This window comes from Urtica dioica, chromosome 6 (genome assembly GCF_054948205.1).
Source record: "Urtica dioica subsp. dioica isolate 48M chromosome 6, U.dioica_male_clone48M_v1_H2, whole genome shotgun sequence".
Taxonomy (NCBI): domain Eukaryota; kingdom Viridiplantae; phylum Streptophyta; class Magnoliopsida; order Rosales; family Urticaceae; genus Urtica; species Urtica dioica.
Genome location: NC_142761.1, coordinates 34,931,888 through 35,003,976, shown reverse-complemented (window position 1 = coordinate 35,003,976; position 72,089 = coordinate 34,931,888). Strand labels below are relative to the sequence as shown.

General features: G+C 38.7%; 1 protein-coding gene and 1 long non-coding RNA gene across 2 annotated transcripts; one reads left to right on the top strand and one right to left on the bottom strand.

The window, feature by feature from the left end:
- Nucleotides 1-25,182: 25,182 nt before the first annotated feature.
- On the bottom strand, nt 25,183-26,691 carry LOC149393785 (uncharacterized). The gene is made up of 2 exons (XR_016299649.1): nt 26,409-26,691; nt 25,183-25,414 (listed from the first exon to the last, which is right to left on the bottom strand). It is a non-coding gene; the product is annotated as an uncharacterized LOC149393785 (long non-coding RNA).
- A 2,732-nt stretch (nt 26,692-29,423) lies between these two features.
- Nucleotides 29,424-30,184, top strand: LOC149393784 (uncharacterized). Its single transcript, XM_089618441.1, has one exon. It carries the CDS (start codon nt 29,478-29,480, stop codon nt 29,835-29,837), a length of 360 nt encoding a protein of 119 aa, XP_089474567.1. The 5' UTR covers nt 29,424-29,477; the 3' UTR covers nt 29,838-30,184.
- The last annotated feature ends 41,905 nt before the right edge of the window (nt 30,185-72,089 follow it).

The window sequence follows — 72,089 nt, the reverse complement described above, 5'->3', positions numbered from 1 at the left end:
ACCCTTGTTGATAATCCTAGGGATAGTGAAATGTTAGATTCACCCCTCCATGTTCAAGAGCCTACTCATGTTTATGCCATTGGTGGCATTCTGGGTTTAAGTGAAGAAGTCGCGAAAGATGTCCCAATAACATCTTCTCTGGGGTAAGAAAGGAAGACTGATCAAGTCCAGGACGATGGAGAGAATATTCTTGCTTCTCTGAAAGAGAAGGTTCAAAAGACGATGACGTCTGTATCGCCACTCTTCTGTCAGAGAAGAGAAAGTCTCTGGAAGAAAGCTCTCCTGCTGCTCCCATCCCTGCCAAGAAGAAGAAGAAAGAAAAGGTGGGCATGATAAACAAGCGAGTAAAGAAGTCGGCTCGGACTCCCTTGTCTCCTTTTACTGAGGACCATGAGGTTGAAGAAGAAGAACCAGTGATTTCTCTTGGTTTCGGAAACAAGAGATCTGTGGGAGGGCAAACGCTCCGAAAGAATGTCCCTGCTGCCCCATGGACAATGTCTCATTCCATAAAGAAGATGGTGTTCTCAAATGGAGGTATGTCTATCATCGAGCCATTTTTTCTGAAAAGGAATTGTCCGCTGAGGCGCTCAAGATTGATGCCGTCATGGAGCTCCTGCACGACGCTGAGAGCTCAGGACTGTCACTCACATTGGGGTTTTCTATCCGGCTCTAGTGAAGGAATTTATTGTCAATCTCTCCCCATCCTTCGATACTCCTGACGACGCAGAGTTCAAGAAGGTTTTCGTCAGAGGACATTGTTTTGAGATCTCTCCTGATGTTATCAACAAGTACCTTGGTCGGGGGAAGATCATCACTGCCGATAGGGTTCCTCCCCTGGACATCATTGCTCAAGAAATCACCGGTGACGAAACCAAGGTCTTGCCTTCCAAGGAGACTTTGCCTTTTGCCGAGCTCACTGCCAAATACTCTATCCTCTACCGCATCGGCATCGCCAATTGGGCTCCCTCCTCTCATGGGTCGAGTATCAAGGCTGATCTGGCTCGCCTAATCTACCAGATAGGTACCCGTTCCTCATTTGATTTTGGTGATTTTGTGTTTGATCACTTGGCAAAGCATGCCAAGTCTTTTACAGTGAAGCTTCCCATAGGTTTCCCCTCTCTTATCTCAGGGATCCTGCATGATCAAAATAAGAACATCTTGAGAAATTCAGATGTGGTGGGAAAACGACTGGTGCTCTCAACTTCAGTCCCAAATTGTTTGAAGGGAAACATGCTCAAGATCTTGTCAGACCTTCTGTCGAGACATCTGACATCTCAGGAAGAAAACTTTGTTTGGGGACAATGACAGAGGAAGTTCAGAGCACTGTGTTGAGAGAACTTCGTGAGGAGATTGAGACTCTTAAAAGGACCATCGAGAATCTCTCCAACAAGAAGTCTAAGTGCGAAGCTCTTGTCAAAGATCTCACTGCTCCTAGTTCAGCTACCTCTTCTCAGCCAGGCCAAGCCACTGTGTCTGATGTTTTCGATGCTGCTGAAAACTCTGAGGATGGTGATAAGTCTGAATATGGTGAAGAAGGCTTTGATAGTGATCGGGATGATGGTGACAACAGTGATTCGGCTCTCTCTCTCTCTCTCTCTCTCTCTCTCTCTCTTACTCAAGAACTGGTCTGTGTTATTCTACTTTATGTGACTTCTTTTGCATGTGCTATAGTTCTTTGTGTGTTTCAGACTGAGGTGTTCTCTGGTAGGTTTGTAATGATGTTTGTTCAAGTTCTCATCTTCTTTTCAGGATGTTTGTTCCTCCCTCTGTGTTGGTCGATCCTTGCCTTTGGTATTATTTTGAGGCAATCAGGGGGAGAGGCGTCATGAGGTCATTTATTTTGACTCTCTTCTTTGGTCATGACCCTTGTATGAGAACTGTTCCTGGAAGTGCTTGCCTAAAAAATAGCCAAAGGGGGAGATTGTTGTTACGTCATTTGTTGGCTTTATTTTTTAGTGCAAGTTGTGAAGAAAGATGTCGGTCGTTATGTTTCTACTTCTGGTGTGACATCTTTCTTCTTGTGTGCATACTCTCTTTCAGGCAAGTTTCCAGTTTTGACAGAATTACCTCGCTGCTATCTTCATTACAAGATATCTGCCTCGACACTGTCTTCAGTGCAAGATATCTCTCGATGCTATCTTCATTGCACGATATTTGCCTCGCTGGTGACTTTACTATGTGATATTCGCTTGAGGCTGGGTAAGGAAACCCGAGATACCTTCCAGGATTGTAAAGCTGCTATAAAAGACATGCGCTTCCCCTTAGCAGCCTCGACGCTTTTGATAAAACACTTAGAGCTCTTAGACGTGCAAGACCGGCGGACTGGGAGGCTGTGTGTTTTGTTGATAGCGGTGTATTCTCTCAAACACTATTCCACAAAGATTGAGTGTCTGTGAGAGTTGGGTTTTGTGTTCTCGTGATTGAAGGTTCACGAACAGCTGAAGACTAAAGGTCATCCGAGCCAGGAGGTTGCTCGAAGGGTGGAATTGAGACGGAGCTCAAATTCATGGGGAGTCCCTGTCTAGGTGATCACTGGTGGTAATAGTCTCTAGGTTTTATTGATTTGTTGATTGTAATCAGATATAAACCTTGTGTGTACTATTGACTACAAGACAGTGAAATCCTTTCCACTGGCAGCGTGCCCCCAGACGTAGGTGTATTTCACCGAACTGGGTAACCATATCGTGTGTAATTCTTTTACTGCACTGTTTGTTGTTTATCCATAATCTGTGTTCAAGCAAGTTGTCGGACACATTGTCAACACATTGTGTGTGACATCTTGTCTTTGCGACTAATTAGAATTTCAGACTTACTTATATAATAACACCCAACAAAAACTACAATCATGGTTCTACAACTACAATCAAGGTTCTATGGTCGATCACCAAACAAGGATTGTGCATTCTTTATAAATCAACACCATCTTCTACCTGACCAAAAGTACAAAACCAATAGCTAATACAACTAATAGCATCAATTTTATATGTTTCAGATCGGTTGACTCGTTTATTGCCCTGCGTTCGGTGTCGCGAAATTCTTCAGTGATCGATTTCGACATCGTTCTGTCAAACGCATTAATCCTCTTCAACAGTCTAGGTATTATCGCCTTAGATCTTGAGCACATTGGGGGGTCTAGCCACTCATGAAATCCACATCCTGGCATGTCATTGTTCTGGTAAAACTAGGATTTTTTTAACCGATTTTCTTAACTTCTTATTTGAAAAATTAGACGTACCTTAAACTTAGGGCATCCAAAAAATCTTCGACCCGGATTATCCATCGCCCATGACGTGAGTTCCACCCCACTAAGCCCGCAGCGACACTCCGGTGCTCGTCGCCGCACACTTGTCGACTCGCCGACATAGCTCACTTGTGTGTGCGATTTTCTTCGTGATATGTTACTAGATCTCATCTATCTTCTACTTGGCTATATTCGTCTTCAGCCCTTAACGAACAAAAGAAACTTCAAATCGCCTTCTTCGTCTTCAGCCCTAAACGAACAAAAGAAACTTCAAATCACCATCTTCGTTTTAACCATACCGTTTTCGATTTGGGGATTTTATACAAGAATTCTTTATACAACTAATATTTGATAACTGTGAAGGGGAGAACAATAATTACCCATTTCATGCCCAACACGTGAAATACACGTGATCCAATTCCAGCATTTTTGATGATCACATTAACAGAAGGACCAAAGTCAAAGTAATGACTCAGATAGAGGACTGATTTCGCCGTTTTTTTTGTTTGGGGTGAAAGTCGTTAAAAGCTACATAGTTGAGAGACTAAAAATGTCATTAATTCATATATATATATATATATATATATATATATCGTTGATGCTTTTTATTCTATAAGATGGTATAAATTTTTTTAATATTTCAAGGAAGAAGATTCTTAATGATTTAACTCACAAGATACCAAATTCATAGTGATATACTCTCTTCATATATATTATCCATAATTACAACCGAGAAATATATAGAAAGATATATATATATATATATATATATATATATATATATATATATATATATATATATATATGTAGATAGAAATAAACATTTATGTGCGTAATGAACTGTAATTTATCATGTAGATTTTACCAATATGCAATTACTAAACGTGTACTGTGAAAGTTCAACTATATCGGTTTGAACAACTAGTTGAACAAGTATTCTGTTATTGCAAGAATAATTAAGCAAGCAATCAAACAAGCAGATAAACAGAAAGTAATAAAGGACACACGGAATTGGTAACCATGTTCGGTGATAAAGTACCTACTAAGGAAAGCTAATATGTCCGGTGGTAAAAAATAATTTAGTATAATAATCAAAGGTACAAGGACTCAAGTTCGAAGACTCCATCACAAACAACCGTCTCCTCCGTTCTCTGATGAACAATAATATGGGCCCCCCCTCAGATATGAGATTTTCTCACTTCCACGCGACTCTTCCTCCCGAAGATCACACGATCATCTCTAGAAGATCTTCTCAGCGTATCAATGCAAATCACATACTCACTAACCTTTGTATGAATTGAGCACATCAGCAGCAAGAAATTTTGAAACAGTTGTCGATGTAGATCTCCAAGATAGAGAGACTGGTTTAAGAATAAGGTCAGCATGTATTAACCTAAAAGTGCCAATTGATCTAATGAAACCATCGGTGAGTTTTATTAGGGTCAATAACATGATTTCCACTAATTAAATTGACCAGGAACCCAAATCCAACCGTATTTCCATAAAAATGGGAACTAAAAATATTATATTTTTAGTTCTGTTTGCGCAAATTGTCACGTGACATGTACAACCCATGTTTTGAAGAAGTAGTTGCGCCATCGTGTTTAACAACCTAGAATAGACAATTTTTCCAAACTGAGACATGCCACAAAAGGAGACAACAATCTCCCTCTTAGCATTTTTGGCAAAATAACATAGATACCACACAGAGTGCTTTGAGCAACAATAAAGAAACTAAGCAGTTCAAGATTAAAAATACTACAACCCAACAGAATAAAACTGTTCAACCAAAATCACTTCCTTTTTTTCCCGACAAGGGTGTAAATAAGTGTAGGTTGAAAGCAACACAAAAACCAAATTACTGAATAAATAAACGAAGAATAGAATTACAAACTTCAGAGCGATCTTATTCTTCATGTTGGTCTTCTAGGTTTTCAATGTCTTAAACTGGGTATTTCAAGTCACGTTTGAGGGCCGAGAGGTGTATCCTTCTTGTTGACATCTTCTTGACCGCAGTGGCCATTAAGTTGATCTCTAACTCAATCTGATCCATAATATTTTCTTTCATGAAAAAATAAAAGGAAAAAGGATATACATGAGAAAATCCAGGAAATGGGTGGAACAACTTCTCACACAACAGAATCACTGTGCTCCCTCTGAATATCTGCCACATGCATGTACATGAAAAACTCGTGGTCAACGTTGAAGATAAGGATCATGCCTGCGAAGTTTTCCCTACTAGTCTTCAAATCACTATTATATGCAATGAACATCTCATTGATAAAATAGGGGAAACTAATGAGATGGTTTACTATGAGCGAGGAAGTGTGCACGGTAATCTGATCAAAGAGTTTCTTCCCGAGAAAAATAAGGTCCTTCGTTTCAAAAAGCATACAAGAACAGAGCTATAGACTTGCTCATATATCCTTGATGAAGTTTGAGGAACAAGTTCTTGAATGCTATCCCAACCGGCAGGAAATGCATTGTTGACAATTCAGTGAAGAGAATAGCTACATCAATTCATTATTTTCGAAGCCCTCCAGTCAAACAAACATCCATTTTAGGCACTCAGTTAATTATATCTTTAATGTATAGGTATCGAAGCAAGATACCAGAAATAGTGAGATAATCCATTTAAAGATTGACAAGGTTCTAAGAAAGGATAGGATCTCAGGAACAACAATGCTAGACATCCTAATGCTTGTTGATGAGTTGATGAAAGGTATCTTAGATACTGAGGGACCAATCAAAATGACGAAGTGAGATAGCAGTTAATAGAACAGTCCTATAACGACATCCTCGACATTAAAGAACAGAATGACTTCATATCATCAGATTCCTCTGGAATAACTTCCTGAACAACTGTTCCACAGTAGGTATTTGAGGTACACGTAGTGAACAATAACTTCTTTTAAAACATAGACTTCTTCATAAGGATGAAAATATGTGGCATTGTATGCATTTCCTCTTGAAGCATTATCATGTGAATTGCAGACCTCTGTACTACCAAGTTCCATTGCTTTGCAATCTGCTGGAACAAACACCATATATCATTCATGTGAACACTGATATCACTGGTTGATACATTTTTCTTCTTCTTAGCAAGACATGTTTGCTTAGAGAGGCAATCCCTACAACACGAGTGGTTTCTCTATCATTAATTTATGTATATTCATTATCTTCAGAGACTTTAGCGATCTCATCATCAGACTCCACAATAAAATAGGCTTTACTCTTAGCACATGTCTTCTTCTTAGAGGAACTAGGAAAAAATTCATATCTTCCACGGGAAAGCTAATTTAAGAATGTCAATAGTGTACCAGGGAAGAAGGAAATGAAGCACTCCAAGATCTTAAGAAACACCTTCATAATCCGCAGTAGGAGATTCACCATCCTGGTGATTCTTGAACACTCATCCTTCCTCAACAAACTCATCCTCCCGAGGTTTTTCGGATTCGCAGCTGTTGTTCGAACAACTTCCTCAATAACAGTAACCTAAGGATGAACACGAAATTCTTCAGCCTAGGGAGCGATGGAGGCTAGAGCGACATCATGCTCTGCAATCATGTTTTTGTCAACTAGGTTGGCCTCAGACTCTTCAATACCAACCACAATAAACTCCTCGATGAATTTTCTTCTTATGGTAAACCTTCGATCATTGATCATGTGCTTCATCAGGGTGAAGACTAGGCGCGTGATCCGCCCCCTGTGTTGCATCACCCTGATCTAAACGTGATCTAAACCTTCGACATTGTCTTTTGGACCCATTATAAGTTTAGAAGACTCAACATATGGATTGGCTAACCCAAATGACATAAGAAGAATATGATTTACCTCAGGCACAGAACCTCCAAAAAAATCTTCCAAAGACCTTCCCCTTTGTAGAGAACATCTTCTTATTAAGCTTGACAATGTTCAATTTCTCTCCACACTGTGACCTCTGTTGGGATCAACAATATACCAGGGCCCATATGGGGCCTATTTTGGTACATGCTTCGACCGAGCAACATCACCAATAGAGGGTTAAGCCGCAATGATTGGCTAAGACTCAGAAATAGTTGCATCATTAGGATCCTCATCTTCTTCAGCATGAGCAACATTCTCTTGAACTTTAGGACTTTCTTCCACAATAAGAAGTTGTCCAGCCATCTTCTTTGTCGGAGTATACTTCTTCTTCTTCTTCTTCTTCTTCTTCTTCTTCTTCTTCTTCTTCTTCTTCTTCTTCTTCTTCTTCTTCTTCTTCTTCTTCTTATTATTATTATTATTATTATTATTATTATTATTATACATCTTCAATGATGGTTCATGTGCTTCACCAAGGTTAGGGTTCTCAGAATGACCTTTCCCCTGAGTTGCATATGTCTGATCTGGAACTTCCTCATTGACGAAATGGACAATACAACTATCAACAAAATGGACATCAAGATTAGGGCTAATCTGGTTCACATTCGTAACAAGACCCTCATTGAAGAAAAGAGGAGTCGGAAGAGTCTCATCAATGATCTCTATGATAGCGCCGACATCGATAATACTCAGAGGAGTAACCTAAGCTTCTGAACGAAGTTGAGACTCGATCGGAGCAGGAGCAAGTGCAGAGGCAAGCTTTGATGAACGAGTCTCCTCATATATCTTTAATAATAAACATCGTTTCACTCCCTTTTAATTCCATGTCAACCACAAGAAAATAAATCTTGTAATAGCACCTGGTTGGAGGACATGAACTAAAAAAAATTAATTCTCAATAACACAGAGATCCAGGGAGGGCCCAAGTGCTTCAAATTGCACAATGCTGATAAGATTTATGAGAACATTGATAGTACACATGTTGTCGTAGTAAGAAGTTAAACCATCTTCTTGAACATCATACATTTGCTTCATCAAAATCATCTGTCCATGACTACTCCCAGAGACAGTATACTTTACTCCAACTGTGTATAAGAACAAAATCCAGGCTTCTTACGGAACCACGACACCATATTATTTTCTAAGACAAAACAACAAACACTACAAGGCTTGGACTAGTGACTCTTACGTACCAGATTCAATCTTCGACTGAGCAACTCATATACCTGATGATTCTCTTTACATGAACATACTTACAATGAGAGATGAAGATTTCATCGGCTTTTATCTCACCTACATTGCTCATAATGAGCTCACTCTCCCCATGTTTCATTATTTGTACCAAAATGTAGAGACTCGAAATCTTAAGATTAATTTTGTAAATTAAATTAATCAAAAGGGCGAGAAAATTATGTAAATTAATTTTCTAAAAATTATTTCCAGTATTTTTTTATTGGAATAATAAGTTTATCAAATCCACTTTAAATATATTAAGGTAATGAGAAATCTCGGAATAAATAAAGGATTTATCGAGTTCGTTTCGAATTATAATTTATTTTCCGAGGAAATGTTCCGAAAATTAATTTAAGAAAATAAATTCTCAAGGACGAGAATTATTTCCGTGAAACCTTGAATATATTTGAAATTAATCGAGAAAGAACGAGAATTTTCTCGGTTTTGAATCATTAAATTAAAAGTTCGATTGGTTATGGTTGAAGTCACAAAGTTTTGTGACAAGGACGTGATTGTAAGGTTAAATTAAACGCTCAAGACTTCTATACTTACTTAACATATACTTTTTAGTATAATATTATATTATATAATATAATATATTACATACTCATATATATATATATAATACGTACATATAATAAATTAACAAATTAATTAAGTATATATAATATATATACATAACTTAGTTATAATATATAACTTAAATACAATAAATGTCCATAATTTGAAATTTAAAGAGTATATTAAAAATCAAAAACACTCTAAAACAAACATAAAAAAAAAACTTCAAAAACTACCACATAAATAAATCATTCACTACTACTTTATTAAAAAAATATTAACGTCACTCGAACACCAAAATTTTAGCTTTTTAATAAAGGTTAAAATTTGGGATTTCACACTGTCATCATAACATATATGAACAATAATAAAGTCTAACCTCATGTGTTTCAAAACTAGAGTCTTTTTGTTTTCTCCCCCTCGAACATAACCATTGTCGTTTAGAAACACGGTAAGCTTCACATACTACATGCGAAGCACTAATTGAAGCTCACACAAATCCTTATGAAATTATCGTGCGGATTGAAAAGTAGGTTGGCTTGGAGAAGTATGTCTAGAATAATCATTGTTGAAGTCCTCGACAGATTCATCATCAAATGAGTTAGGAAATTTATCTTGAAGGTATTTATGAACAACACTCTTACAAGAACTAGGTTTGATTTGGAATGCTTCATTACACTTCAGTAGAGGAATGCCTCTAACAAAACCACCACAACAACTTTCTTCATGGTCTTCAGATTAAGGTGTCGTATTCTCTTGAGCCAGAGATTCATCGCATCAGACATGCGCATCAGAAATAATTTGAGTAGTGATAGGTTTATCCCCTGGACCTATAGATCTGATTTTTCCTGCTAAATTGAGACTATCAAAGACCTCATCTACAGATTCTTCAAATTCATGCATTATATCATCGGTTGACCGAGTCATTTTTGATGCATTAACTCTAATCTCACTTTTGATGCATTACTTGATATTTGACTTGAATTGGCATTCATCTTACGACACGTTTATCAAAGAATTGACAGGCTCCTTGATTGAACTTCACATGATAATCATTATCACACAGTTGGTTGATGCTCATCAGATTTTCATTCAACCCATCAACGAGAAGAACATTCTCAAGTTGTGGTAAGCCTTTCACCTAGAGTGTATCTTTTCCAATGACTCTGTCTTTTCACCATCACCAAACATAACAATATTTTTTTTGCATGATTTCAGGTTGGTGAGACAGCTCTTGTTACCTGTCATATGCCATGAGCACACACCTCGAAATACTAGCTTCCTTCCTGTATACTATTTGCAGAATTGTAAGCTACTTCTTTTGCTTGACTTTCCACTATTGTCTGACAAGTGCCAATTTCTTCACTTTCTTCACTCATAGATCAACCAGGTACTTGAAACAACAAGGCTTGATGTGACCAGCTTTATCACTGCTCCAGTCATCAGGAAGATATTCCAAAAACTTCTGGTTTGGACTAGAAACAACTTTTTCCTTTTCTTTCACATCTATATCAGCATTTAAAGCACGATAATAATTAGTCTCATCGACTTTTTTGTTGCTGTCAGAGTCATCATCGCTCCCACTGACTACATATCGGTTATCCAGGCCATTGTCATAAAATCTGCTTCTTCTCTTGAAGTTGTTGCCTTGTTTGTTGTGCACAGTGGTGTAGACTGCTGCTTCTTCATAAATTTACCAAAGTCCTTGACAGGATAAGCAATTGCTCTACATGTCATTATCATATTCAGATTTCGCAACATCTTTTTCTTTCAGACCTACACTTGTATTTCTCTTTTCTGCCTCCTTTTTCATCCAAGTGCCTCTCAAAAGTTTTGAGATTCATAAGCTCATCCAGCCTCATGTTCTTCACATCGTGAAATTCTTCTACAACAACCACCTTTATATTAAATTCTTCTGGAAGGCGCTCAACACTTTGCTTACAAGTTTTGCATCATCAATAGGTTCTTTCAAAGCAAAAGATTCATTAGAGATATCATAAATTCTAGCACTGAATTCACCAATGGTTTCATCTTCTTCCATAATGAGATTCTCAAACCTGGTTGTAAGCATTTAGAGATGTTGAGATCTGACCTTGTCTATACCCTCAAGAGTAACTTGCAGAATATCTCATGCTTCCTTGGCAATTTCGCATGTTAGAGATCAGCTTAAATATATTCTCATCAACTGCAGAAAATTTGGCGTTCAATTATAAAATAATGTTTGAATTGAGCTACCAAATGTGCATGAAATTCATTTCCCACTAATATCTCAATATCACCTTCTTGAGATACTCAAATTTAGAATAAATAATACAGCATGCCTATTGTTCGGCGTGATTTAACCTAAATTTTATTGACAGAGATCATCTCATTCATTTAAAATTCACTTCGCAAAAGCTATTTCACATTGTGGAATTTTTTCTTGTTCTTAGATGCTATCAACATGTACCTTGTAGAAATACGCAAAGCTATAAATTTTTCTTTGCTTGAACCCGTTATATGCCATATAATCATCAAAATTTTAGTATCACAGTCTTACAGATTACTTCAAACTGTAGATGATTTTCAAAAATGGCCAACATTTTCTTAATTCATAATGTCCAAGAATCATTCCGATTGTATCATTAGGATTATCTTCTCATGATTCACACTAAGATATATAGTTTTGACCTCCGTTTCTCATTGTCTAGGCTATGTTGATAAACTGTAGTAAGGTAAATTAGAATGGATGTGCTCTTCACCATCTAGGGCATCGTTGACATATAAGCCACTAATCATCTTATAAAAAAATTTCAAAACCCGACAATGTCTTCCTTTTATCTGAGTACCGATTTACAACAAATCGCATGTTGATTCTTAAGCTTGTCCATAAGTATCAACGCCTCATTCTTGTTATTTTTTGTCATTTATTCTTTCATTTGACGCTTTCATAAATCTTTATGAAATTTCCTTGGTTATGATCCTCCCAATTCATGTGCGAAAACTACGATAATGCAACTAAATTATAGTTACAATACCTCTTTGGAGCTTGAGTTTGCCTTCTACCCTAGTTTTGTCAATTAGTGTGAGTCTAGGATATTAAACAAACATTTATAACTGCCCTTTTCAATTTCTCCCGAGTGACCATATCACTAGTGTCCTCTTTATTGACTCTCTCGTGATTACATTTCTATAATAAATCTACTTTGATTTTGGAAATTTTTAGTGATGCCATCTCTATATATTTCCCTTTGTTATCCATTGACATGTAGTACATCTTCCTTATATAATAGTTGCAGCTTTTCATGCCCTCGAGATAACTAACGAACATAAAAAATATTTTCTCATGGATCAACTTTTCCTTTCTTTGGTGCATCTAATCCATATGACCAAATACCTTCAGGTAGAGACTCTTTCCACAATTTTTTAAGTGTTTAAAACTTGAACACCATCTAACTGTATCAAGATTCCAAATTATCCTCGAATCTTTTTCAGAAGATCAAGCTCAAAGAAGTTACATCATACCCTTTAAAGTAGTATTCAATCCTTCTTAACCAGTAGTTATTTTGTTTCAGGGTTTTTTCGTAGCAATGCATAATGAACCGGCTTAGCTCATCATTCAAATACTCATTTAATCACCCATTCAAAATTTGTTGATATCTCTTAGAGTTTGTACCTCTATCATCATATTTTATTGATTAACCTTCCAAACGCTTAATCTTTATGTTTCAAGATGTATACCTAAATGTTCCGATGGCAATTATCATAGGGTTGTTTTCCGGCAGTAAAAAATAGACCTCCCATCAAACGATTCAGACAATAGACAAACTTTAACCAGACATAAGGCCAATGACAATGGCCCGAGCAAGGTCGAAGACCATGGCCCTGGCGAACCCATAGTGTTCATGGCCTAAATGAGGTTAATAACCTTGGCCCCTCTACTGTGTCACGGGAGAGGCCAACATTCATTTTTCCTCGTCCATGGCCCAGGCGAGGAAATAGCCATGTCTTCATAATCATATCCCTAGAAAAGCCGGTAGTTAGCCCCTTGGTCATGGCCCAAGCAAAGCCAAAAAGCCATGGCCCCTGACTATGGCCTGATCATAGCCAACATGGCGGCCATAGCTTGAGCAAAGCCAACAAGGGACACGGCCCAGGCATTGCTTACGGCCATGGACCGAACAAGTCTAATGGGTATGGGCAAGACAAGACAAAGAACCATGGCCCCCCATGATTTGAAATTCTTTGAAGTTTAATACATTTGAGCTTGAATCACGCATGAGATGCACTTTCTTTATAGAATGTCTTGCACCTACAAAATTTCTTGAATACCACAAACAAGAATATCGTAGGATACGACAAGCTTGAATTCAGACTGTACCAAGACGTAGTGAAATCCGAACGTAGACAAGAACACTATTTGAAAAAACGTATTTGAGAGAGAACAACCAATAAAAACCACTAATTATTGAAAATAAAAATCTTTTAATGATTAGTTTTTTCTAACAATCCCCCACTTGTTCAAAAAGAAAAAATAGAATCCATAAGAAAACAAAAATTGTTAGTAAAGAAAAGTATCTTTTCATTTGCACTTATCCCATAGTAAAAGAAACACAAAATTCTATAAGAATTTTAAGTAGCTAGGCTTGAACCTATTATTCCTTGTGATAAAATCGGTGTTATTCTACACATCATTTAGGGTTCTTTGCCTACACCACTCGCTTAGCATTGTTAATGGCCATGTGCTTATCATGGGTCATGAATTTTTATGAGAGATACTCCAACTCTCAATTTGAGACGACATCACCATCTCAAAATTCACATATGTGAAGCTCCTACAGTATCTCTGTAACTTACATATACTTGTCCTCAAGAAAAAATTTCATTAAGAGTTAAGAAAACTCAACCTCTAATTGTAATAGCTAACATTATTGTATAATGTTGTAAATATCCAAATCAATGACTTGTTCTTACCCATTGAACCTAATGTTTATCATTTCCTAATGCTAGCTTCGGTTCCATCATCGTCATATCACCACTCAAGAAGTTTAAGACTCATGCCTCTAGAGGTCGATTTTACCAAATCTCTTGCGAGAGGTTTAGTAAAAAGATCCGCTATGTTATAGCTTGAACGCCCATATGTGAGTGAAATGATCCCATCCTTGATCAATTTCCTCACATAGTCATGTCTTAGACTAATGTGTCTAGATTTCCAATTAGACACTTCAGTTTATGCTCTTGCTAAAGTTGATTGGCTATCACAATGCATTGATGCAATTGATACATTGTCTTTAGACTATCGGACTTCAAGTAGAAGATCTCTCAACCACTCAGCCTCTTGACCTGCGGAAGCCCGAGCCACGGAGTCTAATTTCATGGTCAAATTAGTAATACATGTTTATTTATTATATTTTTGAGGAAATTGCACCTCCAGCAAGTGTAAACACCCATCATGTCATAGATTTTTTTTTATCTCTGACACTTGTTATCCAACTTGTGTAGGTATTGTTAGATAATTCTTCGAAATTGAAGACTTCGAGGCTTGAATCACGCATAAGAACGCTTTCCTTATAGTATTTCGAGTACCCCCAAAGTGTCTTAAGGTTTCTGTACAAGAATACCGCAGGATACGACAAGCCTAATTCGGACTGCACCAAGACAGAGTGAAAATCCGAAAATAAGCAAGAACTGTGTTTCTGGATAAGTGTTTCGGGAAAAGAGAAAGTTGGTTCGAAAACCTGCATAGATTACTGAATCCGAAGTCGGATTATATAATCAATCGTACCTGTTCGCGAAGAGGTTCGACGAACAGACGCACTGTTTCGGTCGAACTACGGTTGTAGTCTCAAACGACACGACCGTTGACCAAACGATAGTTCGTTTCGAAGCAACGTGACCGTTAGTTCGAACGGTAACAAAAATAACTACTAAATGAGGAGACGCGACCGTTGGCGAGAATCGTCGCGAGAAGCCCGCGGATCGTACCGTTTCGCCTGGAGGTCGAGCTCACCTAGGGTCGAGCTCACTTGGGGTCGAGCTCGTCCAGTCGAGCAGAAATGACTTCGTCCAGTCGACCTCGCCCAGTCGAGCTGAAATGACTTCCTCCAATCAAGATCGTCACTTTCTCATTTACATTAGTATTTTGTTCCATGTGGGACTCTTTCCCACACACAAACTCACTTTCTCAATCAACAACACAATATTTTGTCTTTTAGTGAACAAATTGAATTGAGCTAATTAAAACACTTATTTAATATTACTCAATTTCCAACAATCCCCCAGTTGTTCAGAAAAGTCAAAATAGAATCCAGAAAAGAAACAAAGAGTGTTAGTACAGATAAGTATCTTTCGATTTGAACTTATCCTTAGTATAAGTAACACAAGACTTTATCGGAAATTAGGTAGCTAGGCTTTGAATCTATTTTCCTTGTGATAAAATCGGTGTTACTCAACACACACCCTTTAGTGTTCTTGCCTATATCACACGCTTAGCACCGTTGATGGCCATGTGCTCATCCTGTCTCGTGAATTTTTCATGAGAGAAAACTCCAACTCTCACTTTGGGACGGCACCATCCCGAAATTCACATAGGTGAAATTCTTACAGTATCTCTGTTGCGTATAGATACTTGTCCTCAAGACTGAACTTCATTAAGAGTTAAGAAACTCAACCTCCCGATTGTAACGGTCAACATTATTATATAATGTTACGAATATCCAATTCAATGACTTGTTCGTACCCATTGAACCTATTGTTACTCATTTCCTAACCTTAGGTTGGGTTGCCATCATTGTCAGATCACTATTCAAGGAGTTTAAGACCCATACCTCTCGAGGTCGATTTCACCAAATCTCTTGCAAGAGGTTTACTGAACGGATCAGCAATATTAAGGCTTGATCTCACATATGTGAGCGAAATGATTCCATCTTTGATCAATTTCCTCACATAGTCATGTCTAAGACTAATATGTCTAGACTTTCCATTATACACTTCACTGTATGCTCTAGCTAAAGTTGATTGACTATCACAATGTATCGACACGGTTGATATATTGTCTTTAGCCAATGGAACTTCTAAAAGAAGATCCCTCAACCATTCAGCCTCTTGACCTGCGGAAGCAAGAGCCACGAACTCTGATTCCATGGTCGAATGAGTGATACAAGTTTGTTTCTTTGATTTCCAAGAAACTGCCCCACCGGCTAGTGTAAACACCCATCCCGTCGTAGATTTGTTATCTCCGACACTCGATATCCAACTTGCGTCAGTATATCCTTCTAGTACGGCATGAAACTGACCGTATTGAAGTCCAAGATTTTTGGTTTTAAAAAGAAATCCAAAAATTCTCCCAATGGCCTTCCAATGCTCGGCACTTGGATTGCTAGTAAATCTACTCATTTTACTAACAACGAATGCTATGTCTGGTCGAGTACATTGCATCAAGTACATAAGACAACCAACCGCACTAGCATATTCCAATTGAGCCACAGCCCTTCCATCATTCTTTTCAAGTTTTACACTTGGATCAAATGGGGTGTTCACTTCTTTGAAATTTAAATGTTTGAACTTATCAAGCACTTTTTCAACATAGTGTGATTGACTAAGTTCATAACCCCCACTGGTTCTACGAACCTTGATACCCAAAATAGTATCAACTTGTCCAAGATCTTTCATTTTGAAAGTGGAAGATAGAAACCTCTTCGTTTCTAATATTCCTTTCATCTCATTGCTAATGATCAACATATCATCAACATAGAGACATAGGAAGATCACAAGGTTACCACGCACCTTTGAGTACAAACACTTGTCACAAACATTAGGAACAAAACCATTCGAAAGTATGACTGATTCAAACTTTTGATGCCATTGTTTAGGTGCTTGTTTTAATCCATATAAGGATTTAACAAGTTTGCAAACCTTTTGTTCATTACCCGAAAGCACATAACCTTCCGGCTGCTCCATGTAAATCTCCTCATCGAGATCTCCATTTCAGAATGCCGTCTTGACATCCATTTGATGAACATTGAGGTTATACAAAGAAGCCAAGGCAAACAACACTCTAATTGTTGTTGTCCTCGCTACCGGTGCATATGTGTCAAAGTAATCAATTCCTTCCCGTTGTCGAAATCCTTTGGGTACTAATCTAGCCTTGTAAGTGTTAAGAGTACCATCACTATGGTACTTCTTTCGGAATACCCACTTACACCCAATAGGTCTCGACCCTTTGGGTAGATCGACAATCTCCCAACTGTGGTTTGACATAATAGAACCCATTTCATCTTGGATAGCATCCTTCCAAAAGGCAGAATCTCGAGAAGCCACAGCTTCATTATAAGTCTTAGGATCATCTTCAATAAGAAGAATAATATGAATTTTTCGTGCAAAACTCTCTCTATTTCCTTCTACTAGGTAAAAAGAAATGATGCGAGAATCTATTTCCTTAGACTTACGGACTCTTTTGCTTCTCCGAAGTTTGGGTTGTTCTACAACTACCCTAGAAGAACTTTCCTCTCGAGGCATCGAGCCTGCCTGGAGGTCGAGCTCGCCAGGGGTCGAGCTCACCTGGGGTCGAGCTCGCCTGGTGGTCGAACCTGCCTGGAGGTCGAGCTCGCCTGGGGTTTGAGCTCGCCTTGAGGTCGATCCTCCCTGGCGATCGAGCTCGCCTAGTCGAGATTCTTCATCAGTGGAATTTTGAGATTCTTTTCCTGTCGAGTTAAGATTCTCAAAGAATTCCACATCTCGGGATTCTACTATGACATTAGACTCTAAGTTTAGATGTCTATATGTCTTGCTATTCATAGCATAGCCAATAAAAACACTTCGCATCCCTCGAGGACCCAACTTGGTCCTTTTAGGATCCATGTTTTTGTAGTAGGCTAGACACCCCCACACTTTGAAATACCCAATATTAGGTTTTCGCCCTTTCCATACCTCGTACGGAGATACTTGGGTTTTCTTTAAAGGAATACAGTTTAAAATATGACATGCGGATAGTAAAGCTTCACCCCACAAACTAAAATGTAATTCAGAATGCGTTAACATGGCATTTATCATCTCTTGAAGTGTCCTATTTTTACGTTCGGCTAAACCGTTTTGTTGTGGTGTTCTAGGTGCGGAACATTCGTGAACAATACCATTTTCTTCACAAAATGCATTAAAATCACTAGGAAAATATTCACCGCCCCTATCACTTCTAAGGATTTTAATATTAACTCCTAATTGATTTTCTACTTCAGCCTTATACACCTTAAAAGCATTGAAAACATCATCTTTATGTTTCAATAAATAAACATATGTAAATCTAGAGCAATCATCAATAAAGATAATAAAATACCTATTTCCCCCACGAGTTAACATGCCATTAAATTCACATATATCAGAGTGTATAAGATCTAACAGCTTAGAATTTCTCTCTACACTATAAAACGGTTTCTTTATCATTTTAGATTTCACACATATTTCACATTTATCCAATTTATCGGATTTGCACGAATTTAAACCACATTTAATTAACCTTGTCATAGTGCTAAAACCGATATGTGCTAATCTACTATGCCATAAAGAAACGGAATCAAGCATATAAGCAGAAGGAGAAATTTCATTGATAACATTGTCAATAATACATAATTTGACAATCCCTACACTGGAATAGCCTTTGCCAACAAATACACCATTTCGGGTCAATATAAGCTTGCCCGATTCAAACACAGATTTAATCCCCGGTTTGACTAGGAGATCGCCACTAACCAGGTTCCTACATATATCCGGAACATGGAGAACATTGGTCAAAGTGACCGTCTTCCCGGAGGTGAAGTTGAGATCCACGTTCCCGATGCCGACAACTTGAGAGCGATGCTCGTTTCCCATCTGAACTACTTGTCCATCGTTGACTTCAGAATAGGTTTTGAAGGTAGCCCTATCATAGGCGACGTGAACGGTAGCACAAGTATCGTACCACCACCCTTGAACCTTGCCTTTGACCGCCATGAGTTCGCTCAACGTAGCGACTATGTTAGTATCGGTCATAGTGGTGTCGACCTCTTTCTCTTCTGTCTTGCGGTGTCGACAGTCTCGAGCATAGTGGCCGGGTTTGCCACACACATAGCAGCCCCCTTTGGACCCCTTGGATCCGGGCTTGTTACCGGACTTGGATTTGCCGGAATGCTTGAATTTCTTCGAGTCCTTTTCGGAACCCGAAAAACTTTCCTTGTCGTTCCACTTCCTTTTGCCTTTAGCGCTCACCGCATTGGCCTTGGAAGTACCGGCATCCGTCTTCTTCTCTCTCATCTTCGATTCCTCCTCGATTCGAAGATGTTTCTGGATTTGCTCCACGAATTGGGCAACTTCGCAATAATCGCACCAACTTGGAAAGACTCCAGAATATCTATCTTTACAGCCCTCAATTTGTTGACAATAACTTGCAATTCATGAACATGAGCAAGTATAGGCTTGTCATCAAACATCTTGAAATCAAACTCGAAACAGACGCCTCGGTAGCCATAGCACAAGATACTATAAGATTGTTAGATAATTCTTCCAAATTGAAGACTTCGAGGCTTGAATCACGCATAGGAACGCTTTCCTTATAGTATTTCGAGTACCCCCAAAGTATCTTAAGGTTTCTGTACAAGAATACCGCAGGATACGACAAGCCTAATTCGGACTGCACCAAGACAGAGTGAAAATCCAAAAATAAGCAAGAACTGTGTTTCTGGATAAGTGTTTCGTGAAAAGAGAAAGTTGGTTCGAAAACCTGCATAGATTACTGAATCCGAAGTCGGATTATATAATCAATCGTACCTGTTCGCGAAGAGGTTCGACGAACAGACGCACTGTTTCGGTCGAACTACGATTGTAGTCTCAAACAACACGACCATTGGCCAAACGATAGTTCGTTTTGAAGCGACGTGACCGTTAGTTCGAACGGTAACAAAAATAACTACTAAATGAGGAGACGCGACCGTTGGCGAGAATCGTCGCGAGAAGCCCGCGGATCGTACCGTTTCGCCTGGAGGTCGAGCTCACCTAGGTCAAGCTCACCTGGGGTCGAGCTCGTCCAGTCGAGCAGAAATGACTTCGTCACTTCGTCCAGTCGAGCAGAAATGACTTCGTCACTTCGTCCAGTCGACCTCGCCCAGTCGAGCTGAAATGACTTCGTCCAATCCAGATCGTCACTTTCTCATTTACATTAGTATTTTGTTCCATGTGGGACTCTTTCCCACACACAAACTCACTTTCTCAATCAACAACACAATATTTTGTCTTTTAGTGAACAAATTGAATTGAGCTAATTAAAACACTTATTTAATATTACTCAATTTCCAACAGGTATATCCTTCTAATACAACATGGAACTGTCCATATTGGAGGCCAAGAGTCTTAGTCTTTAAAAAAAATAAGAATTCTTCCTATAGCCTTTCAATGCTCGACCCTTGGATTTTTTGCAAATCTAATATCGTATTGCATTAATTACATACGACAACCAACAACACTATCGTATTTAAACTGAGCCACAGCCCTTCCATAATTCTTTTCAACTTTTACACTTGGATCAAAACGGGTGTTCACTTCCTTGAACTTTAAATATTTGAACTTGTCAAGCACTTTCTTAACATAGTGTGATTCGCTAAGTTCATAACCCCACTAGTTCTCCGTACCTTGGTATCCAAATTAGAATCAACTTGTCTAAGATATTTCATTTTGAAGGTGGAAGATAGAAACCTCTTCGTTTCGAATATTTCTTTTAACTTGTTGCTAATGATTAGTATATCATCATCATATAGACATAGGAAAATTACAGTGTTACCACGCCCTTTTGTGTACACACACTTATCATAAACGTTAGGGACAAATCCATTAAAAAGTATGACTGAGTCAAACTTTCGATGTCATTGTTTGGGTGCTTGTTTAAATCCATATAAGAATTTGACAAGCTTGCAAACTTTTTTTTTCATTGCCCGAAAGCTCCATGTATATTTCATCATCGAGATCTCAATTTAAGAATGCCGTTTTGACATCCATTTGATGAAAATTCAGGTTATGCAAAGAAGCCTTGGCCCACAACACTCTGATTGTTGTTCTCCTTGCTACTGGTGCATATGTGTCAAAATAATCAATTCATTTTTGTTGTCGAAAATGTTTGGCTACCAACCTAGCCATGTAGATTTTAAGAGTATCATCATTATGATACTTCTTTTGGAACACCCACTTACACCCAATAGTTCTCGACTCTTTGGGTAGATCAACAATCTCCCAAGTGTGGTTTGACATAATAAAATTCATTTAATCTTGGATAGCATCCTTCCAAAAGGCAGATTCGGGAGAAGCTACGACTTCCTTATAAGTCGTAGGATAGTCTTCAACGAGAAGAACTAAAGGAATCTTTCGAGAAAAACTATCTCTATTTCCCTCTACTAGGTAGAAGGAACTAAGTTGAGAATCTATTTAGTCGGGTTCTTGATCCTTAGTCTTACATACTCTCTTGCTTATCCAAAGTTCGGGTTGTTCTACAACAACCCCAGCAGAACTCTCTTGTCGAGGTTCTTCACTAGTGAAATTTTGAGATTTCTTGTCTTTCGATAGAAGGTTCTCAAATAATTCCACATCTCGGGATTCTCTTATGAAATTAGGCTCTAAATTGATGTCTATATGCCTTGGTATTGATAGCATAGCCAACAAAAGCACTTCGTATCCCTCGAGGACCCAACTTGTTTCTTTTAGGATCCATATTTTTGTAGTAAGCTAGGCACCCCCACACTTTTAAATACGCAATATCCGGATTTTTTCATTTTCATACATCGTATGGAGATATATACTTGGGTTTTCTTTAAAGGAATCAGGTTTAAAATATGACATGCAGAAAGTAAAGCTTCCCTCGACACTCTAATCCAGAATGGATTAACATAGCATTTATCATCTCTTGAAGTTTCCTATTTTTACGTTCGGCTAAACCATTTTGTTGTGGTGCACTAGAAAAAATAAAGGCATCCGGTGCGACGTACATGTGGTGCAGAACATTCATGAACAATACAATTTTCTTCGCAAACCGCATTAAAATAACTAAGAAAATATTATCCACCCCTATCACTTCTAATGACTTTAATATTAATTCCTAATTGATTTTCTACTTCTGCCTTATACACTTTAAAAGTATTAAAAGCCTTGTCTTTATGTTTCAACCAATAAACTCAAGTAAATCTAGAACAATAATCAATAAAGATAATAAAGTACCTATTTCCCCCATAGGTTAGCATGCCATTAAATTCACATATGTCCAAGTGTATAACATCTAGCAAGTTTCTCTCTACACTATAATAAAGTTTTTTTTATAACCATTTTAGATTTCACACCAATTTCACATTTATTGAAGTTATCAAATTTGGATGAAATTAAATCACATTTAATTAATCTTTTCATATGGCTAATTCCAATATGTGGAAATAAAATCAAGCATATAAGTAGAAGGGAAATTTCATTAATGACATTGTCAGTGATAGAAAGTTTGACCATTCCTTCATTAGAATAGCTCTTGCCAACAAATATACCGTTACGGGTCGAAATAAGATTGCGATTGATACACAGACTTGATCCTTGGTTTTCTTTAGAGATCATCACTAATATGATTCCTACTCATTTTCGGGACATGTAGTACATTGGTCAAAGTGACCTTCTTTCGGTAGGTGAAGTTGAGATCCACGTTTCTGATGTCGATGACCTTAGAGCGATGCTCATTTCTCATCTTAACTTCATGTCCACTGTTGACTTCATAATAGGTATTGAAGGCAGCTCTACCATCGGTAACGTGGATGGTAGCACAAGTTTCTTACAACCACCCTTGAACCTTACCCTCGACCGCCATGAGTTCGCTCACCGTAGCGACTATATCTCAATCGACGATAGTAGCGTAAACTTTTCTTTTCACCTGTTTTGTGGTGTCCACAATCTCAAGCATAATGATGGGGTTTGCAACACACGTAACATCCCCTTTAGCCCCCTTGGACGCAGACTTGTTGGAACCAGAAGAGCTTCCTTTATCATCCCACTTTCTTTTGCCTTTCGCGCTTACTGCGTTGGCCTTGGAAGTTGCGTCATTGGTCATTTTCTCTCTCATCCCCGATTCCTTCGTGCTTCAAAGATGTTTATGGATTTTCTCCAAAGAGAAGTCCTCGGTGTTGTGAAAAAGTTTCTTCCGATAACGCCTTTCCATGAAGTAGGCAACTTTGCAATAATTGCGTCCACTTGAAAAGTCTACGAAACATCTATCTTCACGACCCTTAATTTGCTGACAATAACTTGCAATTCATGCACTTGAGCAAGAATAGGTTTAGCATCAAATATTTTGAAATAAAAATAACTTGAGATTAGGAACTTTTGGTACCCTTCCTCCGCTTTGAACTTGTACTCGAGCATCTTTCATATCTCCTTCGCAGATGGATTGTCGGTGTAGAGACCATAAAGACACAACATCTCGTCCTCTTGACTCTTCTTCCGGTCCGCATTGAGTTCTAAAAAATCTTTGTCCGTCGGCTTCGGGATAGGCTCCAACGTCGGGTCCAACATATAGAAGATCTTCATGGCACTGAGGAAGAACCACATCTTTCCTTGCTAGCGGGGGAAGATAGCTCCGTCAAATCGGTCCAACTTGATGAAGTCCTGATTCATTACTTTAAGGCTTGAAACAGACGAATTAGTCGCCATCGCATAAATAACTATATGATTGTTGGGCAATTCTTTGAAGTTGAAGACGCCAGGGCTTAAATCACGCATGAGCTACGCTTTGCTTATAGTATATATTACACCTCAAAAATATCTTGAACGCCTCAAACAAGAATAGCACAAGATACGACAAGTTTTAATTCGGGTTACACCAAGACGCAGTGATATCCGAACGTAGGCAAGAACAATTTATGGATTTAGAGAGAGAGAGAGAGAGAGAGAGAGAGAGAGAGAGAGAGTGATGAATTCCAAAAACCTAGCGTAGTTTATTTAGGACTTCGTCCCTGTTCGTGCATGGTAACAACAAACAGTCGTACTTGTATGTTTGAACGATAGTTATAGTTGCAATTGACACGACCGTGGGCCAAATGTCTGTTCGTTTTCAATTGAAAAAACTGTTTGTTCAAACAGATACTAAAAAATAACCACCATGCAGAGGACGCGATCATTGGTAAGACAACCATCACGGCGCGAGAGAGCCTGCGAACTGCGCCGTTTCACCGGACTCGCCACGATGCCTACATGGTTTCATGCTTAATTGCCTAAATGCACCTACAAAAAGAGCCACTAAAGCTTCTACGCTTGAGCCCGATATCGATGCTGACGTCGCGCTTGTTTGCACAAGCAATGCGCGAGAAAGTGACCAGTGACACTTTCTAAGCTCCATAGCATTTAATAATGATTATTAATCGGAACATATATAAGGAGCTCAATTCCTTCATATTTGTTCTATGTGGGATTCTTTCCCACACATACATCTCTCATCCACAACACACTATTTCGTCTTTTATTAAAAGAAAAATCTTTTAAGGGTCTAGTGCCTATCTAGCCATATGAAATGTTAGAAATTTTGAAATAGCCAGCTTTCGTTAATTTTTTGTAAATAGCCACGTAAATCTATTTACGCTATCAAAATAATAAGAAACACAGAGTAAATTTCTAGTAAATACAACTATTTACGAAATATTTACAATAATTTTTGGCTATTTACGAAAAATTTACAAAACGTTGGCTAAAACACAAATGATTATGTTTACGTGGCTTATATCGTTAATTTTTTTTTATCTTTTAATGATTAGCTTTTTCTAACACGTCAGTCATGCCCGGGCGACACTTACAACCATGACCCATGATGGACGCAGTAAGAAATGTCCCTTGCTAGCCAAGGGGAACAATCTCTCTATAAAGACCAATCCTCCCCAGAATGTTATGGTAAGGTCGTACAATATCGTATAAACAATGATATATAATGTACAAATTACTTCATGATATATATAAAAGGGTTTATAGTATAGAAACGGTGATGATTATGCACGGCTATTTTAATTTATACAATTTTAGTTTATAAAAGATGTGAAAATGGTTACTTGAACACTTAATTTATAGAGTATATATATACAATGTGATATAAATAAAAAAAAATTAGCAGGCTGCCCGTATTAAGTATATACATTATAAACCCATAACTAACGCGAGACAACTTGCTGGCAATCTCATGTGAGGGGGCGTGGGTTCTAGGGGTGAAATCGGTTCGGTTCGGTTCGTGTCACGACCCGCGAGCTTCAGCTCGCCCACGAGCCGCGACCGATCAACTCCAATATCATACATATTAAACAATAGATCATAATACTTTTATATATATTAAAATAGTTTGCGAAAATCCGGGGAAATTTTTCGCTTTTATAACTTAGAGTCTTATAGCGACTCCTATACAAATACATTCCGGAATGTTTTAACAAAAGATACTAACCCCCGGTTAAGAAACCCCATAGCCCATAGGTCAAGGCAATACGCGCTCGGTCTCGGTCTTCGATCTCGTTTTCCGCTTACAAGCTTTTCCCTTATCTACATTACCAAGGGTCATAAAGCTATGAGTCGATTGACTCAGTAAGCGGGAGTCTAACCTATGAAAGAAAACATCTAATGCAGAGCCATGTGACGTGCAAATAATCACATAAGAATGCAGGATGCCATTGCCGCTAATTCTATAGCATGCATAATGTGTGATCACATCCTAGCTTACACTTGTCACTCCGCAAGGTCATACATTTCTTTGTTCTAACCTCCGGAATGGCAAGAGACCAACTTCAGGCTTCGAGCAGCCGCCTTCCGCTGGCCTAGAGTTTTCGTTTTGTCTGGGATCCACTAGTGGTACCATTTCCTTTTCATTATGACGTCAGCGCACTGGGCTCTTGACGGCAATGAGCTCGCGAATCGCGACCTTCACCCATTCCGCCGTACGGTGCCTGCATCAGCTACCGTCGAGTCTCCAGTCCCGCAATGAGCTCGCGAATCGCTACCTTCACCCATTGCGTAAAGAGTACTCTGCGCACGGATTTTTAAATCCGCTTCATACAAGTCAGTTACTTGTAGGTACCACCGAAAACGTTTTTAATCTTTGGGTACTCTAGCGTATAGAGTACACAACTAAGCGTATACAGGAGAGCGTCTCGGGTTAAATCCTGAAAAAATTATTGTTTCCCTTTCATGCTCGTTAAGTATTTTAGATTGAAGACTCAGGACGTGACTCCTGGTACTTCTACCCTCGGTTCGAATCCGAGAGTCCAACCTGCTCTCCTGTCACCTCAGATCTAGCCAAAGTCTATGGTTAGCAGAGGGATCTAACTACAACAAGGTCGCAACGTGGCTGGTTCAAGTTAGCGTTTGAACCTATGGGTAAAAACCCAACTAAAATTTTCCATAAAGAGTGGCCGAAGCCTTAATCTTCAGTGTTTGTGTCTTTTAAAGCTTTTCCTACTCTTTATTATTATTAACACGTAAATGCACGTAAACAGGATTATTCCCTTGGTAAGTAGTTGACTTATGTCTCCAGGCTTACCTGGAACAACTCGACAGAAAGTTCGACAACTTCCAGCGATGTCTTGCTTTTCACGTTCTCCGGAATACTTGACACTTGTCGAAACGTCAAAGGAAGAGTTAATCGAGTTTTAACATCAATAACACTTTCCTCGAAACTTCAAATTCCTGATTCGTTGCCTTTGACTCTGTTGGTTCCCGCTCGTCCGTCTAATTCTGTAATCCCTTTCGCGGAATCCGATAACTAGTCAAATTCATGATTCCAAGCTCACATAAATTTCCGAAATCAAAACTAAATTCCTCGAGACAATTCAACAACCCGGGAAACACTCTATTCAAAATCCGGACCCAAGCAAGTCACACAACCAAACAATTCCGGAGACACAACGAGCAATCCTACAACCAAACGAGCGCAAACACTCGTATCCATATTCAAACACAAGGCACATCATATTCTCATCGATACCAAACATACACAAACAATTGCACAATCTCGACTCAAGTCCCCGATTCAAACACAATAAAAATTTGCACATAATCGGACTGGTTTGAACAGCGACTGAAAAATGCATCATAAATCGAGCTATACCACTCGAAATCCAACGATTCCAGTTTAAGAACGTAACTAACTTCCGTACCTTTCTAACGATATATTATAAGCCTACATATGACCAGAATAGCTATCTCAAAAACAGCCCGCAATATTGGGTCGCTGTTCTGGAATTCAGCAGTTCACAGCTTTGAATACCAGATTTCAAAAATTCATAACTCTTTCAATACTCTACAGATTATTACGTTCTTGGTCATTTTAGAAAGCTCATAACGTCTACTATCCAGGAAAAATATCAACAAAAATAATCTCAGAACACATTAGACTGTCTACGTCCGTTTCTACAGGCTGTGCAAAGCAGTAAAAACCAACAATCCCAAACCAACTCCAAAATCAAACCAATCCAAGAAATTCGTTTTCAATCACCAAATTCATCTCATAATCATCACCAATCAAGCTCAATTAACAATCAAAACCAACCAAAAACTCAGATTTCATCTCGGATCAAAAACCCCCAATTTTTTACTCTATGAACCCTAGAATCAAATCAAACCAAGGAGATGAAATCCTCACCTCAACCCGTGATATAAGCTTCCCCGGTGAGTCACCACGCCTTCCCCGGCGTTCTTTCTTGCTCCGGCGTCGACGTGGCTCTTTCTTCACCAAGAAGAAGAAGAGAAGAACGCAGAAGAAAAAGGAAAGAAGAAAGAGGAAAAAAGGGGTACGTGGCCGAATGGGAGAGGAGAAAAGAAGAGGATAAGATCGTCCCGTGGCAGCACTCCATTGGGCCACCTATCTCCTGAAATAACCCCTCTTAAATCTTTTTCTTTCACTCTCGTCCTTCACTTTGTTGCACTTAAGTCCTTTCCAATTAAATCCTCTCAGACTCGTCCTTAAAAAAAATATTGAAAAATAACCGAGAATTTCTTATTAATTCCCGTCATCTTAAATATATTTAAGGGACTTCGGAATTTATTTTCACTCTTGAGATTTCAAATCTCCGAGTGTGTTCCGAATAATTTTATTCGAAAAATAATATCGAGATTAGTCGAATATCCTTACCCCGAAATTCCATCATCCTTAAATATATTTATTATTATTATTTTTCTTTCAAGATATTTAAAAATTAAGGACGCCTCATGTGCAACAAAAATTTGATTCAAAATAAACTCGTTTATTTTATTCAAATTCTTAACTCGATCGTTACAAAAGTTCGTATATTATAGTTCGGTTTTGGACCAATTTGAAAATCGAAACCGAATTTTTGGTTTTGAAAATTTTGGACCAATGACCAAACCGAATTGGTCCAAAATCGAAAATCGGTTAACCAGTTTTGTAAAACCGATAACCGGTTTTATAACCGTTTTAAAACTGATTAACCAGTTCTGAAACCGATTAACCGAAAAAATCGGTTAACCGATTTCAAAATCGGATGACCAAATTTAAATCGGTTATCCGGTTCAAATCGATTATCCGGTTAAAATCGGTTATCCGGTTTTAAAACTGGTTATCCGGTTTCAAAACTGGATAAAAAAAATCGGTTATCCGGTTTCAAAACTGGATTAAAAAAAATCGGTTAAATAACCTATAACCAAATTTTTAGATATTCAAAACCGATAACCGAACCAAATATTCGGTTTGTTGATGTGACACCGAATTTCGGTTCCGGATCGGTTCGGTTATCGATTTAACCAATTTTCGGTGAATTTTGTACACCGCTAGTGGATTCAAACCTTAGATATATATTTTAAAAATATTCCGTGTAGGTAAGAATGGATTTGACTATAGAACAGTGCTAAGCTTTGCGTGCGTGTGTCCTTTTTTTTTCTCACTCGTAAAACAGAAAAGTGTAATGATAACATACCCTCTTTTTTTTTAAAATTTTTTTTAAAGATGGTTAACAAATTTTCAAACACCATTTACGTTATTTGATAATCAATTATGTAGATTCATATTTAAAATAAATTCAATTATTCGTTTCTTGAATTAAAACCACAATAAATAAAATAAAAATCAATCTGGCTCAGTTAATTAAAAAGCCACCCACAGAGCTTAATTATTTACTGCTCAGCAATTTAATACAAATGCCAAATCTACCAGCTACATATCATAAAAGAAGACCGGACTTGCATGTATACACGAGTCTCGAACCCAATCGGTTATGTTCTGCAACTTCATAAGAGCGACGACCTTCATCAACACTACATTAATTTCATCATAGGGAGCTTTCAATCCTTAAATATTTATCTATTTTTCTCAACCGATTCCCACCTAACTCTTTGCTTCAAAATTCAATGAATTTCTCTTATCGAGATTGTAAGAGAAAAGAAAACAAAGCCGGACACCACTTATTTCATCCAACATTCAATTAACAGACACGTTAAGCAAATTTATTATTCTCCAACAATTAACCACCGATTAGAAAAAAATACCTCCTATAAAACCCCTCCCAATCCATGGAAACCCTTCTCAAGCCTTCCAAAAGTACTTTCCTACATCTTACAGTCACAAACTAAACTCACACAAACGCAATAAACACTCATGGACATGACTAGGGTTTCAGTCCTTGTGCTCGTTGTCTCTGCATGCATTTTACATGCAAGCTTTGCACGTAATGTCCCAACAACCACCACCACCGCCGCCGTCACCGCCGACCAACCAGCCACTGCAACTTCTGGTGGAACCACTGTGTTGAACGCAGCCGCGCCGAGCCCGGCGGGGGGTCTCGGAGACAAGAAAAACTTTATCTACGGTGGAGTGGGCGGCTTTGCTGGGGTCGGAGGTGTTGGCGGAATAGGATTGTTGCCCTTCGGAGGCATCGGAAAGGTCGGAGGAATCGGTGGCGTTGCAGGAATGGGAGGTGGTCTCGGCGGGCTCGGAGGCGGAATCATGCATCCGTGATCACGTCATCATTATATGAGTAGTGTGATCATGATTTTGAGGTCTTATTAGTACAAGTTATTTAGGGGAATTATCATTATTATAATTATTATGACGTAACTAGTGCTTGCATGCATGCATGCATGCTTAATTAGGGTTTGTTGGCGTACCTTGTTAGCTTTTTTCGATTCGGTTTTTAATTTCTATGTGACGTGTTGTATGTTTAAAACGATGTTATGTCGTATGTTTCTTTTGAATAATGGTTTTTATTTTGCTAGCGTAATTAATGACCTCCAGTTGTATTTTGTATCAGGTGTGTATGAGTACCTAGTTGTTCCATGAAGTTAAATTTAGCAGCACCTAGTTGTTCCATGAAGTTAAATTTATTTTCCTTGTTATCTTATATACAATTATATACTCTCAAGGATGCATTTTATTTTTGGTTATTCTATGATAACATAGAATGCGATAAAAAGTTGTAACATGCATGATGCGTATTAAAATGTGTTAGAACTGCAACAAAATCATATTAAATTGAGCTGCAGATAGATTAGAAGCATTTGACTACTTATGAGCACAATATTTGAGGCATTTTGCATACCTACTAATTAGTTTTACTACAAAATAATGATGGAGTCAAATCAATTTTACTACAGTATATTGATTAAAATATGGGAAACTAAAGTCATATTTTATCGTGTACGTAGATTACCCTACCCTTTGTACTTGTCGAATTTATAAGCCCAAATACATATTCATTCTCATGATTAAGTTAATATGAAATCTCTAATTTTCTCTCTAAACTACAACCAAAGCCTCTGATTTTCATCCTTGGAATTCCTTGTTTGATTGAAGAAGTATATACGTCATCCACAACTTTCACGGATCAAAATTGAATTTTCCGGCCGAGATTTTTGTCCGTATTGTTGGTATTCCCCTTAGATTAGTATTTTTTTTCATTTGCATGTTGGTTTGTTAGGCTGTTCAATAATTTTGAATTTTTTTGGGTATTTGTGTTTCTTGTTTTTCGGATTTCCGATTTGGAGTTTCATTCATTTGGGTATTTCAAATTCGGGAGTTTCTATCTTAGAAGATTTTGGAGTTGGTTCTTTGGATTTCTTAGGGGGTTTTGTGTTTATCACCATGACATGTACCGATAATTCTCTTCGGTCGATAGATATTCAATTGGATGGTAAAAATTATTCCTATTAGATCTATGAATTTAATAATTTATTGGTAGCGTTCTCATCAAACCCTGTCTGGTCTACCAAGTACTTCTCAATTTTTTTACTCTTTGACGTTCGTCTTCTACAACGTTGTTAGGAACACTACATTGACGGTGCCTCCGTTGTCTATGAAGATTCTAGTTATCTCGTAGTATGATACATCCAAGGTTCGAACGAGAGAGACATCGTGTGGATTTTCCATATCCCACGCTTTGTTCTCCTTGAACATTATTTATTCATCGTGTTTGCCTGGGTGACCCTTACGGGCTCTCTAAAGTTGAATCCCAATAACTCGTTGAGAGCGAATTTTTCCGTTACGAGACCCTTTACTATATGAAATTATTCGATGTTATGACCGTAATACTCGTAATACTCGTGATGGTCGCAATATACACACAATAACCAATAAAAATATAGAACAAATATACATACTTTTTAGCTTCACAATTCTAAAAAAGACGACTCTCATCAAGTCTGTAGATCAAGGGATACCATCCCACTGGCGACCTTTTGGCTACCTGCTAAATCCTTACGAATCGCTATTGAGAAAGCTATGCATATGTTTTGGTGGACTAAGGAGACAAACGGAAACCGATATCTTGCTCTTGTGGCATGGGAGAGCATTTGTCAACTTAAGTCAAGTAGCGGGCTTGATTTTAGAAGGTTGGTCAAATTCTATAGAGCTTTACTTTTAAAGTTGGTTTTATATATCACTAGGACAAATAGGGTTTATAACGTTGAACAATTTTTTGTTGAGACTAGTCGCATCCAAAAATCGCGTCCAAAACTATCATAGAACTTCACAATAAAATGGTTTTTTTTTAAGTTGATTTTTTTTCACTTTTGGATGCGACATGTCGCATCTAAAATTCTGAATGGGTATTAGATGTGATAATGTAGCATTCAAAAGTCAAAATTTTTCAGCGGCGGTGTATCTCCCTCTTTATCTTTGTTTCCTTCATTTATTATATTAGGTCGTGATTTTTTTTCGTTCTTTTAAACTTCTCCTTTCTTCTCCTCTCTCTCTCTCTCTCTCTCTCTCTCTCTCTCTCTCTCTCTCTCTCTCTCTCTCTCTCGCACTCTCTTCTTCTTCTCGATTCTTTTTCTCTTCTCTCCTCGTTTGATTCTCCTCCGTGTCGTGTCGCTATTTCCTCCAATTCCGATTCATTTCTCTCTCTCGGTTTCGTGAGCATTTGAAATTTTTTTTTCCAATTGTTTATAAAATTTCTTTATTTCTAAAGCATACAATGTTTAGCTGTAGTGTTTTCCCTTTGGACTTTGCCATATTTCCCAACTCTTCCTTCTTGGTCTCTAAATTTCAAACCCTCTTGCTTTCTGTGCCCTAAAACCCTCCACCAATCCATGATTTCTTCTTCTTATTCTTCTTCTTCTTCTTCTTCTTCTTCTTCTTCTTCTTCTTCTTCTCCAGCGCTTTCATATTCTATATCACCTCGTCAAGTCTAATTCGCTCCACTTGCTTCATACTTCTGTGTGTGTTCATAATTCTCTACGGACCAAAGGATGCGACTTCTGTCGCATCCAAACGAATTTTGGATGAGATAAAAGTCACATCCAAAGAACCGATTTTTCCTAGTGTATTCTCACCAAACCGGACTCATTATGGGTCCAGATTCTATGAGCCAGGTATTGTATAGAGACGGAGTTCCTTTGGTTCGAGGAGAAGTCCGAAGATTCTGCCTGGTGGGATATTTTGCAGGGTCTCATAACTTCATCGAAGAGCACTATAGATGACTGATTAGGGATGGGCTAGACACAAAATTATTCTAGATCAATTGTTTAAGAATGGTGAAGCGATCTGGAGCTAGGCTCATGGGACAGAACATGTGGGAAAACTGTTATATCCTACACAATAGTGGGACCCTAGATATATTACACAAAGATGTGGGAATAAAGCCGTTGAGGTTCAAGGAGCACATGTCCTGCCTAGACCTTAGAAGGATAGGTAGATTTGGGAAAAGACAAAGTCGGAGATTTTCAATATCAAATCTGCGTACATGGAGCTCATTGGAGCTTCCTTCTATCTTAATGGCGACGGACTCGACCTACCCTCATTTGCTCTGCCATTAATCGTAGATGTCGAAAATCCCATTTCCTATGAAAAGAGGGAAGAGCCTCCACCGGAAATTCCATCTGCCCCTACCGTACTCCAGGTCGTTCGAGCTTTTCCTGGGAGTATGGCCCCTCCCAAATGGCCCGGTACGAGTCCTGAACGGCTCGCTCCTTTCTGGACGGCAAAGCGAAGATAAGCGATAAGTTAGATGACCTTGAGATGTGGTTAGGAGGCCGCTCGTCGGACCTGATAGGTGGTGGTATCACACCCTTCTCAAAAGAACCGTACGGTTCTCATACTTTGAACATATTAACTAACCGGGGTGACAAAACCGAGGCATCGAAGATGCTCCTTGGACGAGCACAGAGTCAAGTAGAACCGGGCCCTAAGAACAGAATTGTTGCGAAGAATTGTTGTGGCCGATCGAAAGAAATAGTTTTTCGACTGCTACACATGACTGTATTGTAATTCGAAAATGAATAGGATGTGCACGATCTGTGGCCGGTGGAGGAAAATGTTTTTTGCCAGTGCGAGCTAGCGGTATGACTAGGTTTGTAGAGGCTTTTTGAAGAACCTAGGATCAAGATGCTCCCGGGGATGGGGCTGGGATTCTAACTAAACTATTTCATGCTAATGAGTGAGTTTGGACGTGATATGGCGTAACATAAAAGGTACTTGTTAGCTTCGATTTTTATCCTTATCAAGCAAGTGCAACAAAAGATCTGCGACATCCAAGAGAGCAGGCTTATGTAAGGAATGCAACACCAACAAGCCAACTGGGCATGCATGGCACCCTCTGCCGAAGGGAATTATCAAGATTAACTATGATGGCAAGCTTAACGGTGCTCGCGCATTGGTGGGGTTGTGGTAAGAAACTGAGATGGAAGAGTAGTGTGGCTTTGACGAGGTCAACAGGAGCCATTCTCGAAGGAAGAAGCAAAAGTTGTCGATATCCTTATGGCACTGATCCTGGTTAAGTTTCATAAGCATAAGAAGATAGTTGTGGAAGGAGATTGCAAGGTATTTAGGAGTGTTTTTCTTTCCAGGGATGCGGCAAATTTGTCGTGCATCCCTTTGTATGATCAGATGTTAGCACTACTACAAAATACCCCTTTAGAATCTCTCAAAAAATGACACGTTATATTTTGGGCGTCGTTTTTTGAGCGACGCGTATGTTAGTGACGCCCAAAGGTTTGGGCGTCGCTTATGACCGAGTGACGCTCCACGTCGGATTGGCGGGTTGTTTTAATTGGGCGTCGCTCTTTTTATCAGCACCGCTTTATAACCTAGAGTCGCTCAAATAAAAAGCGACTCTACACTAGAGTCGCTCAGTCTGGAGTCATTCAGAAATTAAGCGACTCCAGAAGACTGGCGTCGCTAAATTTCTAAGCGATGCCAGACAGACTGGCGTCGCTTGTTTAGTGAGCACTGCCAGTCATTTTTTTTAAATATTTAAAAAATACGTTTTCCACTATAATTTTCCTGCAACAAAACAGACGAAACAATACTCAAAACCAACCGGAAAAACAGATAAAAGCATTTCAATTTTTTCATGCTAAATTTCATAATCAACATACCATATATAGTTTAATATAATGACATCAACATACCATCCACAATAATTCTAGCATAATCTTGTCGAAGTTCGTCCATCTCGGTATCACTGTAAGTTGGCAACGATCGCAACTGAAATCAAAATAAATAAACATATTAATAAACATACATAACATACTAAGAAAATCTATTAATTAGATACTTACATGTTTGAGGGTATCATGGAATGATCTCCCTCTAAAAAAATCTCTCATCATTAGTAAAACAAATTATCCGCACTCCATACTTGAAGGTTGTTTCGGGCCCTATGATAAAATACATCATTTTTATGGACATATTTATATTAAAATTATGTATGTTTTATAGTACCTTTTCCTTATGCCAAGTGACCTTCAACGACACGTTAAAATATCTTCCGTACGCTCTACATAAGATAAGTTTAATAAGTCTAAATGCACAATATAATTGTAGTTGTATAATGTCATATACGATAAAAAAAGTTACTACTTACGTTGAGAGGACCGATTTTAGATACTCGGAATAGCATGATGAAGAGGATAAAAATGATACACATTACCATCTCCGTCCATGACCAAAAGTATCCAATGCCTCCTAAATAAACAAAATTCTTAACTTATAAACTATTTGAAAAAAAACAATAAACAAATATAATAACTCATTAACGAACTTACGAATAGTTCCACGGCATAAGCAACATTTGTGTTCCTCTCAAAACATCCAACCGAGATGTAATATGATTCACTCGATCATCGAAGCTCTTAGGTCTAACATCGATTGCAACTTCCTCCGGGTTCACAAATTGATATTCAGCTCGTCGATGAATATTCGCGTACAAGTCCGTAATCAATGAACAAATTATATATGATTTTCCGTAATTAAAATAAATAATAGTTGTGGCTTCAATCTCCTCGGATGCTAAGAACTATTCGATATCTTCTTTTAAAACCATTAAATCCGCAGGAGTACCAAATACTACAGGATCGGTGTCCATAGTGTATAAATGATCGTCTGTAGAGTTTGCCACAATATCCAACAAAGTCGTAATTGAATTAGTGACATCTTGAGTAAGTGGGACAGCCGGAGGAGGCGGTGGGTGAGATTTTGGTTGCGTTGCGCGACCGGAGTTGATTTACCTTTCTTCTTCGAGCTTCGTACGATAACCTGCATACACTTTTCAATTACATCTATAGTAATATATTATATATCTAAAAACCAAAATATACTTACTTTTTCATCATCTGGTATAACTAGTCTCTTTGACCATGCAACAATAGATTTTATCGCGTCGGATAGAATCACCTTCTCGTCATCTACAGGAATGGGAGGTGGATCGTTCATGTGCTTGTCTTCTACAAATATCACTGAAACTATGACATTTTCTGCATCTAGACGCCTCGTGTGCATCTCAGGATTCGGGTTATCATCGATGATTAAAATTCTCGATGCGACGATATTGTCGATGTTCCCAATTGCAAGCAAACAAGTAGTTTCCCATAAGACAATAAAGAATAATCATATTCTATTTGAGCGCTATTACAAAAAAGTCATGACAAATGCACTAACCTTAGTAGATGGAGTACATGTCGCATTTTCAGCAATTGGAGATGACGCGTATGGCCGCTCCATGTGGATTAACGGGTTTTTTTGGGTCTCTTAACCTTAGATTTTCATGGCGGCAGTTGTGGCGAGACATCTTCGGCGACCATAAAGTCTATTAACTCCTCATCTGTGAAATCCAGAGGATTAGGAGAAACAAAAGGTGTGCGAGGTGATCCTTCTTCTTCCGATTCCAGATGTGGAACCTTATTTTTCAATCCTTTGGTTGCCTTTTGTTTGCACATGACTGAGGGACCGAGTTCTGCCGTAAACGTCTCATAGTTTAATCAAGATAAAATTTATATTATTATTTGATATATGCTAGTAGGATATACCAAAACTACTTGATCTAATTACCTGACGTGGTTGTGAAGCTTGCGGTGTTTGTGATGCAAATAATGGAGAACTAAAAGACGCATGATTAGGAGAAACATGTGGTGCGCGAGGTGATCCTTGGTCTTTTGTTTCCGGATGTGGAACCTTCTTTTTCGATCCTTTGGTTTCCTTTTGTCCGCGCCCAACCGAGGCTTCGGGTTCTTCCACAAACGTCTCCTAGTTTAACGAGAGTAATATTTATATTATTATTTGATATATAATAATATGATATACCAAAACTACTTGATCTTATTACCTGATGAGGATGTGGAGTATCATCTTGTTGCGGCACCTGAAACGGAGTACGTTGGAGAGTATAGTGCGGCTGAGGCATATGAAACCGAGAACTGAAATCCCCATGATAGGAAGGAGCTTGTTTCTATTGTTGAAAAGGAGTAATGAAATCAAGGGGGGAACTGAAATGACGGTCCCCTGCTCCAACCTTCTCGCCTCTCTTGCTCCAAATTTCGCAGTCTCTCTTCAAAAATCTTTCTTTCTTCTGCGTATTGTCTAACTTGATCAGAAAGAAGCTTATTTTTCTCTAGGATTGCCATGTGATGTTTTTTACTTTGAAGTTCTGCTTCCTTTCTACTTTGTGAGGATTTTCCCCAATAGCTAGTCGGTGTAGTGGTTCCCTTGACACCTCGCACACGTCCGCTGTACTCGGGCTTGTTAAAAGCCATTGGCAAAATATCAGCCCTTCCAACTTCTTGAAAACCTCCCCTTCTTTTAATGCTTTTATCCGAGCCTACAAAACGCATATTATTAACACATATTATCATTTCAATAAATCAATCGAACAAATTTCACATTTTACTCACAATTTCTTGTTGAACGCCTATTGCATCATCTACAAGCTCTCCTTTGGCATTTTTGTGTGACTCTATCCAAACCGAGGCACGATTCGGTATAGTTCCTTCTGGATGCTTCTTCCTCTATGTTAAGAACATGAATTATAGTAAGTATATACAATAATGCGACGATATATATATTACTAATGCAAAATAGGATACCATTTTCTCTCGTAACTCCGCGTATGATGTTTGCGCTAGTCGATGTGGAGTAGTGTCTGTCTTCTTTCTCCCTTGTTGCACTTTTCGAAGTTCCTAAGTCAAACCGTAAATTGTTAGAACTATATTGTATTTAAGAAAAATGGTTACATAATAACTTACTGCAAATTCCGAACTTAGCCGCTTCTTCATATACTTGATCCAATCATCTTTTGGAATACCGTACTCATCTTCGTGATACTCTGCGAAACTTTCTGGATTAATGTCCTCTTTAACGTTATTATAGATCTCGCGTGTCAACCTATTCTTGAAATTACGCCAATTTTTTTCATTGCCACATGTCGATAAATAACGTCGATTTCAAAGGTTGTCTGAAAATGAGTGTTAGATACTAAACAATTATGTAAACATCATACAAATAGTTTTATACTAAAATAAAAACTTACATGAATATCGTTCCACATTATATTCTTAAGGCGGAGATGAACTTCTCGCCAATCATCGTAAAGAATAGATACTCTTCTAGCTTGAACACCCAAAAATCTTACAAAGCTTCTTTCCTTATCACCGATAGGAGCTCCGTAGTCGTCCACATCAACTCCGAGTCTAGTTCCTTGACTCCTCGCATGTACTATAGCCGGGAGTTTCGTTGGACCTCTTTTTGCTCTCTCACTAGGCGCAGCATCATCGGAATCAGAAGCTTCATTGTCGAACATTTTAAACTTGCACAAAATTAATCGGTATAATAATTCTATAATAATATTATACAGTTCATCATTCTCTTAAATGAATGAACGTACTTCATCATATTTTAATCTACATAAATGCCCTCTCCATTCTCACGTAAATACAAGAACTCCTTGTTGTCAACTAGGATATCATCATCTGAACATAGACTTTTGGTAGGAGTTACCGTTTTAGATAAAATATCACTATCATGCACTTCATCCCGAAGTTCATTTGCATAATCTTTACTCTGCGTAGCGAATACGTATGACCATCTTGACCTGCTCTGAATACGAACATAAAACACTTGTTGTACGTGTGTCGCCATCACGAACGGTTCTTTAGGATGACCGATTCTATTTAGATCTACCACTGTAAATCCATTCTTGTTCACTTTAACTCCATTATTACGCTCAACCCAATCACACAAAAAAATCGGCTGACGAAAGGAGACGTAATCGATTTTCCATATCTCTTTGATAATTCCGGAGTATATCATGTATGAATATATGGGATTTGTGTCTTTTGCACTTGATATCTGCATAGTCTTCGCAACCAAACTTACCCCGCTATTTTGCGTGACTCTCTTATGATCACGTTCCTCTGTGCTGAACCGTACACCATTAATGATGTAACCTGAATGCTTGATAACTTATGTACTCGGTATTTTTGATAAACAACGAAGTGTACAAATAGCATCGTTCTTTGTCAAAACTCTTTCTTCTAACCATTTTGAAAATTTGCGCACGTGGTCGTTTTGTATCTATTTCGGAGTTTTATTTTTCGACGTATATTGCAATAAATTCATGTGTTCTCTGCATTTTTTAAGATTAGAAGTTAATATATATATATATATATATATATATATATTTATATATATATATATATATAGAAGACTATACAAGTTTGATAACTTACTCGATAAATGGCTTAACTAAATCGGAGTTCTCTAAGATCTTATGATGCGCTTGCAAAAGCTGTGTATAGGAAACCGAACAAACAACCCCATTGTTTATGCCTTTACTTTGAACACTATCTCGAACAGCATCAGTGTGAAGTCCAACAGCTTCTAAATCGTGCAAGTATTTAGAACAACATTTCACAGATTCTTCGACCAAGTACCCTTCAATGATATATCCTTCAGGTCGATTTCGATTTCTTACATATCCTTTTAACACTTGCATGAATCTCTCAAAAGGATATATCCATCGAAGATACACAGGTCCGCACAATTGCAATTCTCTCACCAAATGCACTGTAAGATGAATCATTATGTCGAAGAATGATGGCGGAAAATATTAATCCAATTTACACAACGTGGTCACAATGTCAGATTGAAGCTCGTCAAGTATCAATGTATCAACAACCTTGGAACAAAGAATGTTGAAAAACGCACAGAGTCGTAAAATGGCATCTCTCAATCCGTATGGGAGCATCGACTCAATGGCCACGGGCAAAAGATGTTGCATCAAAACATGATAATCATGAGACTTAAGCCCAAATACATTCAACTCCTCCAAAGAAACATAACTTCGGATGTTTGCTGCATATCCCTCGGGCACCTTAATATCAAACAATGTTTGAGAGAACTTCTTTTTCTCCTCTCTCGTTAGAGTAAAAGAACATGGTGGTAGATATGTACAATTTCCATTCTCCTTCAGAGCTAATTCAGTTCTAGTTCCCATATGAACCAAGTCTTGCCGCGACGATACACCATCTTTTGTTTTTCCTGGAATATTAAGAATAGTGTAGAAATGACACTATCGCACACATTCTTTTCAATATGCATGACATCAAGATTATGACGCACAAGTAGATGCTTCCAATACTCTAACTCGAAGAATATCAATTTCTTCTTTGAACTTCCTTTGTCGTAGACTACTTTCTCCTCTCTTTTCCTCTTTACAGACGTATTACTTTTTGGCTTTTTCACAATTTTTCCGAAAGGCCTAAGTTTCATCTTTGACAACACATTAAAGGTTGTAACTCCTGACAGTGGCTTTTTAACTGTACGAAACTCTTTTTTTCCATTAAATGCCACTTGACATATGCGAAAATGATGATTTAATGGTAAAAAGCGTCAATGATTCATATACACAACTTTTTGCCCATATTTCAGATATTCACGTTTAGTATCGTTTCTACAAATCGGACATCCCTTAAAGCCTTTCACAGAATAACCAGATGAATTTCCATAAGCCGGAAAATCATTTATGGTCCATAACAAAATAGCCCGAAGTGTGAAATCATCTTTAAGATGTGCATCAAAAGCTTGGACGCTAGTTTCACACAACAACTTCAATTCGTCTATCAATGGAGCCAAATACACATCAATGTCATTACCTGGTTGTTTGGGACCGGAGATAAGTAGAGATAATATCATGAATATACGTTTCATGCACAACCAAGGTGGGAGATTATACGTCACAAGAACCACGGGCCAATAACTGTATCTGCTGCTTTGTAGGATATATGGATTAATACCATCGGATGAGAGAGCGAGACGAAGATTTCTAGGCTCTTTGCCGAACGTCGGCCAGTTTGAGTCAACATGTTTCAAGGCAGGCGAATCTGCGGGGTGTTGAAGCTTTCCATCATCGATCCTTTGGTTAGCATGCCAAGTCAAACTTTGAGCGTGCTTTGGATTTCGTAATAATCGACGAAAACACGGAATAATTGGTAGGTTCCACAATAGTTTTACAGAGATATTAGATTGCTTTTCTGTATCCTTTTTTCTGCTTCCACCTAGAAGCTTCACACATGGGGCACTGCTCAAGAGTTTCATACTCATTACGGTAAAGGATGCAATCATCTGGACATGCATGCATTTTCTTATATCCAAACCAATAGCCGCTAGAGTTTTTTTTTGCCACATATACAGACGAGGGTATTTGATTATTTTCTAGTAATATATCTCTTAGCAAGCCAAGAAGTTCTGAGAACATAACATCACTCGATCCGTATTTGGCTTTTAAGTTGAATAACCTTATTAAGGTTGAAAGTTTGGTGAACTTGACACAACCAGAATATAGAGGAGTTTCGGCATCACTTAAAAGAGAATAATGCTCGTCGGGATTGTCTTGAAGTTCATCTTGCAAATCATTAACCATCTCAGCGATGTAAGGGGCATCAACGTCTTCTTCATCGAAATTATCTTGAACGACAACATTATTCTCTGCCAGATAATTTTTCCCATGATGTATCTATATCTTATAGCTTTGATCGATACCCTTACATATCTTAAATTCCCACATTTGACACACGGACATGAACTTCTCTCTATGTTTTTACATACAGCAAGACAATGATCCAAGAACTTTCTCACACCATCCACATATTGGTTTGAATCTCTACGAGCCGACATCCATAACTTATTCATAATAAAGCTATATAAAAAAATTAAACCCAATTTAAAAAACAAACAAAAAAAGACATCTAACCTACTACTAAACATAACATATCTAATCATCTCAACACAACAAAATCACACACAATTCACATGCAACAAAGAAAAAGAGACATCTAAAGTCTAAACTACTAGTAAACATAACTTATTTAATAATTAGAAAACAACAAAATTCACACACAATTCACACACAATTCATGTCCAACAAAGAAAAAGCGATGTCTAAAGTCTACCTAAACTACTAGTAACTATAGCATATTGATACATATATCAAAAATACAAAAAATAATAATTTATATTCTCTAGTGACACACAATTTTCAAGCGACGCTCAATATAATGTGTACAAAAATATGACATATTATAAAATAAAATAAAAAACTTACTTGGAAGCTAAAACGGGCGGCGGCGGCGGTGACGAGTGAAAACCGGATTAAAGGCGACCACAAGCTAATGAGAGGCTGAAAATATATAACAATAAATTTAATAAAAAAAATTAAAAAAAAAACTCTACCTAACACCGACGACGACGACCGGACGGAAGAGGGGCGGCGGGACCGGCGGCGACTACGGGCGCCGGAGACGGCGGTAAATAATAACAAATCTACGTCCTTCACACACACCGGCTATGAAAAACATCGATACAAAAAATCCTAAGATTCTTTACCCATAACATTTTGAAATAAAAAAAAAAACCTAAAAGAACCCTAAAAATAATCTCTTACTAGTGAGCCACGAATGAAAAAGTTCACCAAGACCATGACGCCGGCTGGAGTAAAGTCGGTGGATATGTGTGGAAGCCGGTCCCACGGTCGGTGGAGATCTGTAGTTGTGGTGGAGGTGGGTTTCGATGGAGTTTTTTCGGTTTTTTAGAGAGAAATATGGAAGAAGATGAAGCTGCGTAAACTGTTGTGAGTTTATTCTCGAGACTTAGGCATTTTTAAAAAAAAGGCCTGGCGTCGCTCGCTTTTTGAGCGACGCCACGCCACGTGTCTCTGGCGTCGGTCAGAGACCTGGCGTCGCTCAAAAAGCGAGCGACGCCAGGCCACGTGACCAGATCTAGTTGAATAACCTTTATTTTACTCTTTTCCACATCAACCGAGCTCCAAAAAATTATTTTATGCGTCGGTCTAACATGTACCCGACGCAAATATAGCGACTTCTAATAAGTATTTTGTAGTAGTGTAGATTCGATGAGTACTTTTGATGGTTGTAAGTTAATTGGGTACGATAATTGGTTATAATTTAATTCATTTTTTACGGTTATTTTTTGTCCCGTTGTAGAATCTCCATTATAACATCCACAATTTGTAGTAGTGTCATTTATTATGTCAATTTTCCTAAACAGTACGGATAATGGCTTTTGCAATGTTAGGGAGCACTACTACGAATATGGTTTTCAGATGCGCATGACTATCAGGCGCGACTAGTCGCACCTAAAAATCGCATCTAATTGACTTTCTGGTGCGACTAGTTGCACCTGATTGTCAACCCGAAGTGTAAAAAATTTCGCTAAAATTGTTTTTGCTTTTGAGTATCAGGTGCGACTAGTCGCACCTGATAGTAAAAAAAAAACTATTCGGTGCGACTCTCATAGTTTCAAAAATTTAAAGCGGGCCAATTCTCCCCCTCATTTTTTCATTCAGGATTGACGTGGCATTCTGGGGTTTTTTTTTTATATTATCTGGTGCGACTAGTCACACCTGATAAAGTATCAGGTGCGACTAGTCGCATCGAATAGATCTTTCGGGTGCGATAATGTCGCACCTGAAAGTTAGGTTTTCTATAAAACAAAATCGTCTACACTTCGTCTTCCTCATTTCATCACTCCGCCGATTTATAAAAAACCTCTCTCTCTCTCTCTCTGCAACTGCGCCGCTTCTCTCTCTCTCTCTCTGCCACCTCCGCCGCGCTCCGCCCTTTCCACCACCTCCGCCGCTTCTCTCTCTCTCTCTGCCTCATCTGCCTCACCAGGAAAAGAGGAAAAAAAAGAGAGCTTCGATCGGCCAGCAGCTCCTCCGCCAAGCCGCACGCGCGCCACCACGTCTCTCCTTCATCTTCTCTTCTCCTTCTTGCTTGCGCTCGGCCAGCAGCTCCTCCACCAAGCCGCGCGCGCCAGCAGCCACGCTCCGCCGCTGGTGGGACCTCCGCCGCCGCTGTGCTCCGCCGCCGCCAGCAGCCCCTCCGAACCTCGCCTGGCGCTCAGCCCATTGGCCTCGAGCCCCTCCGACCACAGCTCCGGCGCTGCCCCTCCGAACCTCTACCGAGCCTTGTTCCCGCTCACTCTCCGGCTCACTCTCACTCTCCGGCTCTCTCTCTGCCTCACTCTCACTCTCACTCTCTCCGTCAGGTCATCGTTAGCTCGTCCGGCCGAGCTTCCGACCGCCGCTCAGCCTCGACAGCCTCGACGTCTCTGCCCCGACAGCCCTGCTGCCTCGACATCGCTGCAATCCCGGTAAGCTATCTCTCACCGCCTCTCTATCTCTCTCTCACTCTCTCTCTCTCTCTCTCTTATTTTCCCTTTGACTGAACCGAGAACCGAGAGCATGGCTGCTGTTGTCCCGAGCTGTCCTCGATGAGTCTGCTGTCATCCCCTGTCCTCGAGGAGTCCCTGCCTCGTCCCCTGTCCTCGACGAGTCTCTCTCCCCGCTGCACCGAACCGTCGCTGCCTTGATCCCTCCTCCACCGTTTCACCGAGCCGTCCCCTGTTGTCCCAAGCTGTCCAAGTAAGTCTAGCTTTAAAAAAAAATTGTTTGTTATATAAGCTGGCTGTTAGTTTAGTTAATTAGGCTAGTTGATATAAAATGTTAGTTAGTTAATTAGTATGTAAATGTTAGTTAATTAAATAGATATGTTAGTAACTAATTATTTAGAATGTTAAGTGTTAGTATGTAAATGTAAATGTTAGTTAATATAATTGTAGTTAATCATTGTAAATTTTAATTACATAGTTAGTAATATGTTTAGGTTCATTAATTTAATTTTGATTAGTATGTTAATTGTAATTGTAAGGAAATTGTAATTAATTACAATACCATGTTAATGTTTAGTAATGTGTTTAGGTTAGTGTTTAGTTTCAATTTGTTTTGTTTTAATTATTTTTGATTTATTGTAATTTATCAATTAGGAATTGTAATTAGTCGAATAATTACATGAATAGGTTGTTTAGTTTAAAATTATTTAATGAAATTAAAATTGTAATTGTAACATGCTACTTTGAAATTGATTAGTAATTGTAATTGATAATGTCACATGTTTAATAATTTGATTAGTTTAGGTTAAAACTAAGTTTTATTTGTGTTTTGTGACATGTTTTGATGTTTTGTGACATGTTTAGTATAATATGAAGTTTAGGTTAAAATTAAGTTAATGAATTTGTGATTAGTTTTAGTTGATTTAACATGAAATGAAATTGTAAGTTTAAATAAGAAAAATAGTTTGTGAAATGTTTTGATAGTTTTTGATATTTTGTTTATTTGGCTTTTTCATTTATAAAATGTTGTGACCGAACCACAGAGGTTCGGTTTAGGGCTGAGCTAATTTGTAGGATAGTTCTGGATGGTTTGTATATGTTTTTAAATAATTTTGCAGGTTTTTGGTTTGTCAGTATAATAGGGGAAACTCTGCCGAAATTTCGGTAGAGTTTTGAATCAATTAGTCTAAAAACTCCCAACTTATTCAATCCGACTTCAAAATAACATACAATTATTCATAATCTCTCTTTCATTTTGTTCTCCGTCGTCCTTTATCAAACTCTTCACAACTTTCATTTTTCGCTCTCATTCAGCGAAATGTCCAATCCAAGTAGAGATTGTATCACGGAGAATAATCGGGTGACATTGCAGTACAAAACCGGTGTTAACGAGTTTATTCGCTTTCTATCGGTTCCTTTCAAGTCGCCTATCAATATCCGAGCTGCTTTGTAAATGGCGTGAAGTTCATCACTCGTCGTCGCGATAATCAACGAGTCACTCAAAATAGTTGTGTATGTGTGCTTGTGGATGATTTCACTTACTATGGTCGAATGGAAGACGTCATCGTCGTGAACTATAGGCATAACTGTAGTGTTTTATTGTTCAAATGCATTTGGTACGGTGACAAGTATCATGCAAACCGACTAGTGCACACCGATAAGACTACTGGAGAAACGAGTGCTTATACTGCAAAACAGTGGTTTAAAGAGGAGCCGTACGTACTCGGGACTCAAGTCAAACAAGTTTTTTTACATAGAAGATCTTGTTAAAGGTGGGGACTGGGAAATCGTCCAAGAATGAAATCATCGAGGGATTTGGGACATTCCTGAAGTTGACCCCTCCAACTCAGCCTCGATCCCATTGACTATAGAGTTGTCAAACATCGAGCGTTTGAATCATCGACACGAAACCGATGAAGCTGAGTTAGTGACTGTCGTTGACGATGATGAAGAAGACGATGAGGAAAATGAGAGACGAGTCGTTTTTGAGGGAGAAGATGTTGATGTCGATACAGAAGATGATATTAACATTATAGGCATAGATGACGATGAATAAGTAATATCTTTTTTGTATGTTTATTTACTATAGTATGTAACCACGGTTTTCCTCCGCCATATGTGAGGTTTGTTAATAATAAAATCCGTGGTGCCGTCCACGTTTTTTTTAAACAGAAACTAATATTTATTTACTAATATTGTTCACATCTTACAGGATGTCAGATGTAGGTGGAGATGAGTCTCTGCTACGCCGTTCAGGAGCAGGTGGAGATGAGTCTCAGCTAGAGACACCGGGTTCCCAAGGTTCTAAGAAAACAAGGGGACCAACAACCGGCTCTACTTCGGCAAAAGCAACGCTTGGGGTACCCGATGCGAAAGTTATTAGGTATGACCCAATCAACCAAACTTTCTACCAGGATGTAAGGAAAACAATAAAAAAAGGTAGGAGTATTCAACAACCGTGTCGGCGCTTTGGTGAAAGTCCATATCCCGGTCACAGTTCGTGATTGGAACGAAGTGATGCCCCAAATGTTGGGCAATATTCTGAGCGCACTTCATCCTGAGTACACTTTCGTGTACAAGGATGATGAGACCAAGGAGCTGCTTCCGGCGGATTGCTTTCGTCATCAGATTAACCAGACTATCATTCGCGATGCAAAGCGTATGACGCGCAACCAAAAGTCTAGATTATCAGGGACTTTCTTAGGCAAATGTTGCGGGCAAATAAATGTCTCCAATAAAGAAATCCCAAAAGGATATCAAAAAGACGATTGGGAGAAGGTGATAGAGGAGTTCGCAACTGACGATTGGAAGGTAATGTATAATTCAAAACAATTATGTTATCTTCTATGAAATCGAATTATAACGCAATTTAATATGTGCAGAAAAAGACTAATCGCAACAGGGACAATTCAAAGAACAAGAAAACGAAGTCCACACAAGGGTCGATTTCTTTCTTGGCTCATCGACATTTGAACGTAAGTTTATTCTAATTTTGTAATATTTTTTTGCAATAAATACATTACTCATATTTTCATAAGAACTGCAGAGTAGTGAAGATGGGACATTGGCCTCGACGTTAAACACGTGGGAGAAAAAACATCAAGATGATCAAGGCAATTGGATGGCAGATTGGGCGCAACAAGCATTTGTAAGTTACTTGTGTTAATTACTTAATAATCAATATTCGATAATCTTAATAATTTTTTTAACATATGTTTGAAGGGGCGAATTATGACTCAAGTCGAGGATATTCAGCGACAAGCAGCGGAGTCAGGCCAAACGTTTGACATAGACCAGGCGGAGCAGTACGCGATGGATACTGTTCTCGGGCAACGTCGAGATTGGTATGTCAGGATAGGTTCCTCGATCCCGAGATCCTCGTATCTCTTGGCTCAGGCTCAGGACGACAGCTCGTCATCAGGTTCTTCATCGAGGCGCGTTCCAGATCCAGTGGTTAGCGAGCTACAAGCAGCGTTGGTCGCACAACAGGTCGTAATGGAAGAGATGAGGCGTGAGCAACGAGCTCAGATGGAGGCGTTTCAGCGACAGTTCTTTGCCTACACACAGCAGCATCCGTCTCCCATGCAGACATCCCCCGCGATGATGCGCCCTGGGACGAAGCCGCCATCAGCTTCAATGCCGAATGTTCAGACGCCGCCATCCGCTTCAATGCCGAATGCTCTGACGCCGCCACCAGCTTTAATGCCGAATGCTCAGACGCCAGATTCGGTAGAATTTCAGCGACATCGTTCGAGCGGCAGCGCACCAGGACGCCAAGGCGCACGAGGAAGATCTGGCGGAAGAAGATGCCGTGCATTCAAGAATTGGAAGACTTCGAGTGAAAAAGGGAAACAAAAGGAATAGATTGTAATATTTTTAATTTATTGAACGTAAATTATCAAATTTTATGAATTTAATATTAGAATTTCTATTAAATTATTTATATAATTATTCTAATTAATATTATATAGATATTATTATTATTAATTATTTAATTAATTTAACAAGAAAATATTGATTCTAATAGAATTTTTTATATGCTGATTCTAATAGAATCAGCATTTAAAAAAAAACTACAGATAATCAGATGCGACTAGTCGCATCTGATACTTTCGCGGGAAAAGTATCAGATGCGACTAGTCGCATCTGATTGTACTGTAACCCGCCAAAATATTAGGCGGGGAATGAGTATCAGATGCGACTAGTCGCATCTGATAGTATATATCCCGCTTTAATATATTATTTTGAAGTATATTTAGGTGCGACTTTTGGTGCGAGAAGTCGCACCTGATAGTGGTGACTTTCAAGTGCGACAAGTCGCTCCTAAAATCATCAGGTGCGGACTTTCAGATGCGACTTTGTCGCATCTAAAGTCGCACCTGATGCTATATTTTGTAGTAGTGGAGATCTTGAACCTTGGTCGGGACATTTTAATAGCGGATGCCTAATTTTATGAAATTCTCCTTAAAAAAATAATAATAATCATAATTACAAAACTAGGGACTTGATGGTAACAACTCAATACATTTCTTAAATTTTGGACTTTATTGTGATATATTATTTTATATCATGTAACATATAAAATTATTAATCATTTATATTGAGCATTATATAAACCATAATTGCAAATATAACATTGAAACTTCACTACAAAAAAAAAAAAAATTACATTTGAGGATGTTAGATTTTAACTCACACCCGCAAAGAACTCACATATGTGGTCAATACCAACCAATAATCTTGTTTCAAAATATTTTTTGACCGCATTATTAATTTATTTGAAAGAGACAAAAATTACTTATTTTAATCGTCAAAATTTTTAATCTTAGGTATAAAAAAAAATTGAAAACGTAAACTTGGTTATTTGACTGAAAAGTGAAAATTTTGATTATTTTGTTAATTAATAAATTTCAAATGACTATTTTGTATAATTTATCTATAAGAAATCATGTTATTTAATGTTTATACAAGCATTAAGTATGGCATTATATATATATATATATATATATATATATATATATATATATATATATATATATATATATACTGCTTCAACAGAATAAATACGGCAGTTCTGACGACGATACAAACATTAATGTTGCAGATATTAGCTATACACCTGGTAAGCATGCAGGCATATACATTAGTACGTTCTCTCATTATCACATATCTTCAATGGCCTGCATGATTTTTTCTGCGATGTCTACACATTTGTTGCAAATAAATTACATAGACAAAATTAGTAGAATACAATTAAAGAAAAATGATAAAAAAAAATAGGTATTTGAAATTAATTGATTAATAAAATAGTCAAAATTTCAGCAAATTAATTAAAATTTTATTGTCAAAATTTGTTTTGACACTAAGATTAATTTTTATTTTTTTTGTTTATGATTATTATAAACAATTTATCACTATAAAAAAATTAGTAGTGTCAAATTTTATGATGGTAATATAAGTAATTTATCACTTTCAAGAAAAGTAATCCTTAGATTAAAATTTTATCGGTAACTTGATTATTGCGCATTTACTATTTTAACAATTTTATATAAACCTTGCATATTTTGAAATTCATTACTTTAAATTAATTATTTAGCTAAATCACCCTCACTTAAATTTGATTATTTTTATTTTAATAGTTTCAACACTAGGACTACACAACTTTGTAGGCTAAATATACCCATTTAAGTCATATTTTCTTATGATACTTTAGAGTTCAAACAAATGAATCTTTTTTATTTTTTTTTTTATTTTTTTTTTATAAAACAAATAAATAAGTGACTTTTCAGTAGATAATGGGTAATTGAAATACACGCAAATACAAATATTAAACACTAATCCACATAGGACCTAAAATTGAATAGAATCTAAAATTAGAATTGATTGACGGACATCGTGGGTAAACAATCGTATACACTATATTTAGAATAACTATATAGCCCACTTAATAATCCCTATAAAGTTAATGGATGTTTCCAAACACCGATGACCATCCACAACAAAAAAAGTACGAGAGTTTCATAATCACCTGGTGGCTCGGATTAGTGAGGAAAGAAATTATGGGAACAAACTCTCTGCAGTGCTATGCTGATGGTGGTATATAATCGACGGAAGAAAAAACCCATTTGCTGCAACAAGAGAGAAGACCAAAAAATCCATTCAAAAAATTGAATTCCAGCCCCTATCTCCCCTCGAAAATTGAGACACGAAAGTCTCTTAGGGGTCAAAAATGAATTTTTTAAGGGTTTAATAGTAAATGAGTCATATATTATCAGTCGTATTTTGTCAAATTTTATTAATATCTTAAATACTAACGAACAACTCATCGTTTCCAATTCTTCTTTTAGGTTTGAAGTGATTTTTCATTGTATATACTGGATAAACTATTTTCGTTACGAGAAAACTAATTTCCTAGTTAAATTAAGTGATTAAATACAATATACTAAATAAAAAACTTGAAACTATGCAAACGTTAGCTTCCACATTTTTCCTAGTGAAATTAAGTGATTAAATATAATAGTTACTTTAATTGATTTAATCTAAGTCAAGGATATGTAGTAACGAATTTATGAACCGATATTAGTCGAACAATATTTTTTTTACTAGTCATCAGTTTATCAAAATAAGCGATGTTATTATTTAATTAAATAATAACATCGCTTATTTTGCTGAAGGTCCATATTTATTTAAAAATAAATTAAAATGATTTATTTGATGAAGGGGTACCAAATAAGACAAAAAAAAAAGGACGCGAAATATATCATGGCGAAAATCTTGAACCGGACGTAAAATTCCTGTTTTGTAGACACATGATCTCAATATACTGAAGGGGAGATAAAAATCTAGACGATAATACAAACCGAATAAACAACAAAGTAAAAAGACCGAATGGTCATCAATCACTGGTTTCGGAAATCAGAAATCACTAGAGAAAGGGACATAGCTCATAAGATACTACCGATATTATTCTTAATACAACAATAATGTCACTTTCTACCACCACCACCACCACCACCGCCACCACCACCACCACTTCTGCCAAATCCATACCCACCACCATAACCGCTGGCATCGCCTCCTCCCCCGCCGCCACCTCCTCCACCATAGCCGCCATTATCATTTCCTGGCCGATCATCATCGTAGCAGTCGACATTGTTTCTACTTTTGGACGTACTCATCACATCTCTTGCGCACAAGCAAGTGATGATGTTAGTAGACAGAGTGAGCCACGCTAGCATGAGCGCAACGAGCAGTAACGAATATGATTTCTTCATGGTTTACATGCAATTGTATTCCTTGACATGCATACAAAATTTGTTGCATGTTGAGGTCAAATGGAACTCGGTTTATATAGATAATTTGGTTAATGACCTGGCTGAAACTTATTTGACATAGATTTTTTTAAATTCTTTGAGTTTCTATAGCCCCCGTGAGTCTATTAAATTATAATTCAGATCACATGCAGACATATATACATATATATATATATATATATATATGTATATATGTATATGGAAGTATTAGTACTCCTCCCTAGATGCTAGCTGTAATCAGTGAATCTGTCTGGTTTCCTTAGTGTTGTAGTGATTGTGACTATACATATAAGTGTATATATATATATATATATATATATATATATATATATATATATATATATATATATATATATATATTGCGCAATTGCCAAGGTAGTTGTTTACACCCCACCAGATTAACAATTAGTTAATAAATTTAACATCACAAAAATTCACACTATAGCTATTGGCCCAAAATATGTTGTTAATTCCTTATTTTTAGTTTGATAAAATTTTAAATTCTTCAAGACATTGCTTAAATAGTTTTTAACTATTTGTTCGAAAATATTGGGTCAATGTGTTCTTCTTGTGCGAATTAAATTAAAAATATTATGTGTTTAATTTCATGATCTTTGAAGATATAATCGGATTTGATTTTCAATCCAATGATTTGCGGAAGATTTTATTTTTGGTGTTAACACTTAACAATGCTCATCTAATCTTTTTTTTTTTTTTTAATTCATCAATTATTTTTAGTCGCACACTGTCGATTTATTGCTCGTCTCAATTAATGAGAGACTTACTTTCAATTGGTGTTAACTATTATATTCGAGTTTTCATACCACGAGTAATAAGAGACTTACTTTCAATTTGGTGTTAACTATTATATTCGAGTTTTCATACCACGAGTAATAAGAGACTTACATTCAATTGGCCTGTGTGCTTTATATAGGTAACAAGTAACGTGTGTTTGCCTCTTTTCACTCAAGACTACCTTCAGAAAGGGCACGATTGTGAGAATTATTTTCAATCGGTTATTGCGCTTAAGAGACTTAACAAGTAACTTGTGTTTGCCATTTTCACTCAAGATTACCTTCAGAAAAGGTCTCGCGGTTGTGAGAGGTATTTTTGAGCTACATGAAGTTTTGATTGTAGTTCATGAAAGATTGGATCAGGAGACGGCAATTTGACAGGTAGACTGTACACCTGAAGTTTTGTACCTCTAATTATTATCGGTATTGGTGATTTGATTTCTACCCTTGGGTATATCCTATAATCTAAATTAGGTGATTTTTCTCTAAACGAGTTGAACTCCCAATTCTCTATGTCCTTTACCGTTTGTCTACTTTGTTTTTTGGTTAATGTCATGCATAAGTAGTTAGTTGCACATCTAGTTATTCCACCTAATAGTTGAACTAAGTATCTCATTAAACATTTAATAATTTCAATCCGTATTAGAGTGAGTCAAAAGAGGATACCCCCAAATTTCTAGAGGGACTAGAAGCAAGCGCCGAGAAGAGGAATCTGAGGAAGACACATACACATATGACCATAAGATATTTTTTTTAGCAAGGACGCTTAACGTCGCTACCAGAAAATCAGTTCATGTCCGGTCATCTCGAAACAAAGTATAGATATACTTTATGACTACCGCCCCGTCGTGAGCTTGTACATAACATCACCGAAAAATGCTAGTGGACCAATATCTGTGTGATACATGAGTATTAGGCAAACATAAACCTCATGCTTGAGTTTTAGGCGAACTTACTGAAACACAGTGATGGTCACGTGTTTTCTACGAAATGGTCGTGTTTTGCAATCCCGAGGATATCAGCTAGTAATACTGTAGGTGTTCCAATTGATGAGTAGGGATACACATAATTCATTGGAGAAGGGTTACTGGTCAAATAGACTACAAAGTTGTTACTTTTAGTGTTTTATGTTCACGGTTCGCAATTGCAGTTGTCGACCACAACAATTGACAGTTTAAGCGAGCATACTTCATTTTGTTTCATAAAGTGTAGGGGTATTTTACATGCGCACATCTCTAGCTGGTTAGTCTCTCCACAGAGATCTTCCGAACTCGTATCAACATGTAATATAGCATCACTTACGGACAATTTATAAATGCTGATTATATTATCAACATGGCATTAATACTATTGTTACGGGATAAATTAGTCGGACACCGAGTAGAATAGTCGGACTCCCGAGCAGAAAGAGGAATCCAGCACCGAGCTCAGGTTAAGTAAACCCAAGGGCCATCCATTGAAAAGGAACGAAGCGTTCATAAGTTAAGAACGAAACCCACCGATCAGAACTTCGGGGAGAAGAGAAGAACGTGGGTCAAAAACTAGTCAAAATCAAAAGAAAACATGTTTCAAACTCTAAAACGCACACCCCGACGGTTCAGGAACCATACGAAGAGTATTAACCGTCCACCTCAGCGAGAGGTAAGAGGCGGTTACCCAAAACCGTCCAGAACGTGGGATTGATCACCCCACGTTCCCCAGAATAACCGCCAGAGACACGACCACGAGGCCACACCAGACGAGTATAAATAGAAGCTGCAGCACAGAACTAAGGACGGAATTTTTTACTTACTTTCTTTCACTCAGAACCTCTAGAAACACTGCTCTCTTGTATTCGATTCGTTAGTATAAGGAGAAAGTCTTGCCTAAATCACCTCTATACTCGGAGCCCCCGTACTCGGAGTCTGTGTATTTTCATGAGATATTGTTGTACTAATTTTACAGGTCAACAGTTGGCGCTAGAAGGAGGGGGACCAGCTGAAGAATATGGCTAGTTCGTCCGCACCCGTGAACGCTGTCTCTAACCAGGAAACGGAGATAGAACAACATAACCGCACCCTGCCTCTCACCTCGGAAGAAATAGCTGAACTTCTTCCGGAACCCAGCCTTGAAGAACAATTCAGACAGATGCAAGAGCGTCTCTCGGTCTTAGAGGCAAATAACAGGGAATTGAAGAGAAGACTGCAGGCGAAAAAGGTCACATTGTGAAGCGCGATAGTGATCCCAGATGAAGAGCCCTCACACCGATCAGGGAAAGAACCCATCGGGCAGGATCCGCAGGTTAAGAAACCTCGGAAACATGCTAGAGATCGGTATGAAAGGATGGAAGATGATTCTGAGTCCGAGAAGGAGCAGTACAGTCAGGAAAAGATTCCCGATCGGTACCAGCCCACCATGGACAAAGGTCATTCAAGCAATTTCAGGCACAGCTTAGAAAGCTCGGAGACCGAAGATAGTGCAAGCACCAACAAAATAAATCTTAGAAGATTGGAACGTCGAATCGAAGAGGTAGCCCTAGGTCAGAAGGAGTCTAGTCCGAAAGTTGGAGAAGCTGTCTCCCCTTTCACAGCACGCGTGTTAGAACACCCGTTGCCTGATCGTTTCAGGATGCCAAGCATCCCAGTATACGATGGAAAGACCGACCCGGGAGACCATGTAGACACATTTTCTTCTTGGATGCTGCTGCAAGGAGCCGAACCAGAAGTTATGTGCAGAGCTTTCTCTATCACTCTAACTGGCTCAGCCAAAAGGTGGTACAGAAAACTAAAGCCAAACTCCATAGGATCCTGGAAACAGCTATCTAGAAAATTCATGGAACAGTTTGTCGGCTCCAGCTCAGGGAAAACTCCCAAAGAAAGGCTGCTAGCGGTGAGACAAGCCCATGACGAATCTCTAAAAGATTTTATTAATCGCTATTCGGAGCAAGCTCTTCAGGTTAACGATCTGAACGAATACTTTAAGCTCTTCGGGATCTCCTCCGGCGTCCGAACAGAATCAGAATTCTGGTGGTCACTTCAGAAGACTAGTCCAAGGGATTACAACGATTTTCTGAAGAGAGGTCAGAAGTATATCAATGCGGCGGAAGCAAGGCTGGCGGCAAGAAAAGCAAAGCCGCCAAGGAGCTACCGAGAAGAGCATAGGGAACGACATTCCGAGGATAACCGCCCGCCGAAGAAGAGCCGGTCGGGAGCAGGACCTCTGAAACCCTTTTCCAGTAAGTTCGATAAATATCATAAGCTCAATGCCCCAATAGAGGAGATATTTAGTCTTACACAGGACAAAGAAGATTTCCCTAAGCCAAGACCGATCAAGAAAGATATCTCAAGGAGAGATAAAACAAAGTATTGTGCTTTCCATGCGGACATCGGTCACCGCACTGCCGACTGTTTCAACCTCAAAGAAGCTATAGAAGCTCTAATCCGAAGAGGAGCGCTGAAGAAATTCAAGGCCGAGCAAGGGGATCAAGAGGAAAAGCAAGGTGAGGCGTATGCTGAAATCTCACTCATAGTCGGAGGACCACATGTGGGAGGAACCTCAAGGAGCGCTCAAAAGAGCTATGTGAGAGAAGCCTATGCGGGACCCCGACAAATCTTGTTTACAGCCGAGCGAAGACCTAACAAGATAGCCAAACCAAGCTCGGAGCCTATCACTTTTACGGCAGAAGATGCTCGGTGGGTGATGTTTCCTCACAACGATCCATTGGTCATATCAGCTCTTATCGGCAACAGGAATGTACACCGAATATTGGTGGACACTGGAAGTGCTGTCGACGTGCTCTATGAAGACACGTTCAATAAGATGGGTCTTAAGCAAGATGCGTTGGCTCCCTCCCCTGAAAATCTCTATGGCTTCACAGGAAACTCAATCCAGCCTAAGGGATTAGTCTCACTCCCAATAACTGTGGGAGAGAGCCCGAGGAGTAAAACCACTAACACAACGTGGGTAGTGGTCCCCGGAAAATCTTCGTTCAACGCGATCATTGGCAGGCCGACCTTGCAGTCAATCGGGGCCATCGCGTCGGTAGAATATTTGAAGATGAAGTTTCCTACCGAACACGGGGTAGGTGAAGTAGTCGGAACTCAGGCTATCGCAAGGAGCTGCTATGCGAATCATCTCAAAGAGAGTCAGGACAAAGATGTCCACAAAGTTATGATGATCGACTCGGACTTCGACCCATGCCTTCCAAGCCGAGAAGAAATTGGCCCAGGAGATGAAGTCGCTCCAGATCCAAAACAACCTAAGAAAAAGCTCAAGATTAGGAAATATCTTGAATCAGGTACCAAAAGTAACTTAATTACTCTCCTATCTAATAGCTTAGATATATTTGCCTGGTCACAGTCCGACATGACGGGGATAGATCCTCAAATAGCATGTCATAGGTTAAATATAGATCCTAAAGAAAAACCTATCAGACAAAAGAGAAGAGCTTTAAACTCCGAAAGGTATACAACCCTAAAAGAAGAAGTAGACAAACTGATTTCTAACGGATCAATAAAAGAAACTAAATATCCTAAATGGGTAGCCAACCCCGTCCTGGTCAAGAAACCTAACGGGAAATGGAGAACTTGTGTGGATTTTACAGATCTGAACAAGGCTTGCCCTAAAGATAGTTTCCCTATGCCGAGAATAGATCAGTTAGTAGACGCCACAGCAGGCCATGAAATCCTAAGCTTTATGGATGCCTACTATGGCTACAATCAAATCCCTATGTATGGTCCCGACCAGGATCACACGGCATTCATAACTGATCGAGGGCTATACTGTTACACGGTAATGCCCTTCGGGTTAAAAAATGCTGGAGCAACATATCAAAGATTAGTAAATCGAATGTTCGCTGAATTACTCGGGATTACGATGGAAGCATACATCGATGACTTGTTAGTTAAAAGCCGAAAAATAGATGAACATACGATTGATCTTAGAAGATCATTCGAACTTCTAAGGCAATATCGCATGAAACTAAACCCTCTAAAATGTACGTTTGGTGTCTCTGCAGGTAAATTTTTAGGTTTCATCGTCCATGAACGAGGCATCGAAGTGAATCCAGAGAAGATCACACCCCTATGGAACATGAGACCACCACGAAACATCAAAGAAGTGCAAAAATTGACAGGATGCATAGCTGCATTGAGCCGTTTTATCTCACGGTCTACCGATCGAAGCATTCACTTCTTCAATGTACTCAGAGGCTCCAAGGAATTTGAATGGACCAAGCAATGCGACGAGAGTTTCGAGTCTCTAAAACAGCACTTGGCATGGCCTCCGACTTTAAGAAAAGTGCAGGAAGGAGAGCCCCTGGAGATTTACCTAGCCGTATCGGAGCATGCAGTAAGTTCAGCGCTGATTAAGAATGAGGGAAAACACCAGGTCCCGGTTTATTATACTTCACGGCGCCTTAACGAGGCGGAAGGAAGATACCCGGAACTCGAAAAGCTAGCTTTCGCCCTCATCACTGCTTCTCGGAAGCTAAAACGCTACTTCCTCGCGCATCCGATTACAGTCCTCACCAATTTCCCACTGCGCCAGGTGCTGCAAAAACCTGACGTGTCCGGAAGGCTAATGAAATGGTCGATTGAGCTGACACAATATGATATACGCTTCAGCCCCCGACCAGCAATCAAAGGGCAGGCAGTTGTTGACTTCATTGCAGAATTCACATATAGGCCAGTTGAATTCCCAATTTGGGACATGTATGTAGACGGAGCAGTCAACGAAAAGGGATCCGGGGTCGGAATTGCGCTATCCAGTCCAGAAGGAGACAAGGTAAAATTCGCTTTAAAATTCGATTTTAATACTTCAAACAATGAAGCTGAGTACGAAGCTATGATACATGGGCTACAAATAGCAAAAGATTTAGAAATCAAAAAGCTCAAAGTATATTCGGATTCTCAGTTAATTGTTAATCAAATGAAATGTGAATTTCAGGCAAAAGGCGAAAAGATGTCGCTATATGCCGAGAAAACTAGAAACCTAGCAAGCAAATTCGAACTTTGCGAAATCACCCAAGTCCCCAGAGCCATGAACGAAGAAGCCGACGCATTAGCGAAGCATGCTACTCAAGGATCCGACTCGGAATCAATCCCAGTAATCAAAATTGGGCAGCCTAGCATTGAGCAAGCTCCCCATGTACTTCAGGTCGATCAACAAAAGTCTTGGCAAACTCCGATCAGGGAATACTTGCAGCACGGAGCTCTGCCCATAGAGAAAAATGAGGCTAGAAGCTTGAAGTTCAGAGCTGCTTGATATTTCCTCGAAGGTCAGAATCTCTACAAAAGAGGATTTTCCCAAGCTCTACTCAAATGTCTAGATGAAGACGAAGCCGAGTACACTCTCAGAGAAATCCATGAAGGGATATGCGGAAGTCACATCGGATGCGAAGCACTGGCACAAAAGATCATCCGGCAAGGACTCTACTGGCCAACATTAAAAGCCGATGCTCGGCGCATGACGCAAAGATGCGTCAAGTGTCAAAATTTTTCAAACATCCCGAGGCTTCCACCTAATCCACTCATCTCCCTCTCATGCCCGATCCCATTCGCAGAATGGGGAATAGACCTAATCGGAGCTTTGCCAACAGGCCGAGGCGGATGCAGGTACGCGATTGTAGCCATCGACTACTTTTCAAAATGGGTTGAAGCCGAGCCCTTAAATAAAATAACAGCCCATGCAATTGAAAAATTTGTATGGAAAAATATTATTACTCGATTTGGAATACCAGTCAAAATTGTATCCGATCACGGAACTCAGTTCGACTGCGATTCCTTCAAAAGTTTTTGCGAAAATATGGCATTAACAAGGTTTTTTCTACTCCAGTCAGACCACAGTCCAACGGTTTGGTGGAAGCAGTCAACAAGACAATAAAGCACGGCTTAAAAACAAAGTTAGGCGAACAAAAGTCAGAATGGGTGGATATGCTCCAAGAAGTTCTCTGGTCGTACAGAACCACCGAGCACTCCGCAACTGGCGAAACGCCTTTCTCCCTCGCATACGGTTCCGACGCGGCCATACCGACCGACGTTTTGATACCAACAGTGAGGAGAGAAAATTACTCAACAGAGGTAAACAACGATGTTTTAAAAATTAACCTAGACCTGTTAGAAGAAAAAAGAGAAAAAGCCAGATTAAGAAATCTAGCTAACCAGCAAAAGGTTACTCGGTATTTCAACAGGAAAGTCCAACCAAGATCATTCAAACTCGGCGACAAAGTCCTCAGAAGAGTTTTTCTCCACACCAAAATCCACCAGGAAGGAGCCTTCAACGCAAACTGGGAAGGACCCTACATCATCCGAGAAGACTTCGGAAACGGGGCCTACCGACTACAACAATTGAGCGGCGATATGGAGAAAAACCCCTGGAATGCTGAGCACCTTCGCCGATTTTACGTTTAAGTTTTTTTTTTATCTGTTAAACTTTCAAAAAGCGGCTTGGTCGCATGTATTGTGTTTACAATTTCAATAAGCGGCTTGGTCGCACGTACTTATGATTTCTAGAAATTATTTATCTTTAGTTCTCCACTCGGAGTTAAATCACATTATTTTTATAATTCCAGCAAAGTAAACTGGGCGGCTGGTTAACTAGCAAACAGTTGTTTAGAAAACTTAAAATTTAAATACCTAGTTATACTTTACTTTGCCAAAATTTAAAAATACTTTTTATTCTTTTTCGCCAAAGTCAGAAACACAGATAAATTAACATGAAATCTAGATCCGAACAAGGATCAATTGTTCAAAACCCGAGCGGGTTAACAAAAATTACATAATAAAAGATCCGACCACGGATCAATTGTTCAAAACCGAAGCGGGTTAGCTGAAAATAGAATGCAAAAGAAAATAAAATCTACTCCTGATCGCCTCCTCCATCCGCATCATCACTAGCTCTTGATTCCGAGTCCTCATCGAGATCCGTAGTATCCAGAGTAGGATTCTTCGGGCCGAGGATCCGAACGGCCTCGTTCATCCCGGCGGCATAAAGGTCATCGCGCATGTTGTGATAATCCTCGGAAGCTTTGTACTCTTCCACCGCCGCTAAACGAGCAGCCTCGAGATCTGCTTGGAATTTCCGTGTGAGCGCCGTGAGCTCCGATCGGATCTTCATTGTCTCGTCCCTGGCCACATCCCTCTCCTTGAGGAAACGATCGTTCCGTTGTCTCAAAGACGTGAGCTCGGAGCCCAGTAATCCGACAAGGCCGCCCACACCAACGAAAACCTGTGGTGAACAAAAGGTCAGTTACAAAATTAGTTAAAGAAAGGAAAGAGATACCGACTAGTTTAGTAAAAACGTACCGAAACCGCGGAGTCAGTGACCTGGTTAAGCCTCTCTAAAGGCTCGGACCCAAGAACCGCTTGGACCTTCTCGGCAGGAAGATGCTCGCGAAGGAAGGTAACGATCGGATTCAGGTGGTCGGATGCAGAAGAGGGTTCGGCCAGACTTATCGCCGGAGAGGAGCTAGGAAGTTCCGAAACCTTTGAAGCAGACGCGGTCGCCCGCTTACTAGCAGCCGAAGCCTTGGAAGCCTTAGTACGTTTCGGGTTAGGAGGAACCTGCTCGGGAGCGGGTCTCTTCTTTGCCATCCGTGCAATCTCTGTTAAGAAACAAAAAGAGTAAGAACGAGAAAAATTTGAACATATGCGACGTGATAAGAGGCGAATAAAATGCTCACTCGAGTAGGGATAATAATAGTATTCCTCGAGTAAGTCTGTGTCCGACAACACAAACGTCGACCGATTAGCCTCCGAAATATCAAAGATCTCTGAATGGAGTGGCCGCTCGTCCTCGGGATACTGTGGAAGGGAACCTGGAACCAAATATGAAACATATGAGAAAACCAGAACATAAACCTGGCCCGGTTTATCAAATAAGAATTTTGAACCGGAGTCACACCCAGTTCCGAGAACGAAGCTCTTATGGGGCACCTCTCATAAGAGGCGTTCCCTTCAACCCAAAAGAAATGGTCCTTCCAATTTTTCTGGCTGGTCGGAAGGCGAGTGACCACCTTAGACTAGTCGTCATTGGCCCGAGCATAATAGTAACCATGTTGCCTTGGAGCCGACTTAAACGAGTAATATTGTGAAAAGTCTTGTAAAGTGACGGGGCGATCATAAACTTTCGCCCATAGCACGGCCATCCCAACAAAAATCTTATACACGTTGGGGACAAGCTGGGTAGGAGAACAACCCAGGTCAGAATCGAACTGGGAAATGAGAGGATACATGGGTAACCCTCCGATCACGTTCAAAATAGCCCTATTGAACGCTATCTTCCCGGCAGGAGGCTTATCGGCCCTCTCATGTTCCAAAGGTGCCGAGATGATAATTCCCTCAGCTATCTCAAATTCCTCCCTCAGCTCTCGTATATATTTCTCGGTAACCCGAGAAGTCCAAACCTTGGCCGAAAACTGGCCCTCTTTCCGTTCAAAGACCAAGGCCTCATCCTCTTCCTCTGGGAGATCGACCCCAAATGTCCTCCCACTCGGACCCGGAATGCCTTGAGAACAGCCTTCTCCTCGGTCTTACGAAAGAGAAAGGCTCGTCGTATCACGAGATTCCGACCCGCTCTCCCTTGAAGAAGCGGACGAAGACGATATCTCCACAACCATGGTATCCCTACACGACAGGGAAGACGAGTCAAAAACCTTTTTCTCGTTATCAACCCCCTCGGACTTAGCACTGGGATACACACATGATTCATCGTAAGCCATTACAGGGCGGTCCCATCCTATCTCTGGAACATGGTACCAAACGCGACTCCTGAGGAAAGGAAACGTGGACCCATCCGACAAGATAACGCTATCGGGATCAGGCTTCGATCGTCGAATGACGCGAGAGTCAAAACTCAGATCAGGACGCGCAAGTCCGCCCATAGCCCTAAGGAAGGTGAGAAACTAAGATCCCTAAAGTCCGAAGGGTCCGAATACGAGAAATAAAGGAAAATACAGATCACCGAATAACGATCTCAAAACAAAGAAAAATGTATCAGATCAATAAAAAAAAAGCCTTACCCGCGAAATCGAAGATCGGAAGATCCGAGCAAAAAGCGAGAAAGCTAAGAGCACAGTCTGAATAAGCAGATCAAGCCGAGAACGCTTCGAGACTAAAATTTAGACGAAAAAGCAAAATGAAGCCAAAAGATGAGAAAAGGCCTTATATAAAGACCACACGAATGGCGAGGATTAAGCTTGTTCAAGAAGCCAAACACATCTGACCGTCGAAGCAAAAAGACGCCACGGTTCAGCAATGCTAAAAGACAAACGACGTCGTACGATGCCCTGCAAAAGAGAAAAGAATGTAGAATTCTACTCGGATCGTCCCGAGACAAATAAGCAAATATGAACACGGTCATGAACGAAACCGAAATAGTTCCTTACCATTTTTGCTAATAATACTAAGAAACTGGAGGGCAGCTGTTACAGGATAAATTAGTCGGACACCGAGTAGAATAGTCGGACTCCCGAGCAGAAAGAGGAATCCAGCACCGAGCTCAGGTTAAGTAAACCCAAGGGCCATCCATTGAAAAGGAACGAAGCGTTCATAAGTTAAGAACGAAACCCACCGATCAGAACTTCGGAGAGAAGAGAAGAACGTGGGTCAAAGACTAGTCAAAATCAAAAGAAAACATGTTTCAAACTCTAAAACGCACACCCCGACGGTTCAGGAACCATACGAAGAGTATTAACCGTCCACCTCAGCGAGAGGTAAGAGGCGGTTACCCAAAACCGTCCAGAACGTGGGATTGATCACCCCACGTTCCCCAGAATAACCGCCAGAGACACGACCACGACGCCACAGCAGACGAGTATAAATAGAAGCTGCAGCACAGAACAAAGGACGAAATTTTTTACTTACTTTCTTTCACTCAGAACCTCTAGAAACACTGTTCTCTTGTATTCGATTCGTCAGTATAAGGAGAAAGTCTTGCCTAAATCACCTCTATACTCGGAGCCCCCGTACTCGGAGTCTGTGTATTTTCGTGAGATATTGTTGTACTAATTTTACAGGTCAACAACTATATATAAAATATATTCAAAGTTGCCCATAAAGTGTACAAGCTGATCGTATTATAGACATTGGATTACTACTAAAAAGTGGCATGTGCACTCTTTGTGTGACACTTACATTGAATGTGTTGCTACATTTAATTCATCCTTTTAATAAGCAGAGAATTTTGCGTCGTTCTTTCGCCAAGTGACACTAAAACCTTTTTTAGTTTTTTGATTTTTATTTTTTATTTTTAAAACAGCTATATGGGCTTACAAAGCCCAATAGTTTCGCTTAAATTCGTAACCCTAATTTATCTCACTCAACACATGATCACTGTTTATGCATCATTTTCTACCACCGCAAAAGCAAAAATAACATGTGGGACGGATCCCGTGGCAAGACCACGACTCAAATACCAAGAAATGGAACATCGCCAACCATCAAGCGTGTCACCGGGTCCTTGACGCTTCCGGGCTGGGTAAGCACCTCGCCGACCCGGTGCCCCCTTCAAAGGACACTTTCTGGCCGGGCAAGCACCTTGCCGGCCCGTTGACCCCGACAAACCACAATTTCGGGCTGAGGAAGCACCTTGCCGGCATGGTGACCCCCGATAAACTACTCTTTCGGGCCGGGCAAACCTCGTGCCAGCCCGGTGACCTCAAAAAAATGCACTCCCGGGCCGAGCAAACCCCTTGCCGGCCCGGTGACACAACTTTTAACACAACATGGGCCGGGCAACTCCTCTGTCGGCCTGGTGACCCAAAAATTGACACAATCCGGGCTGGGAAAATCCTTTGCCGGCTCGGTGACCCCAAAATTGACCCATTCCGGGCCGACCAACACCCTTGTCGGCCCGGAGACACCTGCCCTTGCCCAAGTCCGAGCAAGCTAAACATCTCCCGACTCAAATCCTTGACCTCGCACAAATCCGGGCCGACCGACCTCCTGTTGGCCGAGATTCCTTTTCTCATTCTTGCCACACGGCCAAAACCACTCCAAAGTGGCTCCTAACCATCTTTTTCAGCGCCAATAGCTATGATGGGCCCCACAACTCATCCAAACACACCCCAACATCTCAAGAACTCTATAAAAGTCACTCCTTTTACCACACAAAAGACAGAACAAAACTTTCATATAAAAAATCTACAAAATTCCCACTCAACTCATCTATCTTGTCTCCCATCACATCAACAAAAATAATTATTCTCTTCTCCCCCATCACATCAAGAGCACATCCATCCTTTCCCACCATCTTATCCACCATAAACCACTATTTTTTCTCTACTTGCCACTACACTTCCTCACATATCTCTATTTTTCTCCACTTGTCTTCATCTCTTGCCTTCACCACCACAAAATAAAACCCATTTTTCACTAAATTGAACTCAAGAACACCACAAGCACCACTAAAAGAGTAACATTTTCCTTTATTTCTCTCTAAACTAGGAGAAAAATGATTTTCTACTCATTTTTACCCATATTTTCGTCCACCTCACATAGCATGGCATCACAAATTTTTATTTATCAACCCTCTCAAAAAGTCTAGGCGCTTGTTGAAACCATGTCCACAAGCTCCTTACTTTATATAGAGGAACATTGCATAATTGTCCCTTTATTTTTCTATCTCACCACTTGACTTAGAAAAAACGATTAAGGCGGAGTCAAGCCATTCAACCCCACGGAAGGAAGACATTCAGAGATTTGTCTGATGATGATTAATGCACCTTATATAACCAATTAAATGTAGAAAAGAATAATTACGCTAACAAGAGCTAATTATTAACATGGTTATTAAACATGATCTAGATTACGTAATTAATTAATCATAAGAAACTTCATCAAGCAACGATATAATATAAAAGATGAGTTTAAGAAAACTTACAGTTTAGGCTCACGAACTGAAAGCTTTCACAATCCGTCTTCGTCTTGAACGTACAAGCCTCCACACGATCAGATTTGGAACTCCTCCATCAAAGACTCGATGTGATGACACCAAAGTCTTCCGAAACGTAATCTCCGAGGAAGATAAGACAAATATATTATTTCCTTTTTATTTTTATTGTGTTCACACTAGTGGATTAAATCTCAGTCCTTGGATCTCAAACAGTGAATTCTATTTTTCCTGTAATCCATCAAATCAATATCTAGAATTTTATTTTATACAAGATTATAAAATATTTTATGTTGAGAAAATCTAAAAAATTATATTCTTCTAGATATTCTCCTAAATATCCTCCTATTTAGCCTAAATATTAGGAGAAAATATAGGAAAATATATCTCCTATTTATTCTCCTATATTTTAGGAACAGAAGAACATAAAAAATACTGGTTACCGTAATAGTGCAAAAAAACGTCCAACATCGTAGGGGGGTAGGCGATTTTTTGCTTTTTCCAGGCCAAATAGATTTAAGCCCGTTAAACACTTATCTACTTGTCCAACAATAAATAATAAGTTTATTTACGTGATCTAGTAATAAATAAACAGCTTTACTATAAATATTTATTTAATTCCCAAAATAGCATTTTTGGAATTAATGCTATCAATCACTATTACTATTATATTGACGTTCTTATCCGCCTTTATCGAAGCCGAATCGGGGACGATGGATCTAGTAGTAGAAGCTTAACAAATCCGATCAAAAAGGCGAAAAAAGTCCTTTCTCTTTTTCGATCAATTCGTCTAATCTTAGTCGATACTCCACCGAGTAAGCTAAGACTGAACCCTCCTTTAATACTAGAATTTTATTAACTCATCATAACGAGTGTCCACTGATTTAGTCAGTACGTGATCATGAGCCTCCAGGTTCTGTCCGTATCGAGATAGGTCAATTTGTTCCGTTATACCTTTCTCATTACATATACGCCCTAAGCTTCGTTGCTTGCCTAGCGAAAGATTCAACCGAACTTAAGCCAACTTCGGAAGTGTGCACAATCAATTGGTTTTGGAATCAACCCTTAGGTGAGAGAACATTAACACTTCTTTCAGGAAGGCTGGATTATGTATCTGTAAACCATTTTCTTCTACAATCATGTCTCGAGTTCCTAAAACATCCATTTATTCAACTTTTATTGGCCTTTAACGTGATAAATCAAAGAACCTGGTAACATGATCTAGAAGTCTATGAGCACTTCAGGATTAAGATCAAGCGTCACTTTGACCATCATTTGTGACCCTGGCTAGTGTGTCGTAACGGTCCTTAAATGACACATCTAAAGGCAAGGTCTGTCCGGTTCGTACATTTACCACAAGTGCAGAATGCTCCCACTCAGTGATCAACCTTCACTTGTGTTCCACATATATGACTTTAGATAAGGCTTTCCAGGCACATATCAGTCATCGACCAAGTTTTAATTCACCGCCTGATCTCGGATGCCCAGCATGCGATTCAGTTTGATACGGAGACTATGGATGATAGTTGTTATTGATTCTGAATGTTCTCAGACCTCAACTCACTAATAATATGATGCTAATAAAGTAATCTTATCTTATTTAGTAATCATCATCTTCTAGTGGGTAATATTCCTAACATTGTCGCATCTAGAACCGCTCACCTAAGGACCCTTCGAGATCTTGGCCTTTTGGTTCGTCCTCATCCGCCTTGATCTCCTTGCAATTGAGGAAAGTTGTCTCTAGCATCACGATTCGCCTTCTCGAAGAACTTTGAAAATTAATATCTCGTTGTTCTTACCCCTCAATAGCTCTAATTCATTTGGAACCAAGGGAATGAGATCTCCACCTCACGACGTGTGTAGCCGGACTCCTCTGTGATATGTACAAATATTGTGCGAAAAACTGCATTAACAACCACTGTTGGGATTTGTATTTAGTGCTTGTATTTTTGTATGTTGATTTGGAAAGTGTATTTTTAGTGTTTGCATATGTTTTTCTCACCTTACACTAATGTGTTATGATAATTTGTGCGATTCATATTGCACGCAATTCAGCTTGTCATAAGAGAACTAAGCATCGAGACATTGATTGTCTCGTCACTCAGCACAATCTATAGCTCAATACCACTGCACTACCTTTGGTTAAATCTGCTCTACATATTATTAGCTTGTTCATGAAGACTCACTCTAATCCGTGCTTCCATTTATTTTGACAAACACTCGATGTTCATTTCTATTGGTATCGTGAGTTTGTAGGAATATAATAGTTGTTAACTGCATTTTTGGGTTTACACTTAAAACCATCCGTGGTTCTATCTAGGGCCGGATTCTATGCGTTCTTCGTGTTCTTTAAGTCTTTCAGCTTTCATGTCTTGGGATATTCTGTGTTCTTCGTCAAGTTCTTGAGTCTTTGCTTCTTTGAGTCATTAACCCTTTGAATCTCTCTTCAAAGTCTTGCCTTCAACCTGTTAAACCTCTTCCAATATTCTTCTTCAACTCTTAATCTCTCTTGAATCCTCGCTTTCAACCATTTGATCCCCTCTTCAAGTCTTCACATAATCGTGCTCTTCGCGTTCCTTGTCCTTCTTGAAACTTCAAGTCCTTCATGTTCCTCATCGGGTCTTTGAATCCTCGAACCTTCACCTAAGCAAATATTTCTCGTGAATTTAGAGTGACGCGGAGAGTTTTCTCCAGGTGCGCGCTCGGATGCTAAACATGTTAGGAATTTTTTTCACGAGAAGATTTATTTGTAATATTCGCTGAAATTATCAATAAAATTAAGTTATGACATATATATACATTATATATATATATAAATCGAAAGCGTTATCTCTGTTTAGAGATTTATGAAAAATTCATAAAATCTTAGTCTCCGTATTAAACGGAATTACATGTTGAGCATCTAAGTTCGGGCGGTGAACTAACACGATGGTCGATGATTGATTCATGCATAGATAGCTGAATCTGAAAGCATATATGTGGAATACAAGTGAATGCTGATTACTTGATGGGAGCATTCTAAACTTTTGGTAAGTGTACGACTAGGACAGACTTTGTTTTTTATGTGTCGTTTAAGGACCGTTACGACACACTAACCAGGGTCACTATGATGGTCACAGTGAGACTGAATCTGAATCATGAAGTGTTCATAGACTTCTAGGTCATATTATTGAATTCTTTGACTCATTCGTTAAAGCCTACTATTATGGTGGGATACTAGAAGTTCGGGATATGATCTGAGCGGAATACGATTCACAAATATGGAATCCATTCTTCTTAAAAGAAGTCAATGTTCATTCACCTAAAGGTTGATTACAGAACCGATAGATTGCATACACTTTCGTAGTAAGTACGTGCAAAAGAATCTTTCGCTGTGGAAGCAACGGTGCTTAGGGAGAATAAGCATAAAAAAATGGTACAACAGAATAATTGACCATTCTCGATGAGGATTGAACCTGGAGGATTTTTATCACGAACTGACTATATCAGTGGATACTTTCAGGAAGAATAAAATATAATTCTACTACTAAGAAGAGTGCAGTCTTAGATTATTTTGTGGAGTATTTCCAAGATTGACAAATCGATCGAAAAAGAAAAAGGACTATTTCATCTTTTTAATCATATTTGTGTGAGCTTATGTTACTAGGTTCATAGTCTCCGATTCAGCTCAAATAAGGATGGATAAGAACTCTCCAGTAATAATGAAGATTATTATTACATCTTATTGCTGTAAATTGTCTAGAAGCATTCATTTGAAAATTTGTCTATTTGCCGAATGAATTATTTATTGTGAAATTTATTATTTATTTTTGGATCAAGTAAATAATTAATTGAATTTTAAGTTGGGTCTCATGTACACTGTAAAACTCGAAAATTTCTTGGCCCGTGACCCAATATTTTCTCTTTGATCATTTGCTAGATTTATGGTATTTAAATAAATAAGAGAGAAAATAATAATGGTTGACATATTCTCTCTCTATTAAATAAGGAAATAAGATATTGTCATTTATTCTCTCTCATAATTAATTATGTAATATCCCAGAGAATAATAATGGTAGAGATATTCTCTCTATTAAATAAGGAAATAGGATATTGTAATCATTATTCTCAAATATCTAGATTCCTTAAAATATGAGAAAAATAAGGAAATATAATATCTTAGATTCTGATCTGATGGATGAGAGAAAAAGTAGGATTTGTAGTCAAGATCCAATGGTTCATGCTTGAGTACAAAATATGAAAGAATAAAAGAGAATAAAATATATCTAGGAGCTTCCTAGAATATCTATATTCTACCACTATAAATAGGGGTGAAGGAGAACACATCAGAGACACATGAGAGGTCCAAAAATTCGCCCATCACACCTAATTTGACCGAATTCTTCTCTCTCTCTCTCCCTCTCTTTTGGAATTCGTGATTCCAATCCCAAAAACATGACATGACCTGAATTTCTCAGAGATGTTGTGAGATGACGATTGAGCCTATACTTTCTTCTTATTCAATACGGAGATTACGTTTCGGAAGATTCTGGTATCATCTCTGGAGATCGAAAAGAGGAGAGTCCTGTTGTCGTTCTCGAAGTGAAGATCGGAGCTGAAGCTAGAAGATCGAGTTATTGGAGTTCAGAGCGGGATCTTGAAGAACTCGATTAAAGTGTCAGTAGAAGATTGCCATGACATGTAAGTAATCTGAAAACTAATCTTTTAATCGGTTGCTTGAATCGCTCTCTAGTTTATTCTATTAAAATCTTCAAATCTAGATCTTGTTCTTATAATCGTATAAATAATTTGACAGTTAGCGTAGTTATTTATTTTCCACAATGGTTATAGGGATGTCTAATCCATAACAACTGGTATCCGAGCTAGTCGATTTGCTTATTTGAATAATCCGTTCTTGCTTTTGTTGGAATTGATGCCCACAAGAAGAGTAGTAGTTGTTGCTTATATGCATTTGATGTAATAAAGTCTCAAAAAGACTCTTGCTTGTAACTGCTGAATAATTAAAAAATAGTTGAAACTTTCTTTCATTCTTCTTTTTATGTTTGAAACTTTATGATAGACCTTAATCTTTAGTCCTTAAACAAACCTAACAACAAATGAAGAGTCAAATACAGGTTTGCATGAGCAAACTCTTCATCCTTTGCTTAAAACAATATATTCACAATCTAATGATCAAAGGGCTATTGATCTCAGTATGATTGTCAGGAGAACCTATGATATCTTGATATGAGACATAGAGAGTTGGAGACTCTATAGTTCTTCCTAGGTATCTTCTGAAGATACTGAATTGACCAATGCACTTCTAGAGACAGTGTAAGAACAAACCATTTAACATCTTCTATCTCAAAGTCACTATGAATGAATTGCATCATGCTTACCTCAATCCTGAAATGAAACATGTCACTTCATAGCTTACATACTCTCATTTGAGAAAGTCAGAGTTCTAGATTCACTATGTGATATAGACAAGACCTATTGATGAAGTACTAAGTTATGAAGATTTCATGAACAACTTTGTGAAGGTCTCATAGATATGGAATTCATGTACAAGATTGCTGAAATGCAATGTATATCACCTCATGCTTTGTTTCTTGGAATGTGAATAAATGACTGGCCAATGTCCAAATTGAGTGATGACTCTTTTGGATGAATCAATGTGACTTGTTAGCTCCTCGTCTATACATTGTTTCTAACTTATAATGAAGTTGATGAAATAACAACTAGAATGGTAAAATGGTAATTTTTATAAATCACATCTAGTTGATGATATTCATGAAGGATAAACATAGATAATATCTAATGGATCCACTCATCACAATTAAGTAGAATTTTGAGTAGAAATATATTCATTTGAAACGAGAGATTTTCAGTGTCAACTCTTTAGTGGAGTCAGTTGACATTAAGCTAGAATTTGGAAAAAGTTTGTCAACTTTTGTGTCCAAGTATACTAGCTCAAGCATTGTTCATTTGGATTCTTGAGGTCACTACCACAAGTGATTAGAGTAGGATTTGTTAAACTAGTAGCTAAGTCAAAACAAGTTCAAGTATTGAACTAGACGAATTTTACGAAGATTGTCTAAACGGTAATTTTGTCCATTAGGACATAAGATGATATAAATGTCAAAATAAGATTTTTGACATTATCATATGATGATAATGTGAATTAATTCACACGGCCAAGACTTAGTTTTAGGCCTTGAAGATTGAATTTCATTTGATGTGAAAATTCTACATGGGCTTTTCTTGTATTGTCTTGTACAAATAAAGAAACGTCTAGAAGCATGTTCTAGATGATATTCTCGTGGCCATCATCAAATAAAGAAAGAGGGAAGTTATTTTGTGCATTGATGTATGACGATACTTGCCAAAAAGGAAAAGAAGAAACAATTTTATAGCACATGGCTATATGTTACACGTCGAAAAGAGAAAGGGAAAGTAATTTCAGCGTTGGTATTATTATGATAGAAATGAGAAACAAATATAGTGCTCATGAATATGTGATATTCAGCAATAATTGAAAAGAGGTAATTGCATCTTTTGCATTGAATTGATTCAAGGCAATTTCTTCTCCTATAAATACCACACCACATTCACAATGTTAAAAATAAGTTTTGGTGTGCCTTTCTTTCTCCTCTTGGCTGTGTACTCCTCTCTCACTCGCTTCTTCTCCCTCTTTTGTTTTGGCACCTAGGTCCTCATTAGACCTAGCATTTTATATTAGCTCTTTGGCACTGAGACTAGTTCTTAGATCATTGTGTTTAATAGTGCCCACACCCTAAATGCTTTCCAAGCTCGAAGACTCTAGTGGTAGAAACTATCGTGGTTGCTCAGATTCAAGAAAA

Bases quoted from the DNA above. Each gene is read 5' to 3' on its own strand.
- LOC149393784 (XM_089618441.1), top strand. From the start codon at position 29,478: ATGGACATGACTAGGGTTTCAGTCCTTGTGCTCGTTGTCTCTGCATGC.